The sequence below is a fragment of the Pelmatolapia mariae genome, linkage group LG6 (assembly GCF_036321145.2).
Source record: "Pelmatolapia mariae isolate MD_Pm_ZW linkage group LG6, Pm_UMD_F_2, whole genome shotgun sequence".
In the NCBI taxonomy this organism is placed as follows: Eukaryota; Metazoa; Chordata; class Actinopteri; order Cichliformes; family Cichlidae; genus Pelmatolapia; species Pelmatolapia mariae.
Window position 1 is genome coordinate 2,217,039 of NC_086232.1, and position 72,089 is coordinate 2,289,127.

At 42.3% G+C, this 72,089-nt stretch overlaps 2 protein-coding genes and 1 pseudogene across 2 annotated transcripts; 1 reads left to right on the forward strand and 2 right to left on the reverse strand.

Moving 5' to 3' along the window:
- The first annotated feature begins 5,862 nt into the window (after positions 1–5,862).
- Positions 5,863–7,143, forward strand: LOC134628804 (uncharacterized; annotated as a pseudogene).
- A 2,908-nt stretch (positions 7,144–10,051) lies between these two features.
- On the reverse strand, positions 10,052–23,134 carry LOC134628805 (zinc-binding protein A33-like). Its single transcript, XM_063475566.1, has 10 exons — positions 22,623–23,134; positions 19,357–19,510; positions 16,048–16,143; positions 13,324–13,413; positions 13,072–13,215; positions 11,681–11,828; positions 11,371–11,415; positions 11,254–11,280; positions 10,853–11,028; positions 10,052–10,523 (listed from the first exon to the last, which is right to left on the reverse strand). Exons 1-10 carry the CDS (start codon positions 23,132–23,134, stop codon positions 10,155–10,157), a joined length of 1,761 nt encoding a protein of 586 aa, XP_063331636.1. The 3' UTR covers positions 10,052–10,154.
- A 7,273-nt stretch (positions 23,135–30,407) lies between these two features.
- On the reverse strand, positions 30,408–56,609 carry LOC134628806 (zinc finger protein 638-like). The gene is made up of 26 exons (XM_063475567.1): positions 56,600–56,609; positions 56,451–56,556; positions 46,704–48,399; positions 44,760–44,821; positions 44,089–44,118; positions 43,280–43,470; positions 42,565–42,672; positions 41,930–42,108; positions 41,183–41,398; positions 40,906–41,004; positions 40,639–40,673; positions 40,149–40,195; positions 38,791–38,822; positions 38,557–38,676; positions 37,656–37,787; positions 37,473–37,514; positions 36,537–36,671; positions 35,975–36,139; positions 35,431–35,838; positions 34,851–35,351; positions 34,622–34,762; positions 32,828–33,029; positions 32,511–32,747; positions 32,200–32,325; positions 31,924–32,045; positions 30,408–30,886 (listed from the first exon to the last, which is right to left on the reverse strand). Exons 1-26 carry the CDS (start codon positions 56,607–56,609, stop codon positions 30,830–30,832), a joined length of 5,199 nt encoding a protein of 1,732 aa, XP_063331637.1. The 3' UTR covers positions 30,408–30,829.
- Positions 56,610–72,089: the final 15,480 nt, after the last annotated feature.

Below are 72,089 nucleotides of genomic sequence, written 5' to 3' on the forward strand. Positions count from 1 at the left end.
AAAACGCATGCAAAATCCAAAACACATGCAAAATACAAAACACGTGCAAAATCCAAAACACATGCAAACTCCAAAACAAATGCAAACTCCAAAACACATGCAAAATCCAAAACACTTGCAAACTCCAAAACACATGCAAAATCCAAAACACATGCAAAATACAAAACACGTGCAAAATCCAAAACACGTACAAAATCCAAAACACATGCAAAATACAAAACACGTACAAACCCCAAAACACATGCAAAATCCAAAACACATGCAAACTCCAAAACACAATGGAAGTGCTCCAGGACGCTAGGGGCAGTGTTGAGCTTTTGTTACCTAGTAACTACACAAGCCAGGAAGTACCAATGACCGGATTTGGGCTGTCTGCAGCCTTAAAGGCCGCATTTTAAGGCCGATTACGTCACAGCGACACGACGAAGGCTGTCCCAATTCAAAGGCTGCTCGAAATGCTGCCCTCAAATGCGTCCTTAAATTCCCTGAATTTTAAGGATGAGTTGGTGTAGCCTTCATGGCCCAACATATCCCAGATTTCATAGCGCAGCGGTGGTGTGGATAATTTTGCCGAAAAAAACGGCGGAAGCGGAGCCGCCGAAGAGTAAACTTTCAAAAGTAAGTACTGAATAATATGTCACTTATTTATGCGCAAATGTTTTTATAATGAAGAACATTAAAACATTACTGTTGGCCACATGTCGGGAAAGTTATGTGACATTAGCGATGTTTGTACTAACTTGGTTTTAAAGCCTTTACTTCAAAATATACGCCGTTCAATAGTCGACCTTAATCTTACAGAGAATGTGATGATTTTATGGATAATTAAAGTCAGTCATATGTCCACAAACACAACAAGCTGAAAGTCAGTGATGCTGCTCGGTTTGCAGTCCTGAATATGACGGCACAAGCAGGATTCACTGCACTGTTAATGTTAGCTATGTTACATTGCTGCCTCTGTTCGGTGGTGTCGAGCCAAACGGACTTTAACGTGTGTTTGAACGAGCTGACGGTTCACTCGTTAAGCTGAAAGAAAGATGCTTTAATCACAGGAGTCACACATGTGTCCACTGTACCATCTGGGAACTCTTCTTGTTTAGCACTCGTAATAACACAAACACTAAATCCTCCTTCTCTTGTGCTGTTTTGTAGCAGTGTATACACCTGAGACTGTCACCTGTCTGTCTGTCCTGCACTCTCTCTCTGTTTCTTTCTCTCTGATTGTGGAATAAAAGTATGAACATGTATTTATAAGTTACACTTGTGTTTGAATCCTGCAGCTTATCACACATTTGATTTCCATGTGTGACAACTGCAAGTGTCCAGAGTGAGGACAGACTGAGGGACCCACTGCTGCACATCATCTGTGAGGCTTTGCACCCCTGATGATCCACCAGGACAAACTCAGCAGTGTGTGAGGAAGAGGAGGAGGAAGAGCCAGCAGCAGCTGACAGATGGAGAGAATAGACAGACTGTTCCCTGTTTGTGAAGGACTGCTAGGAAAGTTTAGAATAACTAATTGTCTGTCCTGAATCAGTCTTATTAGGTAATGTTCAAATAATGTTATCATTCCAGTGTTTTCAGTGTGGGAGAAAGTACTCAGGGCCTTCAAGTTACACACTATGAAAGGCAGCAACAAGTTTAATATTCAGAAACCTAAAGTATGTATCAGCAGCAGAATGGACCTAAAAATAAATGTTTGTTTCAGTTCTATGAAGCTTTGAGTATTTTGGATTAGTAGTACTGCTGTGTTTGTTGCATCATATTGCTGTAATTGTTTATATGCTTTATATATTCTGAGGTAAGTTGATCTATAGTATTACATCATATTCTATAAGGATGTTATGTGTTTGTACACTTTCTGCCCAGTTTGACCCATTTAGCAGAAGTCAGCCTGTTTAAGGCTCTGATATCTATTCTGTATGACTTAAAGCAGTTATGACATGGTCTGATTTTCTCACCCAATAAAGGAATATTTCATATATCAGTCTACTCTTCATTCTATCAGAAACAGTTTTCACAGCTCGTACATTTTCTTTTTATAAATATATGTAAGCAATGAGCCAAATTTAGTAATGCCAACATACTGAAGGAACAACATTTGTCTCTTATATATGATACACCTATATATGCACTGTCAAAGATACTTGTCTTTGAGTGAAGATTTAAGGTGATAAGACATATAAATAACTGCAACTTGAATTTGTACTGAGGCTCAGTATTTGACACAGAGTTCATGTTCACTGCTGTAATAGCTAATAATGATTAATATAATAACTATAATATTGGCCATATTATATTTACATTACCAAAGTGATATGACTTTAGTCTCATGAACAACATTAGCTAATTGTTATTTACTAGCTAATCTTAAATGACTGTTCAGTACAGAAATGAAGCCCAAAAATCATGTTTTACAGTCCTGTGGTCTCAGCCTCAGATACTTATCAAATCACACAAAGCTCTTGTAGAAACAAACAAACAAATGAACAAAATATGTTCTCCTTCATTTCTGTATGACACGTTTCCAGCGGTTAGTATCATGGTTGCTAGGCAACCTGGGAAGCGCGACAGAGACTAGACAAACTAGACAAACTTGCCGTTTATTTTGCAAATCGAGCTCAACACTGCCCCTAGCGTCCTGGAGCACTTCCGTTGTGTTTTGGAGTTTGCATGTGTTTTGGAGTTTGCATGTGTTTTGGATTTTGCATGTGTTTTGGATTTTGTACGTGTTTTGTATTTTGCACGTGTTTTGGAGTTTGCATGTGTTTTGGAGTTTGCACGTGCTTTGTCTCTAGGGGCCACCGTACATTTGGACTGTTAAAAATGAGAGCGTTTCAACGCTGGACTCTCTCTCTCTTTTTTTTTTTTTTTTTTTTTTTTTTTTTTTAAACCTGTCCCGTTTGGTTCTTTTGCCATCAGAATTATTGTCTAAAGGCGAAGAAAGATGCCCAACGGATTTACTTTACCAAATGGACCATCCCAGCCTTGCCGTAATGGTCCATTTGATTTACCTTTTATTGTTTATTTTATTTATTTATTTTTTTTTACTTGCTAGATACGGGACAGGGGAAAAGATAAGGGAGAAAGAAAGAGGGGGGAAAAAACAAAACAAACAAAAAAAAAAACAGCGGAGAAGAGGGACGGGGATAAAGGGCAAAAAACAAAAACCAACAAAATAAGCAGACAAAAAATACATATATCGATCACCTGGATCACCTGTTGAGAAAGAAAAAAGAAAACAAGCAGAAGAAAACGAGAGTAATAGAATAAACAACATCACAATGATATATGGGAATATAACACTACATACTTAATATTAAACATTATTGTGCAGCACGTAAGATCGACAGCGCACAGTGTGCTTTGAGGTAGGAGCCAAAAAGGGTGTAGTTTGTGTGTGTGATCACCTGTGTGTACACCTGTGAGCATGAGCGCGCTTGTATTTAAAAGGTTCCTTAATGTAATGATCTGCTAGAGGGTGTGGGGGGCCACAGTCCCATCCTCCAGGGCATGAAGCAGGTATGGAGGAGATCAAAACTCCAGACATCCAGAGGCCCCCAGAACACAAGAGACCAAGGAAGACCAACAGAGGGGCAGCCGCGCCACTGTCCCAGAAAGAGCTGAGGAGAGTCCCAGATGAGGGATCACTCAGCAGCCGCGGAGCAGAAGCCAGGGGGGGTTGCAGTGACGTGCCCGTGAGCTCCGCCGGCAGCCAGCTGTGCCTGAGTGACCGAGCCCCAGGCCGAGAGGCCGAGGGCACCCCACCCCCGAAGTGGCCCGAGCGAGCCCCAGGTTCCAGGCCCCGATAAGCAGCCACCAAGGAGTGAGCCGGTGTGTACCCGGACGCCCACCCCCGGACACAAAGAACCACCAACGCATCGATGTCTGAGGGCGTCTGCCACCGGCAGGGGAAGTGGTGGGGGGAGATAGGCCTCCAAACCTTGGAGGGCCTGAGATGTCCCCAGAGAGGTGGCGTCTGATACCCAACCTGACATATAGACACAGACATACAGGCACACTCAAATACAAACATCCATTCCCACCCTCATGCTCTCATAGGCAATTACTCCACACTCAACCAACGTGGAGACAGACATAAAGAGACGCTGTACACACAATCACACTCCCCAAGCGTACTCTAAGAACCGGGTCTAGGTACCCTTGCCCCTGGAGGGGGAAACTGCACCCAGACCCAGGTGGTGTTACCCTTTTCCCTGCAGTGGGGAGAAGCAGACTGCCCCGACTCCGCAGCAGCAGGGAGGCCCCACACCCCACACCCCAGTCGGACGGCCAACTCCTCCTCCTAGCCCCCCCGCTCCAGCAGGCCGCAGAGACCGGGGGTGTGAGAAGACTCCAAACCTCCCTCTACCCGCTCATATGTAGTGTTGATGTATATGTGTTCTAAGGTGCAATTAAAACCCAGGAGGGCATGGAGCTACCTGCCAGAGAGCAGCAGGTAAGCGCATAGCCCCTCCTGATAGCCCTCAATGTCTACGTGTATTTAAAATTGAGAGGTGGGCAACGACGCCAGGGGTGAGGTGTACACCCTGATGGTCTTCTGGATGACGTGTAGCGTGCCCACCCCCAAGATCCTATATGTATGTGTTATGAGAGTGTGAGTAATGTGAATGTCTAAGTTGTGGGATAAAATTGAGGCAGAGGCAGCCAGAAGGGGACAGAGGGGGGGATGCCTCCCCTGCTCCCTGGTGACACACCTTTACCCCAAGGCCCTGCATGTGTGGGTGATTGTGGTGGAGCGGGAAGAGGGAGGCAGCTGGAGATGGGGAGGGAAGAAAGGGAGGGGCAAGTGACCCCTCCCTGGGGCCAGCTCCCCCGCTGACCCCAGTAGGCACCCCCATGCTCTGCAACCCGCCAGGGAAAGGGGGCCCAGGCCCATCCGGACCAGGGCCCAGTGCAGCAGCGCCGCCCGGCCCCACAGAGCCCGGGACAGCCCACCCGACTCCACTACAGAGAAAACTGCACCCACCCCATCATCCACTCATCTTCCAGACTACACAAGACAATAGACGCCCAGGCTGAGATCTTCCTCCACCTCTCCTATATCTCCCCCTCCTGCAGAGAGAATTCCTGAGGAGAGGAAAGCTCCTGCAAGATGTGACAACCTCCCCCACCAGTTGAAGAGTCCCCCAGGTGGCTCGATGCACTGGCGGCGCCCTGCGCCAGGACTGGGCCCCCATATCTCTCTCACCGTTTGTGTGCGTCGCGTCACCTCCGGAGGAGGCTGCCGGTAACCGCGTCTTGCATGCTAGCTCTCCGTCCTTGGAGGGAGCCCAGGCTGCTGCATCAGGGCTCTCGGATTGGGAGGGTGTTGTTTCGCAAGGTGATGTCCACAGATGCTTCCCTAAGAGGGTGGGGAGCTCTGTGCGAGGGTGCATCAGTGAGAGGGATCTGGTCCGCAGCCCAGCGCCAGCTGCACATCAACCACTTAGAGCTGTTAGCAGTGTTCTTAGCTCTAAAACATTTCCGTCCAGTCCTGGAGGGCCAGCATGTCTTAGTCAGGATGGACAATTCAACAGTGGTGTCTTACATAAACAGGCAGGGAGGAATACGCTCTCTTCCCCTGTCTCGCTCTCTGCTGTTGTGGTGCAGTGTTCATTTTCTGTCTCTAAGAGCCACCCATGTCCCGGGCCACCTGAACCTGGGGCCGGACCTTCTCTCCAGGGGGGGTCCTCTGGTGAAAGAATGGAGGTTACACCCTTTAATAGTGGCTCAGATTTGGGATCTATTTGGCAAGGCGCAAATAGATCTTTTTGCTTCCAGGGTAAATACTCACTGCCCCCTGTTCTTCTCCATAATCGACTACGATGCACCCTTGGGCTTGGACGCGCTAGCGCACCAATGGCTGGACGTGCTCCTGTATGCATTTCCCCCAGTGGAAATGATATCTCCAGTTCTAGAGAGAGTGCGTCGGCATTCCCTCTCTCTGATTCTAGTGGCCCCTTGGTGGCCCACAAGGTCGTGGTATGCAGAGATAATCAGCCTGCTAGCAGCGAGTCCTTGGCAGCTTCCTCTCCGCAGGGATCTCCTCTCTCAGGCGGGAGGAGAAGTGTTTCATCCGCGCCCAGATCTGTGGCGCCTTCATGCTTACCTGCTGAGAGGTTAAACTTGATTGCTAAGGGTTTGCCACCTAGTGTGATAGAGACAATTCAGAGAGCTAGGGCCTCATCTACTAGAGGCTTGTACGCTTACAAATGGCGAGCCTTCGAGCAATGGTGCCAGGACCGCCACACTCTCCCATTTCAGTGCTCTATTGTGGATGTTTTGACATTCCTGCAGGAGCTGCTGGATAAGGGCCTTTCATTTTCGACAATTAAGGTTTATTTAGCAGCTATATCTGCTTGTCATATTGGCTTTGACGGGGTGACACCAGGTGCACATCCCCTCGCCATACGTTTTCTGAAAGGGGTTCGCCGGCTGAGGCCCGTGTTTAAGTCCAGTGTCCCTGCTTGGGACTTGTCTTTGGTGCTGGAGGCCCTTTGTAGCCCCCCATTTGAACCCATTGAGTCTGGTACCATTACTTCTTGCTTTGGCTTCGGCAAAGTGAGTCGGTGACCTTCATGCGCTGTCTGTGCATCCCTCCTGCACACAGTCCTCTCCTGATGGCCACAAGGTCGTATTGCGTCCAAATGCTGCCTATTTTCCCAAGATCATGCCTGCATCTTATAGCTCAATGGAGTTTGAGTTGCTGAGCTTTTGCTCCCCTCCTTTTGCGTCTGAGGAGCAGAGGAGGATGCATTCTCTTTGTCCAGTGCGTGTGCTATGCACCTACATTGAGCGCACTCAGAATGTGCGTTTATGTGACCAGCTGTTTGTCTGCTTCGCTAATCCAAAAAGAGGTAGAGCTCTGTCCAAACAGAGGCTGTCCCACTGGATTATAGAAGCTACAGTATCTCACTGGCATACGGCACCAGAGGTCTTGCTTTGTCCCACAGGGTGAGGGCTCATTCCACCAGGGAGATGGCAACCTCATGGGCTCTTTTTAAAGGGGTGCCTGTAGCTGATATTTGTGCGGCAGCTAGTTAGGCATCACCGCACACTTTTGTGCGGTTTTATCGGTTGGACGTTACAGCCCCTTCGGTGGCTCATGCTGTCCTTTCTGCTGGGTCTACCACTCACTAAGGATGTGGTGGTCCAATTCCAGTTCGGTGGCTGCTCTGCGGGGCGTGTATATATGTCCCATACTTATGTGTTGTACCGAGTGAATCGACTGAAAGGGAACGAATAGTTATGTCTATAACTTCTGTTCCCTGAAGGAGAGGAACGAGGTACAACACAAGGTGGCCCCACTGAGCAGTTTGGCTCGGTGAAGAGCGGCTATCGAACTGAGGGATGACTGTGATGACAGCGGCTATATGTGCAGGCGGGGCCGTGCGCGTGTCATCACACGTCATCTGCCTTAAAGGCGTGAATAAAGGTTTCTTCAGCCAGGACACGCGAGGGCGTGATATCCCATACTTATGTGTTGTACCTCGTTCCTCTCCTTCAGGGAACAGAAGTTATAGACATAACTATTCGTTAGTCTGTGACATTTAGAGGCTTCAGCATTTAATGCCCGCAATTTTTTTTCTCTTGCCTTCTCAGCCCCACCCTTTTCTTTCCTTTTTTTACTTGCAGCCGCATTTTACATAGTTTCTTTCCACCATCTTTGCCTCCTACTCCACATCTTCTTCTCCTTGCCTAGCGGCCACAGCCAATGCAGCTGGCATCCAACTTAGAGGTGCAGTGCTGCACCCTAGAGTACTGGAGGGTGAAAGAGATTAGTGGGGGGGGAACAGGTGTTGAAAGCATGCGTGGAGAGTGGTGGGCCGGCCCGCCCGCCTTCCTGGAGTACCGGCTGTTCTGTGATTCTCCAGAATCCACAGATGCCCAGTCCGCCCCTGCTCACTGCTGGGTTTGATACTTTTGTTAATGACATTTGAATTAAAAGGTTTCATGATTCAGTCAGTTTAAGAGGTCAGGTTCCTGATTGGCTCTTATCGTATCTAAAGAGTCGACATTTTTACATTTTAGTTATCTGTTTTAGATCTGCACAAATGTAAAATCAGTCACGGGTTCCTGGTCAGGGGTCAGGGGTCTGTCCCTGGACCATAGTCACACTTGGTACTGTCATAAGGAAGCATATCTTTAATTGCATCTTAAAGTCTTTAATCAGAAACATCAGCATTTTGCACTGTGACCGTGTAAAAGTCATCCATGGAAATAATTCCAAATATTCGAACCATGCTTGTCACATGTCACAGAAAGGAACAAGGAAATAACAAAGACATGTTTGAAGTCGCTAAGATAGCTACGACAAGTAGATCCTTTTTATCTGCATAACAGAGAGAGTGCAGTCCCACAGTACGTCGACCTCTGACCAGCGTACCTGTACAGGAAGTCTGGACTGGATCTCTGTTTCCAGAGTCCTAATGTCTGATCCTACGAGTACTACCCAGCAGCCAGTGCAGAGTTCAGATGGAGCAGACGTGTGTGAGGGGACTCGCTCGGCTCTCACTGCCCCACTGTCCGAGTGCCATCCCTGCTTTTCTCTGATAAAAGAAAGCCGGGCCTCCATCAGCCACATTCATTATGGCAGCTTGGTAATTAACCAACCGGTAACTAACCCGGTTCATTTTAGGGTTCTGGACAGTAGGTCACATGGGCCTGCAACCAGTAAGAGCTATTCACACTAAAACTGGTTAATGCTCAAATTCTTAACTTCACAAAGGGTTACAAAGGGAATGTCCACAATTTAGTCTTTTAGTTGCTGGAGTTTTTTAAAGTATTTTAAAGAAGAAAAGCAAAAGCAGAATCAAATTATATTCATAATCACATAATAATGATCAAATCACATCAATTATACTTATTTAATTAGTCTAAGAATTTATAAAGACAAAATAATAATCAAGAACAGTTGGCAAACATCATTCTTACATTATAGTGCAGCCGTGCTCCGAATCACATATGTGTAAAACCCTCGTTCAAAAATTCCACTGACTCTACTCCCAAATGATTTGTAAATCAACAGAACACAGAATAGGACATTAACACAGAGAACATATTGTCACGCCCCGCTCTGGAGGTACAGGAGCGCAACATAAGGGTTTAAAAAAGGTGCCCTGGTCCCCAAAGTCAGAAACAGCCGAGTCACAGATAAAGGTGAGGTTTATTGCTACACCAGTCGTACCAAAACTGAAAGCAGAAGCTCCAGGGTGAACCAAAATCAGCCAAAGTAACAAAGGAAACAAGCTTTTTCAAAGAAGTGCTACCTAAACTAGACAAGGACAAGCGCTACCCCAAACTCCCAAATTTAATAAACAAGAGAAAGCGTACAAGAGTAAATGGGCTTCAGTGCTGTTTACAAATAGACAAAGCTATTTACAGTACTATACACCAATCCTAGTTGTTGTCAGAACACACACCAGGATTAAATACTATGACTTGGGCAGCTGAGGACAGGTCTGCTGGAGACAGCGGCAGCCAATCAGAAAAAGGAGAGACTGCAGAGACTCTTAAAGGCACAGAGCACACATAAAAAATGTAGTCCAGACATACCAACACACACACTGATTCATGACCAAAATATGGCCATTGTAAATATTTTAAGGAAAATATTTTCCCATTTTTAATGTGATGACAGCAACACATCCTATAAGAAATCCTTAAGTCCAACTTTAGGAACACAATGAAGTGTTTCTTTTTGAGGACGCAGCTTTCAGGAGGTCTGTGCAGCAGTCTCTAAATGTCTGACAACTGAGGAGAGCACTTTCTGATATAACAGTCCTGGCTCTTCTTTGGTGCCATTTTTGTTTCATGATGTAGTAAGTGTGCCTTTCCAGAAGTGTAAACTGCCAAATCCACAGGCACTAATGCGACTCCATGCCATCAGTAATGCAGGCCGTTGAGCTGAGGCTGACAGCAGGCCAGATGGCCTTGCTCGTCTTTAGTTTGAAGGATGCAGTGTCTGTATTTTCCAGAAAGAATTTCACATTTTGTGCCAATATTAATCACAATGGCAGCTTTAGCATATGCTAACCAAAGGCCATATTCTTCTTTATTGTGCTGCAAAGAATAAAATGATCGGTTATTAGTTGCAGATGTTTCTGTATCCAAGTCTTGAAGCAGTACTTTGAAGCACTTGATATAGTTTATCATTCTGTCATTGCAACAGGACAGATGATTAGTGGAGCCTCATTTCGTCCTGATTTATTTGTACAGGGGCTGAAGAATGGATGGATGGTGTCAGAAAAACTATCTGTGAATGTAAACATTAGCACTTTGGCATCTACGTTGTAGAAGGACAACAGTCCCTTGTCATAGTCAACATAGATTCCGACCCGGGATGGTCTGATGTGAACCGTCAAGTTGGTCGATGGTTCTGTTCTGAAGGCAAACTCGGACTGATCCCGAAGGCTGAGAAACCAGAATCCATGGGCGGGGCTCACGGTGATTTTACCCTTACGGTTGATGGACCGACTGGCCACGCCCAGGTCCCAATCAGTCTTCCCCCCTACCTCCACCTGTAAGAGGACATTGTGGTAATGATGCCGCAAGTGATTTAGACATTGGACACCGAATTTGCAGTGCGCTTTGATCTTTAATGTGGATGTCATAGTTTTTCCAGTTATGATGGGAGATCCCCCATATGTTAAAAAAGGAAATAAAAAACACTAATTAAACAGTAATTTAGCAAAAAGAAACACATATTCACATAAAACCTTCTCACTAAACTCAAGATGTCATAAAGCTCCCCTTGCTCATGTCTCCATGTCCCCATCAGATGGACTGCTTTGTTTGTACATAGAGACTGAGAGTTTAAACTAAAAGAGCTTGTTTCCATATTGCCTACCTCCCAGTAATGGCGCCCTGAGTTGAAGCCCTGGTTGGCCAGCACACACACTACCCGGTCAAAGCGTTTCGGGTTGTCTGGTACCACCTGATGGCGATCTCCACAGTGAACCCTCTTCCCATCTGCTGAGACGGTGAGACGTGGGTGGGCTGTGGTGTGATCCAAAGTGATGTCAACTGACAGATACAGTGATAGAGCAATGGTTAGTTCCTCCATCCTGTAACACTGCTGACTTGACTTGAGTTTGGGTTAAAGATGAATGATATCCGGTACTTTAGAACACACAAGTTGGACAGAAAACTGTAAATGCCAAAATGTCTTTGAAATGGAGTTTCTAAAAACCTGCCAGTTTAGCGCGGGGCTCAAACAAAAGTAAATGCTAAAAGGATTTAAGTCCATACCTGCATATTCTTGAACCCTCCTAACCTCTGCAAAGAAAATGACATTTTCTTCAAGTCATTTATTTGAAGAAGACTATTAACATATAAAGAATTGTGTGCTGTCATTAAAACACTTACTCGGGTTGGGTCTAGATAAAGACTGGTGTGATGACGATTGCTGACCTACCAGTAAGGAGAGACACATTTTTGTAATGTTCAGTTAATATTTGATGTTTGTAAATGAAAACATGATCATTCAGAGTTTGAACTTAGAATTACAGTAAGGCTAGGATGGTCTTTTTTTGGCTACCAAAATGCCAAATTGAAGATGTTGCTATTGTACAGACGTTCCATTGAGTTGTAAAGGTTTAGAGACACTATATGCTCTTTAGAATTTTCAACATGACTTTACTGCCCAGGTTAACTTGAGGTGGGAATAAAGACTTACAGATTTCTGGCAGTATTCGCAGCTCTTTGTGAAACTGCTCCATCATCTGATTGACAGACCTGAGAATCACACCTGACGTCAGCTGAGATGACACAGAGACTCCGGACCAGTTCTTAGCCTGCCGAGGTGCAGACAGGGCAGGGAACGTCTGCAGGGGGATGGGAATGTCATAAAGACATATAGTCTATGTTACATATCATGTTAATCATACTATATGGTCAAAGTAGCCAAGTTCCAGTTAGTTAGGGCCAAATAACTAATTCCAATAATCACCTATTTCATTTTCATCTGCGGTTTAGGAAAAGGTCCACCCTGGCTGCACTCTCTACTGAACCTCTCTCATTCACTGTCCTTCAAACTCATCCATGTACTCCTTACATGTTCACCTGTCTCCCTCTCATTGAACTCTGTCCAGGTTCTACTGACCTTCAGTCTCTCTTCTCTCCAGAGCATGTCTGCTTGTTTTCAGACTCTTGTCCATGCACTCCCTCCCCTCACTGCAGATTACATCTGCAAACATCAGTAGTTTCTGCTGGAAAGGTAGTTGGCAGTGGTTCCTGGAGTTTGCATCAAAAACCTCCCAGTAAATGCTTTGGTTACTAGCAGATTGCTACTGACTACCTACTGGCTGAGCAGGAGTATAAGGTGTGGCACAAACCAGAAATGCCTACAAAGTAGAAGTCGTGCCTCAGCCACAGCCGATGTGTTTCAAAAGACACAACATTTAGTTTAAGCCTAATCTTCTCTTTTTCTTGTTTGTGCAGCGTTTTCACTGTTTCACTTCAGCTCAGTGAATCTGTCAATTCCAGTAAACTACAGTGCTACAATATGCTGCTGACCAAATGAAACTTTTTTTGCCAGCTGGTTGGGGAATGCTCTGGTCGACTGCTCCAAGGCTTGAGGAAGAAATTTCCCACTGACTAACAGCAACCTCTAGCAACTGAATGGGCAACGCTCATCAGCTTTATTCACTCGTTGCTGTTGCCACCACGAGCACCTCTACAACCCTCTCCTCCCTGGTCACGTGTCTGCACCCTAACAAACACTGGCTTTTAGTACTAACCGTGTAACCGTGGCTCTCAAAGTTCAAAATTCTCTGACAATCATTTGGTAGTTTTATGCAAACAATAACATAAAAGCATTAGGAGTAAAAAAAAGTGAGTGGAGAAGACATTTTCATGTCTCCCAGCAGCTAGTGCCTCTAGCATTAGGAGTAATCCTGATCCAGGGTTTCACATTTCTGCATCTCAATTCTCACCTCGTCAGTATATTCCTTAACTGGACTTATAGCTACTTTCTGGATCTGTTATTGGGAGTAACTAGTGGAGCACTGCAAATGTATTACGTCTGTATTATTTTATCTGGTGCCTCATTTCATTATTTATTCATACCTTGAGAAAGAATATGTAGTCCTCAGACAGAGCCAGCTGACTTAGTGTTGTGCTCCTCCGTTTAAGCTCAGCTATTTCTTCTTCCAGCTCTCTCAGCACACTCTGAGCTCTGTGCTCTGCCGCTCGAAGAGTCATCTCTATCACCTGGGTGCCACAGAAAGCGTGTGTTCATGAATATACCTACAAATGTCTCGTCTACTTTGAGTTAATTTAAACAGTGTGTGCAGTATGATTGTCTCTGTAGTTGGTCACCTCCAAGACTTCAGCTTGGCAGTGCTCCACGCTGGAGATCAGCTTGGAAAAAGCACAAACGACTCCATCCGTCTCTCTCTCTGCAGCATCCTGATTAAAGCACGAACCGACACCAGCAGAAAAGTAGAAAAGAAGAATTCAGAGACAGCCATAAATGCAAAATGTGACAAACTAAAGTGTGCTCACTTTTAGTGTCTATTCTGTCATTTTCTTTTCTGAGATATTTCATAAGACATGAACAGCTCGGCCACATGAACGCAAACTGTTTTAAAGGACAAGTGTCAGCTAAAGATCTCTGCTCTCTGATTGGCTCCTGGAACAATGTAGCATGCTATCTTAACAAAACAAACAAACAAAGTGCACGTGTTAGAGAATAAACACATACGATCCATACGCGAAGCTTCTTCCTGCAGTCGTGTTGACACTGTGGTGGACCACTAGAGGGCTCCACTCACACCCAGTGTTGAGGAAGTGTGTTCCTGTGTTTTGTGGCGCGAGATGTGCAGTTGATGTTGGAGAGGAATAAAAGAAGGAGTGAGAACTGAGAGCTCTGTGTCGTTAATGCTTACCTCCACATTGGTGACCCCTGACTCGAGCATGCAACGGGCCGCAGATAACGCAGACTCCGCTATGGATGCATCAGCGGCCGCCGGTCCTCCGCCTCCTGTTGCAGCTGCGTTCGCTGTGGCGCTGAAACTGCCGGACTTTTGGCTCCATGACCCCCCGTCATGGTTCGTACACGTGGAGGCTCAGTTCGCCCTTCGCGGCATCTCGGCTGACGATACGAAGTATCACCATGTGGTGGCCTCGCTCGACCCGCTGGCCACCCGTCGCGCGATGACGCTCCTCCGGGACCCACCCGCCCAAGGGAAATACGCCGCCCTTAAAGAGCTGCTTCTTCGGCGCTATGCCCTCTCCGATGCTGAACGAGCCGAACAGCTCCTCAACCTGTCAGGCCTGGGTGGCGGTACCGTGCTCGAGCTCATGGAGAACATGCTATCGTTGCTCGGGCCGGATGACGGGGGATTCCTCTTCGTCCACCTCTTCCTCCGCCAACTACCGGCCGCCGTGAGAACTGTCCTCGCAAACTCCCCGCTTGTGCCTGCGAAGGATTATCGCTCCCTGGCTGAAGAAGCGGATCGCATTCTCCTGGCTAGCCGCACTTTCGACGTTCACGCCCTGGCTACAGACTCGCCGGCGGCACCTTCCACGCCTCCGCCTGCCTCCCCCGGAGCATCCGCCCCCTTGCTGACGGCAGGGATTGCTACACGCCGGCACCGCAGAGAGACCATCTGTTTCTACCATCAGCGTTTTGGCGACAGAGCGCGTCGCTGCCTGCCACCTTGCGCTTTCACGGCCCAGGGAAACGGACCCGCCAGCGCGCCGTAGCAGCCGCGACCGCTGGCAATACAGAAAGGCTGCTCTGGTTGAGCATTATATTCCCACGGTCGGGCCCCCGGTGTTCACGCGCGCGCGCCGCCTCGACTCCGTGAAGCTGTCCGTCGCTCGGGAAGAGTTTGCAGCCATGGAGCGCCTTGGCATTGTACAGCGTTCGAACAGTGCATGGGCCTCCCTGCTTCACATGGTGCCCAAATCGGACGGTCGGTGGTGGCCATGCGGAGATTTCCGCCGTTTAAATAATGCCACGGAGAATGACCGTTACCCCATCCCCCACATTCAGGATTTTTCTGCCAATCTCGCCGGAACGTCGATTTTTTCTAAAATTGACTTGGTGCGGGGGTATCACCAAGTTCCCGTGCGCGCAGAAGACGTTCCTAAAACCGCTGTCATTACCCCCTTCGGCTTGTTCGAGTTTTTGCGCATGCCGTTTGGCCTGAAAGGTGCCGCCCAGACCTTTCAGCGGCTGATGGACTCCGTTTTGCGCGGGCTGCCGTTCGTTTTTGTTTATCTGGACGATATATTGGTGGCCAGCTGCTCAGCGAGCCAGCACGAGTCCCATCTGCGCGAGGTTTTCCAGCATTTGGCAGCGCACGGCCTGATCATCAACCCTTCCAAGTGCCAGTTTGGGCACCGCATTTCCGCTGAAGGTGTGGTTCCGTTGCCCGACAGAGTCCAGGCTGTTTCGGCTTTTCCGCGTCCCACGTCGGTTAAAGCGTTGCAGGAGTTCTTGGGGATGATAAAGTTTTACAACCGTTTTCTCCCCAGAGCTGCACACCTGCTACAGCCACTCTATGCTGCCTTAAAAGGTAAAACAGCCAAAGATCCTGTTGACTGGCTGCCGGAACGCGTCCAGGCGTTTTCCGCAGCCAAGTCTGCGCTGGCTGTCTCTGTTGACAGACTTAAGCCTGCACATGTTATGCAAGAGGATCAGGTGGTCCCGGCCCAGGCCCCTCGCCGCGGCCGCCCACCTGCCACCGGGCTGATGGATTCTGTTTTTTCCCCCAGGAGCGACCCACAATCAACAGAGTCCGAGTCGTCTGCAGCTTTTTCTGGTTCAGCCGTTCCGGCCGTTTGCTTAAGCCCCGGGTCCTGGACTAGTTCTGCTGGGTGTTTGGGGGGTGGGGGGGGGGGCGGGGGGGGGGGGGGGGGGGGCATGTGTGGTGGACCACTAGAGGGCTCCACTCACACCCAGTGTTGAGGAAGTGTGTTCCTGTGTTTTGTGGCGCGAGATGTGCAGTTGATGTTGGAGAGGAATAAAAGAAGGAGTGAGAACTGAGAGCTCTGTGTCGTTAATGCTTACCTCCACAACACCACATCACTCACCTTTATCTCTCGCAGGGAGCTGTGTACCTCCTCCACTTTCCTCTCTCTCTCACTGATGAGCTCCTTTAGCTCCGCCTCAGTAATACCTAACTGAGCCTGTATGAGACAGAAAACACACACTGTGTCTAATAACCAACGCATTAAACATGCTCTGCTGCAGTTGCATGTTTATATACAATTAGATGCACAGTTTGTTTGTCAAAGACAGTTTTTGTAACTTTGATTTAAAATCAACTGTGGGAGTGTCAACTGACAAACACTGAATACATGATTGAAGTGTAGATCTTCAGCTTTAATTCAAGGGGTTTGACAAAACGGTGGAACCAGGTATCTGTGTCACTGCTGACAGAAGTAGTATGAATTCTGATGAGTGAGGGCTGCACTCACTGCTCAGATTTACCCAAATGCTGCAGACATGATTGGGGGGAAACTCCCACTGGGTTTAAATCTGGGACTCTCCACCATTTGATCCTCGAACTGAAGAAGCTTCTCGGATGAGAGGTGAAACGTCTTCAAGCAACTTAAAGAAGTCCAGACGCTTTTCTTTCCAAGCTCCTTAAAGAAATGGAGTCTGTCACCCTAACTCAACTCTATAGAGCAGCTTATTGAATACAAAACTGAAGGCACAGAGACACACGAACAAGCAGCAACTGGAGATGGTTACAGTTTAGGGTTCGAAACATCAGGGAGCCGTTTTTCATTAAAATATTAAATACAAGTCTTATATTTAAATGTAGGTGTATTAATACATAATTCACATTTTAAAAATTAAAATGTTGAAAATAATCTAGTTCACCTTGAGCCTCTGAAAAAGTGAGACTGTGTAGAAATGCTTCTCGAGGGCGTAGATTTGGCAGGGACGGAAGGGACATGTCCCCACCAATATCCAGCGATTATTGAATTGTCCCCACCAATAATTTGATCTCTTCGAGTAAAGAAAATCAAACCCGATAGAAAGAAAAAAACGATCTTTCTAGCTCTCATTCACCCAGCGGTGCACAAAGAGTTAAATTACGTTCTCTACTGGAGTCCTACGTCATGTGACAAATATGGCCAATGTGATTGGCTGTGCCTTTCAGGGAACTCTCTGTTTAGTTTTAGCAGCGGCAAGCCTGCGCTGCGAGGAGGAGAGGAGGATGGCAGCGAAAAGGAAGAACCTGGATATAAGAAAGTATTTTTAAAGAAACCTGTAAGTCACTTAAAGCCAAGTTCACTCATAAAATGTGTCCGTCATAATAACGTTACAGGCTATGCTCGGCTTTGGCCCACATCAGTCTAAAATTGTATGTAACCATGAATAACGTGTTTTGGAAACTAACTGCACAACAGGCAGCACTGTTAGTTCTCTCAGTCTCAGAGCAGCATTTCTAATTTTGATTGAAACTGTCAGAGAAAACTGCAGCCTCGAGCAAGCCAGGATATTAGTTTACAGACGCTGTTAAAATTATATGTCTAACGGTAAAATGTTGGTGACACAATAATTTCATCCTAATAGTACTGACATATTCATAGGGTTGATTTTTGAGACAAAATATCATGAGGTAGTCATGATTTTGCAAATATTCCAACCAACACAAAGCTCAGAGAGTAATGGTGATACAAGATCACAGGTGAAACTGGATGATGACTTGATGGTTCATGACTGTATTTGAAGCACATGTGTGACTGCATGTATGTGGAATGTCTCACTGTTATTTATCAGGTGACAGAGGCAGCTCTGCCATGTTGTAGCTCAGACAGAGGTGAAGAGGCGAGGTCACAGGTGACTGACTGATGTTTTGGTGCTATAGATTAACTAGTATTTATTATCATGACAATTGTTAGGCTGCTGATGTAAATTGATTCATTAGTGTATATTTGACAAAGAATCTGAATTGACATGTCTCACTTTTTATATGGCACGAATCAATGTGTTATTTTATCAGGTGGCAATATGTCCTAGTGCAGTCAGAGGGGAAGAGCCAGGGCCAAAGGTGAGGCACATCAAGCACAGAATAATCATTTTAATCTGAGGATAAAACGCATGTACTGAGGCTGAAAGAAGCTTCAGTGCTCTCAGAAGACTAAAAAGATGGGTAAGGTTAACAATGACTCAAATGAGATTAAACAATGCTGCTGTATGTCCACCAGGAGAGACTGGACAGTATAGATGTAAAACCAATATGCCAGCAGTTTATCTCTGTTAACGAGAGGAGCAGGCATGTGTTTGGCTCCTTCACATAGTGGACATTGAGTTGTTGTGTGGGACACCAGTAGTTCATGTCTGTTGCTGTAACAGTAGTTCATGTTTAGAATAAAAATCCCAGCTCGCTGACTTGATCGGGGCAATAGAGCCTAAAATGTTGCATCATTTTGCTGAGAGATCTTGAGTAGTTTTATGGACAAAACCCACCAGGTCATTCAGTGTTCCCTTAGTGCTAATGTATAAGAGATGTTGGTGTACTATAACTGAAGTCATGTTGTTAAGTCCTTAAAGTCATATTCTTTTATTGTCATGACTGTATTTGAAGCTATTTTTATGTTTGTATGATACCTGATTTATATGGAATATGGCTGAAGTAAACTAAAGTCTAAAATACTTAGTCAGTCATTTGTTTATTAGTAATTTAACATTATATAATTCACATATAAAACTATGAATTGTGATTTTTAAATGGTTTAAAAGCATGTAGAATAGCATATGTAGGCAAGTATATTTCTCCTTTTTTATCAAGAAGCAAAGACAAAAAGGGGGAAAAATAGAAACAGGGCAGGGCTCGGTGGTTGAATCATCCGTCCCCACCAACGCCAAAACCAAATCTACGCCCTTGATGCTTTTAATTCCTGAACAGTGAGTGCAGTAGTTTTGCTAAAGCTGCTGAATTAAAGCTGAAAGCCTGCAGTCACATCTGGATTCATTTCAACCCACTGTGGTTCTGCACAGACACAAAACCAGAGACATAGTTCTAACAGACTGTGGATGATAGCACAGCTGTGTGGTCCAGACCAGAGTTTATCAGTGAGGATGTTCACAGCTCCACGTGATACTCTGACCTTTGGACATACCAGTGCAAACTGGAATTCATCGTTCCAGTTATTCTGTTGTGAAAATTAGATTCATGTCATGACAGCATATCAGGGGCCTGTGAGGAAAAAATCCTTCAACATTTTGAAAATGAAAGAAATACATATCAACATCACAATAACTGTGAAAATTCCCAAACCTACAACAAAGTTGCAGCATGATGGTTTAATCCTCTCAAAAAGAACTTTTGCTAAACCAGTCAGTGAGGCCCAGTTAGCTGTGAGCTAACCACGACACGTACAAACCTTCTTCAAGTGCCACTCTCGTTTGGCGGGGGTGATGTTGTGTCCTAGGTGATCTGACGTCTCTGCACACGTGCTGCACACGCACACGTTATCAGTGCGACAGAAGAATTCCAGACCTCTCAGGTGGATGGGGCACGGTGGCAGATCCGAGTCACTGGACATGTCAACATTTGAATAAAGACATAACATGTAAGTGACTGATTAACCTGTCGTTTGGTTTCCAGGACATTCAGTTGTTTACAGTTTGACACGTGTGTGGTTACATTTAGCTGTTAACACTAGATAAAAGGTTTCCTTACTCTGCTTTTCTTATTTCCTGTCATATGTACACTGATACTACAGGCAAACACTCCTCTAAACAATCTGTTTCACACAGTTTTTTCCCGTCCTACATGTACATGATGTCATACTGACGAGATATCTTAAGATCACAGAACTCTTTGTGAACACAGCACAACCACTCACCTCCTGTTCAAACCTCCTGTTTGCAATGGGCAGCCAGTCAAGAGACACTTGTTTTAGACAGTGGGTGACCTGAGCAACACCCAGTATAAAACAAAAGATGCTTTTAAGCTGTGAGTAATGCAAAAATACTCCAGTGGTCTAAAAATGTGAATAGGAGGCCAGAAACGTGCACCATACAAATGTTTCTGTTGGCCAACTGTTGTAAACATCAGTACTAAAACCTCGTCTCACTTGAGGACTAATACGATTAGTAATGGTTAAGAAGTCTCAGTACTCCTTCCAAGAGGACAACCATTACTAGAGTCTGCGTCTGTTGTTTTAAAAGTGAAGAAGCCTCGTGGATGACAGGCCGGATGTCTTCACAAACCTAAAGAAGCCCACTCGCCTTCTCTTCAATCATTTGAAACTGCTGAGTTGGTTTAATAACGTGTATATTTCAATAAGTGATGAAACATTTGAACCTTTTTCTTTTTTTCAAAGAAAAAGAGTGGAGGGGCTCAGGTCACTCTAACGTAAACGACGACTCTCGTGCTATTCATCGTAACAAAGGGAATCTCTGTGGCTCTGGACTGTTTATCAAACAGGCATAAACATAAAATGTGCTTAATACTGGAAAGTAGTTTTGTTGTAAAGTTCAACAATCAGATGATCCTCTATGAGCAGGAAGTCGGCGTGGTGAGGAAGGACTCCCTTAGAGCAGGGAGGGAGCAGGAGACTATCAGAAGCATTTTAGCTCAAACTACCAAACAGCCACGAGGTGCTGATCTCTGCATACAGCAGAGCACAGAGAGAGCAGCCAAACGACATATAACACTGTTATTAGTTTACAAACCCACAAGGAATGAAAAGTATTAGCAGGTTGTTTAGGCCTATATGTTTTTAAGACGTGTCTGTAGTTTAACTAATTGATTTGTGTGAGATACGTAAAACCTATGCGTATGTATTTGATTGTTTTTTTCTTTTTTCGATTTCTCGCTCCCTCATCAGGTTTGCTTGTCCACTGCTGTTGTGGCATCAAGCTAATGCGTCCACTTAGTAAATCTGGTCCTCTCTGTGGTAGCCTTATAGCATTTACAGTGGTATGCAAAAGTTTGGGCACCCTTGATCATTTTCATGATTTTCCTTCATAAATCATTGGTTGTTTGGATCAGCAATTTCATTTCCCAGTCCCTGCACTGGCCACACATCCCCACAGCATGATGGAAGCGCCACCACATTTTACTGTGGGCAGCAGTGCTGTGTTCAGTTTCTGCCATGCATATCGCCTCTTTTTATGTCCAAATAACTCAGTTTTAGTTTCATCAGTCCACAGCACCTTATTCCAGAATGAAGCTGGCTTGTCCAAATGTGCTTAAGCATACCTAAAGCGGCTCTGTTTGTGCTGTGGGCGGAGAAAAGGCTTCTTCTGCATCACTCTCACATACAGCATCTCCTTGTGTTAAGTGCGCTGAATAGTTGAACGATGCACAGTGACTCCATCTGCTGCAAGATGATGTTGTAGGTCTTTGGAGCTGGTCTGTGGGTCGACTCTGACTGTTCTCACCATCCTTCGCCTCTGCTTATCTAAGATTTTCCTTGACCTGTCTCTTCCGGCCTTAACCAGAACTGTGCCTGTGGTCTTCCATTTCCTCGCTATGTTCCTCACAGTGGAAACTGACAGCTGAAATCTCTGAGACAGCTTTCTGTATCCTTCCCCTAAACCATGATGTTGAACAATCTTTGTTTTCAGGTCATTTGAGAGTTGTTTTGAGGCTCCCATGTTGCCACTCTCGAGAGAAGATGCAAAGAGGAGAAAAACTTGCAACTAGCCACCTTAAATACCCTTCTCATGACTGGATTCACCTGTGTATGCAGGTCAAGGGTCAATGAGCTTACCAAACAATTTTTATGTTTCAATAATTAGTGCTAAAGCTATTCAAATCAATAAAACAACAAGGGTGACCAAATTTATGCACCTGCCTAATTTAGTTTAAGTAACTATTGCACACTTTTTGTAAATCCTATAAACTTCATTTCACTTCTCAAATATCATTGTGTTTGTCTGCTGTATGATATATTTAAATGAAATTGCTGATCCAAACAACCAATGATTTATGCAGAAAAATATGAGAATTATCAGGGGTGCCCAAACATTTACATGACTCTGTGTAGAGGATATGAAAATGTCCATCTTTGATGGCAGAAGCAAACCCCCCACATACCTCACCACTATAGGCATAGACCTAAAAAGGTATAAAGTCAAACTTGGAAAAAAGAAAAAAAAAAAGAAATAATTTATGCTTTGTTCTGGCACTACTCTCACAAACATCCCGCTGACACACTAATGACAAACCTTTCTCTGGATGATTGCTTGTTACTATTTGGTAACTTCATGAATGTCTCTTTACAAATGTGAAGTCATTTATTGAGTCCAACTTTACAGACTTATTGTGGCCCTCAGGTGACTGCTGCTGTGATTTGGAGATATATAAATAAAACTGAACAGATATCTATCAGTAGAGCAGCTCATCTACTAGCTACAGTGTTGGTGGTTTAATCCCTGGCTGCACCAGTCTGCGTGCCAAATATCCTCAGTGAAGACAGTAACCCCAAGCTGCTGACACATCCATCAGAGTGTGAATGTGTGACATGGGAACATGGGATACTACATGGGAAGCACTGAAGTGTAGAAAAAGGTGGCTGCATGAACGGGTGAATGAGGCATCTATAAAGCACTTGGAAAACATAAGATCCAGTCCATTTACTATTAATGTGGTTCAGTCAAATATATTGTAATGCAATATTTCAGTATATTTCAGTACCTGGGGTAAGGCGGTGGGGGGTCATGATGCTCCGTCCTGACAAAGGGAGCACCATCTCGACTCTGGCTTTGGGGGAGTGCAGCGTGAGGCAGCCCGGGGTCTGGCAGGCGCTGAAAACGTGACATCATTTCTGCAAAGATGTTCTCGGGCATCTCCCCCTGCCTCTGGAATCCGGATGACAGTGGTTGATTATGATGGGAAGGGGACCTGGAAGGCTCCATTCCTCCAAGTCTTTCAGCCACAGGAGAGCCGGCCATCTGCTTGAATTGTTCAGTTATTTCCTTCAGGGTCAGGTTGACATGGAGCTGTGGTCTCTTGAGGAAGGACTCTTTGCAGAGAGGGCACTGGTACAATTTTGCACTCCGTTTGTTTCCGTCCCAGTAGGAGGAAATGCAGGTTTGGCAGAAACTGTGACCACATGGTGTTGTGACCGGTTTGTTAAATACGTCCAGACAGATAGAGCAGGTGAACTGGTCTTCAGACAGGAAGGCAGCAGGTAGTGACATAGCCATTTAGTTTTAAGCTGCATATAGTGACAGACAGAAGATTAGAAAAATATTAAACCGTGTGGGTCAGCAAACTATCGAATAAATACCCCAGACATGAATTTCAAAAGCTTTACTGTTCAGATCTCATCTAATTAAGTTTTCATCAGAAAACTTGGATCATCCTGAAACCTGGATGAGCTGGACTGATAGGTTGGTTTCACTCGTCCAGCCTGGATACCTGCAGTCTGATACAGCCTAACAGCCCCAGTCTTAGCTCATATATTACTATCATTAAAATGATCTCATTATTACTGGTCTAAAGCTCCACTTCAGCAATATCCATCAAGAATCAAAAGTGACGGACAAACAGGTGCCGAGAGGATTCATGCCCCTTTTTGCTGGGTAACATATAACCTAAGTGTACTCTAAAACATTCACTGTTCGCCTAATCCATCAAATGATTCAGAAGCTCTTTGGAGCTGCTGGCAGCATGATACGTGAGACTCTCAGTGTGAGTGTGCACTTCCTTAACTTAAACACACTAAAGCTAAAACACACACTGAAAATATACAAAGGAGTAGTTGCGCAAGATCAAGAAATTCAGGCTCGGCTGGAATATTCTTGGCCAGGACGTCATCATTACCGAGTTAAACGAGGCAATGAGGAAAAAATCTTGCAAGTCATCCATGTCTCTTTAGTGTATGCTGTACTGAGATCAGCTGACTCTGATTGGCAGGAGGATATGTATTCATGTCGTATAAGCACATCGCTCCAACATTCAACAATAAACTGTTATTTCATGAATAAGAAAAGTGAAAGGAAGCCTGCTTATGTCACAGTGACCTCATGAGAGTGATCTTTCTGTTAGTTTCTTTATACCAGGCAGAAATGTGCTGTCGTGTTAAATTAGCAGAACGGAAGCTTCACAAATCCAAAAATCAGCTGCTTTTTGTACAGCACTGGAAAAAAATGATGGAACATAATATATGAGTGATTTAGGAAGGTAAAGAAGCAAAATAAAATAAAGAACAGACAGATTTACTGGCTCATGAATACGTGCAAGCAGCCGCAGTACAGGAAGCACCACCACCGCATTGCTGAGCCATTGCTCAGACATTTGGTAAACAATCTGAAGACAGTGATCATTACTGAAATATGGAAGACGTCACAGAGTTGTCGTGTATCTTAAAGCTTCCTCAGAGAGAAGATGATAACATTTTATGAAAAGTAATGTGTAAAATCATAACTGTGTGTAACACTTTATACCAATGCTTTATATTAACACTGGTGAACCTATGATGGAGGTGAAGAGGAAGTTTTGTGTTATTCTTTCAGTCACAACCTCAGTGCTAAGAAAAAGTATAAGTCACAGTTAAATGTATGAGATTAATACTCACTTTTTTTATTAGACAAAGATTAACTGAATTCAAAACGTGGTTTTTAAATAGTGATTTAGCCACGCTCACCCAGCCCTATGTGAAAAAGTGGCCATCATGAGAGAAAATCACTGTTGACCAATAAGAACACAAAGACCACATGGTAAAATGACCATTTTGACGATCCCAGAGACTTTGGGGGAAATTCTGGTATAAAACAAAAAAGCTAATAGCAAGAGTCAAACAGGGTGGTGGAGCTGTTTTACTGTAACTAATGGAACAAATATTTACTGTATGTATTTGAAACTGATCAACAGCCAGTGTGACCGACAATCACGCAGCCCATCACTGGTTGTGCTTCTGTTAATGTTTTTGGTTTATAAATCCAGCTTTGGTAAGAATATCATGACGGCGCACACATGTCAACAGCACACTGTATAATTACTGACCACACTGGTGTCAAAGGCTTGTATAAAGTTTCATGTGACATAGCGACCCACACCCACGGCTGCCTTTCTCTGCTGATTTCTGTCACGTCATCATGAAACAGATTTGGAGTATCAGACAGTACACGCATACAGTACAGCTCGATAACACCTGCCTGCACAACCATTTCCTGAAGTTACATAGTGAGATCATTTAGCTTTGATATTAAAGCTGTAAAGCTGCAGTATAAACAGGTAGCGTGTGTTATCTGCCATGTATGACTTTTATATGCTCAGATAATTTTGTGGTCTGTTGAGCAAAGACGTGATTTATGAGTTCTCCACCAACAGCCATGTTTTTACACTTTCACACACTGCTCGTAATCACCTATCGAAAGGTCGAACACATGAGTGTAACCGTGCTCTCTGTGGACCGTCCTCGGGATGATAACATGAAATATCAGTACTTCTGTTACATATAGGCACATACAAAGCTTCCTTTGACATAGTACACAGACAGATGAACATGCTGCTGGGTGCACTAATCCTATTCAGACACTAACTAACAACAGGAACAGAGTCCACACTTCATATGTTAGTTAACATGTCTTACCTGCAGTTTCAGCAGAGAGGTTATATTTGAGTGTTTGTACGAGATGTTCCCTGTAGCTCGTTCCTCTCCTTCTCTTGCTCCTGTCAGTCTGGATTTCACTTTTCACGTTCGTGTCATTTTTCCTTACTTCATTGTTTTGTTGATCCCTCCTCTTAACCCCCCCCACCCCACCCACGGCATTTATCCAAACAGACCTGCTCGACAGGTGCAGCTGTAGAGGTATGCTGTTTTAAATAAACTCTGTCTCACAGCTCTTTAGCAAACACAGCTCTAATTAGATAATGCACATGCTTTTTTTTTTCAAGAAACATACAGGACACTTGATAAAATGCCCACATCAGAGTTTTGTACACTGTAATGATGCGTGTTTGTTCTGGGAGTTGAAACAATAAAGAGATAAAGTGTGTTTGAGATGCTTCATTACATGCACACGGGTGCATGTAATGGGGGGGGAAGGCGAACTCCGGGCCTCAAGGACCAGCATCCTGCAGGTTTTAGATGTGTCCTTGATCCAACACAGCTGATGTAAACGGCTTCAAGTTTTACACAGGCCTGGTAATGAAATAATCATGTGATTCAGGTGTGTTGACCCAGGGTGAGATCTAAAATCTGCAGGAAACCCAGCCCTCGAGGCCTGGAGTTCCCCACCCCGGTACACACAGATATATTCTATTAATTTAGCATTTTTACCTAACATGTGTCATCATGTTTTCTGCTGATATAGGCCCATTAAAGGTGTTAGGTGTTGTGCTTTTTAAGCCCTGACTCTTCATAATCTACCACCTTGGAAACAGCATGTGCAGGTATTTTGCATAGTCAGGCTTCGGCTCAGAGCATTTTAGAAAAATGTGTTGATAACATATATTATAATTTAACAGATTTAAATATCAAAATAAATTCTTTCTAATTAGGGGAAATAATGCAGTCAGCATCTTTTATTATCTAAACAAAGAGGTAAAGTATAGTCATATCTATTTAAATGCACAGAAAGAAATAGAAATTCCTATAAATCATACAAATGTTATTCCATGTTATGCAATCTATTGTATCCAATGTTAATAATCTGTGAGATAGATATACATACAACTACATGAAGATTAATCTTAGGTTATATAAATACAGCTTTATCCGGTCTATAAGTGATGACATATGAACCCTGCTTCCAGGTCCAAACTGCTCTGAGTTTATTAAGGCTGTTGTGTTTTTAACATGTTTTAATGTTTTCTATCTCGTTCTGTTTAATCTAAACAAGCCCCTAAAAACAGTCAGTGATCACTGTCAGCCTCTCTCAGTTTTTATTACCACTGTTCATTTTAAACCCTTCCGCTGTAACTCCAGCCCAGCCCATGCAGCAGTATATGAATGACTAACCTGTATTGTGGCTGGATTATCTCAGTTGTTCTGCTGACTGAAGTTTGGTCTGTTTACAGCATCCTGCCATGCGATTGCATTTGTCTCTAACCATCGGGAACCCTCACGTTAACTTTTATCGAGTGGAAAAAAGTTAGTGTTCATCCTCCAGCTTCACTGTGTTTATGCTAACATAGCTGTGTAGCTAGCGATCACGTAGCACATCATTATATACCAGCTAGCCCAACTTCAGTAACCCTACAAACGTCACTGCTGTTTAGTTTTCTGTCTTCATTTATGTTGGAAGTGATAGCAGAGCTGTACGTTTGAATTTTTCAGAAATCTCTCAGTCAGAACATGCTATATCATGTTTAGGTGGAAGCTAGCGAGCTAACTTCCTGTTAACTTCTAACTTCATTAAATTTTAATAAATTCTGTTTTCATGGATGCCCGGATGTTAAACTTAATTGTTACACCTGGTAAAGCAGCAACGATGATCATTTTATTAAAGGTGAAAGAATTTAGACAGTTTGTAACTCTCAGTGATGCCGCAGTGTTCGTTTGACTTTGGGACCTGAAGCGGAGTTTGGACCCTGAAACACTTAAAGACTGGATTACCTTCTATGGCAGCCATCTAGATCTTCTAGGGAAAAAAAATCCCTGCACTGAAATCCTAACAGTAGACTGTAAATGCTATATTTATTTAATGTACTTGAAAAACTGTTGAGTGTACATTGAATCAAAGCACATTAAAAAAAAAAAGCATAATCAGTATGTTACAATATTTTTTGGTTCCTCGTACAAATTTCTAAGTTACTATTTCTTGCCATCCAAACCCTTGGAAGGGTGCTGACCCTGCTAGCAAATCCCTACTTAGTATTTACTGTTAATATGATAGCCTCTTTAGGAAACGTTGACATTAAATTATGCTTGATAGGACCAGATGTTACAATCTCTAAAATAATTGGCACAGTTCTGCAGCAGGTTGAAGGTGGGGGAAGTATTCAATGTTTCGACCAGGGCCCTGTTGTGACAATGTAACTCTTCAGTAAGTTGAAGACTTGCCACCAGTGTTGTGTACCCCGGACTCATTGGGTGTTTCCGACATTTATCACAATACACCCTCATCCAAACCACCATGTTGGTCGCATGGTGCTTTCACGTGACCCATACTGCTTCTTTTTGTGATCACTTTCAATGATGTCTGTTCATGTCAATTTGATGTTTCCCTGGAGTTTGTTCAACAGGTGTTTGGCGCATGTGTTGGTTGTTGTTACTGTTGTCATGTCATCCATGCGCACTGTGATTGGAGAAAGCTGGAGACCATTCTTCAGCTGTTCCCCTCTAAGCATCATGGATAATCAACCCCATTGTCACAGTAAAAGCTAATGGTGAGATGGTGCAGCCCGCCATTTTGCCTACCTCCAGGTGTTTTGCTGGACAGCTGTGTCTGCCTGTGTTATCAAACACAGAACTGGAGGCCCTGGAAATAGGTTTTGACCAGTCTTGTGTTTCCTTTTGGGATTTGGAAAAACTCACAGGCAGTCCACAGCACCTCATGAGGCACTGAGCCAAAGGCATTGGCAACATCTAAGAATACCACATGAAGGTCTTTCTTTTCCTTCTTAGCTGCCATTTACCATTTCCAAAATCTGCTTTTCCCAACCTCCTGCACTGATGTGTCAACTAGCCTGTTTCTCTGCAAGAAAGTAGATATCCACAGGGCCACTACACTGAAGAAAATCTTTGCTTCTGCAGTCAGAAGACTGATTTGGCTGAACTGTGTGATGAATTAGGATCTCTACTGCCGTTCGACAAGTCCTGGTATGATTTCTTTCTCCAAGCCACCTTTTATTAGCTTGCAGTGACATAGAGACTATAAGGAATGCCCATTTAGGCCTGCACGGTTCACTATGTTCTCCACCTCACACTCAAGTGCTTCAAGTTTTCTCCTTTCGATTTCTGATGCCTTCTTTCACTGTTTCTTAAACCTCCTAACTTTCACCAACCTGTCAATGTCTTGCTGTCTTGGTGCGCCCTGATGTAGCGCTTCCCATTTTTTTAAATGATTAGGGACAGACTTTATGTCTCACTCACAGGAAGAGCACACCCAGTTATTGGTGCCAAAAAAGCCATTAGTAAATAATTTTCCAGGTGGCTGATGGCAAATGTTCTTCTACAACTCTTCTTGAGCACTCAAAGTACTTGATACAATTGCCTTACTCACCCATTCATACAAGCAAGAAGGGGATGAGCACACTGTGCTTTCTAATGAAGCTCATATCCTTTAATGTGTGCAGCAAGATGTTGGAGATCTTCTTCTGTGGTAGTGAGTACCATCTAGTTTGCTGCTGTCTGCTGGGGGGCAGCGTCAGTGCCACAGATGCCAGCAGGATGAACAAACTAATCTGCGAGGCCGGAAGCATCATTGGTCAGAATTTGGAGATGTTTGAGTCAGTGAGGGGCAGGAGGTCACTGAACCTACCCTCTCCATCACACCCACTCCACACCTCTGAGGCAGCAGAGTGATTCAACCTCACTGCCATAAAGAACACTTTAGAAAACCTTTCTCTATAAAGCTGTATAATAACTTCATTCTGTGGCAGGTTTACACGCCTGTCAGGCAAAAGATTTTTATTAAAGCAATTTGCACTTCTCTCCTACACAACGTCAGTCTTAATTTTAGTGTTTTTAATCAACTTCATCTGAACTTTTATCACTTTTTTATATATTTACATTTCTGTATTATCCCAGAGTATAAGGCACTTTTATTTAACTGTGTTGTTTATTGTAGACTGTACTGGTTTCACTCTTGCTTCTGTAAATCAATTTCTCTTGTGGGATCAATAAAGTCTCAGGAAGCCCACACTGCTGACTTTTCCCTGTCTTTCATTCTGCAGACAGAGCGCTTGAGGCTATTTTGTTTCAGCTGGAAGCTGTTCAAACAGGAACGCTGGTGCAGTCTGGTTGAGGAAAAAAAAAAAGTCTTTGGCAACCTGGTGGGCAATCGCCTCCCATTAGGTAATAATTGCTGGGAGGCCCGTTCACCCTCTGTTGCCCTGCTGCAATGGCTCCACCGATGCCAACAAGCTGGAGACTCGTTGGATGGAAACATGTCAAGAGCCAAGTGCACGATAATAGTAATCGTTTTCTTACTGCAAACAAAACATCACTACCCTGCAAACACAGACTGTGTGTGTGATGCTAGGCTGTGTTATGGAATTCTCTGATCAATAATATGAGCTGCTGTGTGGTACAGCCTGACCAACAAGTTGGTTTTGGTAACTGAGCTTCTAGTATTCCATGAGTCTGTTACTCAGCACTGATTAGCAGGTGTGTGTACTGTGTGTATTTTAACCGATACTGTTCCCTTATTCTATAATGCAAGTTCTCCTTCTGCTGCTCTCTCTTCAGATGTACGTAGATGCTCCAAACTCTTGTCAGTGTGCAGAACATTTTTACACTTTTTACCCTGACTGCGAAACCTAAACGCTGCATGCTTATTGGATAACAGCTTGTGATGGACACATCTGGCCAATCAAATATTACAGATGTGGGTGCTCAGAATATTGATATCTTTATTTCACAACTGAAATGAGACTCAGGAGGAAAACAATAGTTCACTAAAAACATTTTGACTGTGCATGATTCCTGCTGGAGTTCATCTTCAGCCGCACAGTTTCCATCATTAATGTTATCTATGAGATGCAATCAAAATTCAGCATCCCCCACCCATCAAGAAGCAAAATAAACATCAGATGTGGATGTGGCGACCGCCATGAAGCAAACAGTAACTGTCTTTAGAATTAGCTGGAGTTGTTAGAATTTTCAATTAAACCTCAAACATTACAAAAAAACAAACAAAAAACTTAACAGTTCAAGTTTAAAATGTGACAGTTTACAAACTAAATCTACATCAACATGAGAATCTGGACCCAAAGTATCAGGAGCACATTCAGCTGGAGTCGGGCTTGGCAGTCTCGCTTGTTGTTTTGGACGTCTTCAAGTATTTCTAGGAGAACGTGGACAAAATCCATTAGAAACCGATTAGAGCAGAACAAGTTCTTTGTGACCAAACAAATGTGTGGACATGTAAAATGGTCTTTTACAATCAGAGCCAAAAATATAAGATGAATCTAATCTCACAGACAATTCTAGATTAGCCAGGTGTGTTTTACCTGTAAGGCTTTTATTTTGGTCACGTTAGCAAACCTTCTTGCCTACTTAAGTCCTACTTATTTAAAGGTGCACTTAGGGCTGTTCGATATAATGATATATATCGGATGACGATATAAAAATGTCTATCGTTTCATTTTACACTATCGTTTGTTTCGTGGTGTCGCAAAATAAACTGTTTACGGCAATATTTGTTCATAATTTTGATGGTCAGTGTAGTGGCTATATTAATTTCTTAAAGTTCTCTCTTTCTCTCATATTTAATATAACCACACTACAGACGGACAACCACTTGTTTTTATGCGTTGTCGTTAGCAACAACGACGGTAAAACCACGGCGTGTCCGCTTGTTTATTTTCCACGTAAACCTTTCACAATAAAGCTCAAGATCCTGTTGAGACTTTTCAAAATAAACTGAATCACATGAAAGAGTATGCAGAGTAATTACGGATGAGAAACAAAAAAGAGCCGCCAGGTGCTAAAATATAAACCTTAGACTCAAACGTTAGAACAGGCTTTTCCCCGCAGCACGCCGTGTAATAAATACTCACAAAGAAAACGGCGGCCGTTACAACTTATGTCTAAAAATGTATCACTTCATGCATCGGTTAAAACACTCGACTCCAGGTACACGACGCCCAGCTGGAAACACTTCACGCAAGTCGAGCTGCCCGAGATTCACAGAATTTACAGAAAATGTTACATTTTTGTGATTTAAATCGTTATCAGACGATAGATGTCTTATATCGGGATATGAGATTTTGGTCATATCGCACAGCCCTAGGTGCACTCAGACTGGTAATAAGTAGGAAACAAAAAACAGACTGAACTCCATCTTCATACATCCAGACTAATAACTGTGCGTACTGCTACCTGCAGGTTCTCGTAGTGTTTGCGGGTTTTGCAGTGGCTGATTTCAGCCTCCTTGGAGCCACTGAAGAACCGAGCGCACACCTTACAGAAAAAACCCGTCTTTGGGACCAGGAACTCCATACCTGTGGATGGACACACAAACACACAGAATGACACTTGGTCTAACTGTGGTGTGCATTTTAAATCCTGCTGACTCTGGGAGTTTAAATTCAGATGTCAGGACATCCAAACAGCTGTGAATGAGCCATGCTAAACAAATACAGACCAGTTTCTTACCAACTGGGTTGCTGGGGTCAAAAGGAGGGAGGGAATGTTCTGTTTTTCTGGGAATTTCCATTTCTAATTTGGGCTTCTCGCTCTCCTCTTCAGCATTGGGGGGTTTTTCAGTTTGCTCCTGTTTCCCTGCAACAGACCGGACAAAAACAGGGCTTAGCTCAATCCCTCGATCTTATCCAAGGTGACCAGTGCTGTTTGTTCAAACAGAGTCCAGTGATTTCTTCGGGGGCAAATCTGTGTATGACACCATCAGCCAACCACTTCTTCTTCTTAAGGTGCTAAATGTAAGAGGCTAAATGAATCCACCTCACCAGTTTCTGCAGCTGTCTCTCTCCTGTCTGTGTTCTCCTGATCCTGCACCTTCAAGTGTTCCTCCTGTTTGACCAATCCCATCTTCTCTTCTTCAACAGACTCACGACCTTTCAGAGGATTCTCCTCATCGCCATCTTGGCTTCTTTCTGCTGCTAAGGAGGAAGCTGCTGCAGCTGCAGGGACAGGGACGGGAACACTTTGGTCCTCTGGGGCGAACTCAGCAATTAATAAGGTATCTGAAGGGCAATGACAGACTTCAGGTTCACGTACGCCACATACAAAAGGGCTGAAAAAAACCATGGTTTATTCAGAGTACCTGGCTGAGGTGTGATGTCAGGCTCAGATGGTTTATGCACTGGGCTGTGTGCAGGCTCGGCTTGTGAAGCCGGCGGTGGGGACACAGCAGGACTGGGAACCAGATTAGCTGTTACATCTGGCAGTGCACAGCTGTCTGTTACATCACCCTCAGGTGTGAGCTCAGACTTCGCTGGAGCTGCTGTGACATCAACGGCTGCGTCCTAGAAGTGGAATACAAGAGGCAACACATGCTGCTGTAAAGTTTCTCACACACACTCAGGTCCACCTCATGTACAAATGAAACAAAGATCAATAATGCATACACCAAACCCATATTAAAATCACTTTCTCAGTATCTCTACAGTTAGAAATATCCTGTCTCAGAGTGACGCTGAAAAACTAGTTCCTGCATTTATTACTTCCAGGCTGGACGACTGTAATTCATTATTATCAGGAAGTCCTAAAAACTCTTTTCAGCTGATCCAAAATACGGCAGCAAGAACTATTTCTCCCACAGTGGCTTCCAGTAAATGCAGAATTGAATTTAAAATCCTTCCCCTCACATACAAGTGAATTTTCAGGCTCCATTTCATCTTCTAGACGGTACTGTATCAGCCCGACAGAGCTCTCACACTGCTGTTTACTTGATGTTAGTAGACTGGGAGGCAGAGCTCCTCCTTGAGCTGGTTTCAGAGGCTTTTCCTGTTATAAAGGAGTTTTTGCTTCCCACTGTGGGGTTTCTCTGTGTTATTGTCCCAACCTTATAATACAGAAATGCAGTGAGGCGACTGTCGCTGTAATTTAGTACTGTAAAAATAAAACTCCACTCCTTCAGTGTTTACAAGAACCTCCGAGTCAGTTTGGATTAGACGTGCTGGCTCTCTATGACTCTCTCTGCAAGTCCAGAGACTAGCAGCTGTTGTTCTAAGACTTAGTTTCCCCAACACATCTTTTTGATTTCTTCTTATCAAATATGTATGAATAATTAAAAAGTAATTAAGTTTACAATTACTGACCGAAAGAATGGCCTGCTTAATTATTCCCAGAATTGTCGCAGCCCTTACTCCAGCTTCATATCAGGCTTTTAAAGTCTTCTTTGAGCTCTGGTGTAGATTTAGTTTCAGTTTGACTAAAGAACTGAAACACAGGATCTTTGTTTTTACCACAAGCCTGCAGCATCCATTCTTGGATGTCTGTGGGTGCAGATGAAGCAGTGGAGTCATGAAGATTAGGACACTTGAAGTGTAAACATGCATAGAATGATGGAGAAGGAAACCAGCCTGTGGACAGCTAAAACCAGGAAGGTCTGTGGTGACAAGAAACCAAACAGACCCATAAATAAATAAATAAATAATGGCGGTGTTACCTGTCACCCTCCTGGTAGAAACACCTGTGGTATCTATTTGAAGCTCCTAAATCTCCTCGTTCTCGGGTTACTGCATTCACACAGTTAGGTGCCCGTGCCACCCGCCCGGCAGGGTGATGGAAGCACCCCATCAGCCTTTACAGCTGAGGGGCAAAAAACATATTCTGGGTATTTCTTCTTTATAACCCCCGAGAGCCTCCATATCATTTGAAAGTTAAATGAACTGCCACCCTTAGTGACAGGTTGGACTTCAGAATTCACCGAGTATAAAAACACCAGTGGCTAATAGGAGAACAGAGCGTCGGCTGAAACGTCCTTAATCATAAATGATCATCGTAGGAGAATAAAAGTCACTACCTGCCGATTTCAAGTTCTATGAAGTAAAAAGTGTGTGAACCTTTAACAGGGGAACAAACAGGTGTGTGCACACAGCCACGGTGAAGCTACCTGTGGAGTGTCCTGTGGGACACATGTGGGCGGGGTCTCCCCTTCTTCTGAGGTTTTGAGTGGAAGCTCGGCCACATCTCCGACTTCGTCCACTGTGACAAAGTCACTCATGTCGAACGGGAACTCATCCAGCTCCTCCTCCTACGTCCAGGGAAGGACAAAGAAACAGAATTGCAAATAAAACGATGCCCTCCGCACGCTTTAAACTTCAGCCTTTGCGTCTCCTCACCGCTTTGGTTTCAGCCTCCATACTGTGGCGCTCATCCCTCCCGTAGCTTTGCCTGGATCCCTCCGACCTGGAGGACAACCTCGACCCCGATAAACCGTTGCCGTGGGCCCTCTTCCTCTCCCTTCTTTCCCTTTCCCTCCTCTCCCACTCCCTTCTTTCCTCCTCCCTCCTCTCCCTCCTGGATTTTTCAGTCCACTCCCTCTTAGCTCTCTCCTCCTTCTCCCAGCCCCTTCTGTCCCTCTCCCGTTGCCTCTTCTCTCTCTCCCTCACCTCCTTCTCCTTTCTTGCCTCTTTTTTCTCCTTCTCCTGCCGTTTCACCTCACCTTCCACGCCTGTCTGTTTTTTGGTCATCTCTTTAGTCTCTGTTGCTTTTTGGCCTGGCTTAGTCTCTGTCTGGTTTTCCCCCTTTTCTCCACTGGGGGGTGCTGCTCTGCTGCTGGAGTGGCCGGTGGGCACTGTTCTGCACTCCACAAGCAGCGCATTAACTATGGCTTGAGTTACCTGGTGACAGCAGAAACACTGTTTTAATTGTCAAAGACCATTTTGTATGCATGTAATCACATGTTTTGTGTGTACACACCTTGGGCAGCTCTGGCGCGGCTGCTTCCTCAGAATCTGCTTTGCCATCCAGGCGAGGTGGCTGTGACTCGTCTTCTGCAGGAGTTTGTTCACGTTCTGCTTCAGATGCACTGACTTTACTCTCCTCTGTCGTCTCCATGTCAACGCCTGGTGTTCCCGTTGTGTCTGCTTCTAATTTGTTCTCCGGTGCAGAGTCACAAACCGTGAGCTCGTCTTTTTCGACGTTACCGTCTTTGCACGCTTCTAAAACCTCTTCAGCTGTTTCCTCCCTGCCAGTCATCTTATTAGCATCTCCATCACAGTGTTTCACAGTCACAATCCTCTCGTCAGGAGATTCTGAACTGTCTTGGTGTGCTGCTTCCTCTCTGTCTGCAGACGTTTGCTTTACTTTGCCATTCGCAGGTGTATCCTGCAGATGCACGCACGCACGCACACACACACACACACACACACGCAAGCAAGCATTTAAGAAAAGCTGAATCTCCAGAAATTAGTAAATGTACATGATGCCCTCTTAACTATAACCAAATATCAGTGGTAGTGACCTCAGATGAATCGTGAGGGGCAGTGATGGCTTTAGTCTGCGTGCTGGCTTTGGGGTCAGGCTTGCGGGAGAAGAACAGCGGGTTGTTCTGGATTATACACGGAAACGCCTGAAAGCGCTTGTACACGGACAGGGCCATGGCTGCAGTGGCCATCTCACAAATCACCTGAGCAGGAAAAGAAAACGTGGCGTTAAGCACATGAGATTTCTTTGTTTTGCAAAATATTTGTAGGGACTGTGAGGGTTCATGTGGGTGTCACCCACTGCATTTTAAATGCTTACTCTCATCCACAAGGACAAACAAGCTTGTAAGCAAACTGCATCCATAAACTGTATGTCTGCAACACATGGGCAAAAACCTGTTTAATGCTATAAAGTTGAGTCCTATATCAGTCTTTACAACATCCCTCGAGGTGAATGTGTGCTGCTATATAAATGACCTTTTACTGAAATCACTCGAGTCTATCAGAATGGACTCGATTGTAGGTTTTTAAAGCCGAGCAGCTGAGTGTGAGTCCTGGAGAACAAAGTGGTGCACAGCTGCACAGACGCATAGCTCTCACCATGCTGCTGAGCACGAGGGTCTTGATGACTGTTCCAAAGCGTCGCACCAATTTCTCGACTTCAGAAGACCCGCTTGGCGTGTCGGGAACATTCCCAATAACCAACAGGCTGTTCCAGCCGACTGGAGCTCGACTCTGTAACACGCAGCAACATTTAATGACTTGCAAACTAGCACCGGCTATTGTTGTTGCTTCATTTCCTTCAACTGTATTTTTGTCATTAGATTTTATTTAGGTCAAGTAAATAATAAATAAATAATATATGGAACATGGAAAAAAAATGTGCTCAAATGTGTTCAAAATTTCAAAATCCACCTTCACCTTTTTCTCAATTTCCTGCATTCACAAAATGTTCAGAAAGCATGACGTCTCAGTCAGCGGTGGATCTTCAGGGCTGCCACCCTAAAATAATCTCTTGCCACCCCTACAGCTACTCCAGGTTTGTATACGACAGTTTATTAAAGTAAGCTGACAGTAAGACTTTTAGCATGGCTACAATAAACATTAAATACATCACATAGGCGGCCAAAGATATGGGCTAAAGAAAATACAGTTATAGACTATATGTATATGAACGTGTGTACTTACTGTATTTGATCCACATTTAATGCACATTACAGATCTAACACCTGCATATGGGTGTAAAATAAATGGCTCTGACCTTGAAGTCAAGGTCACTGAGATTCAAAATGGTCATTTTTCTATAGTACATACAGCTCTGGTGTAATAGGTGACTTTCAGGAAGCCTGACCTTTGCTCTTGAGGTCACTGTGATTTTTGTAGACACACGTCTGGTATTAATTTAAACTCACTTCGCTCTCGAGCTATCTGATTTACAAACCACCACGTGACGAAACCCCATCAGCCTTTCATGACTCGGGGAAAAACTCAAAAGACCTCATAATGTTGGGATGAAGGACGTGAAGATGTACTCACTAATGGATCCACTGGTCCCATCAGAAGATTGTAGAGCGCCACCTGCGTGAAGAGTGTTGTGTTTAAATCAATCACTGTTTAAGGAAGCCAGAACAACGCACCGCTTTGTACAGATCACATCTTTCAAACTTAGGATGCATGACACAGAAAACTAGAAGTAACGAATCCACAGCCGAGTCGTACCGGTGTGTTGAAGCTGATGTGTTGTTTCAGGGGGGTCAGTTTAACCTCACAGTCTTTCACCTTGGCCGGCACTAATGTGTGGACTTTTACCATGTCCTGAACAACATCCATGTCTGGCACTGACACAAGTGCCTAACACACCAAAGGAAAGTCATTTATTATACAAACAGCATCATCATTTTCCACTTTAAACATTTCTGAACAAGGACATTCAACAATTTAAATAAGAATCTATACAGGAAACAGTCTGCAGACATATTACTTATGGACACTATTAAAAGTGAAAACACACTTAAGAAATGTGTTTACTAATGCAAAAAGACGAAGGGGGAAATGCCACTGATCCAGTTCCAGGTACTGGCTTTAACCATCCTAGTACGAGCTGATGCCCAGCCAGGCAGAAATATCATTTTGTATTTATGACATTTATCGAGAAACTAACCATAGAGACAGTTAAGGCTAGTCTAAGAGTTAACCTACAAAAGCCAAACCCATGTATGTGTAACATTAGCCTGGAAGAGTTGGTTTAGTCAACAAAGGTAAAAAAAAGAACCTGGAAACTGTCAGCTCTGCTTTCAGTTGGTTGGTTGAAATCTGTGCATGCACGGTCACTAATAAGAGCAGGTCACATGACTCACTGCTGTTAGCTGCACAAAACAAACTTGTGAGTTGCTGCTTGGTGATGTGAAACGTGACATCTTCAACGTCATCAGTCATATGCACAAATGTAATATCTAAAGCAAACTGATGGGAGAGACGACACTTCAGTTCATCTTAATCTGAGACTTTTCAGTGACCCACAGCAAAACTACAGCAGGTGAGGATTTCTGTCTCACGTCGCTGTGCAGCTGTGTCAAAGCATTTTCTCATCTATTAGAAACAACAAAGTTTAATTACTAACCTTTCCCATTTGTGTTGCCAGGATGATGTCAGAGGGAGTCCCAAACGGCTGGATCAAGTTAATGATGTCACATTCTGACCAGCCGCTCTCAGGAAGTCCTGTGATCAACAGCCTGCCTTTCTGTATGAGACAGGGTCGTTTGTATTAACCAATGTCTTTCTCGTTAGTACTTTTCCCAGACAGACATAGTGGAATATGTTAAACTAATTAAGCTTCAGTATACAGATTATCTACCTCATTAGACGTCTTCTGGTCAGCGTTGCCTTCTGCAGCCGAGAGTCATGGTGAGAGGGCGACAACACGAGTTCATAAACAGCTTTCAGATACAAAGGCAGCAGCCATAAAATACACATCTGCACATCAGCTGGATGTTTCATTCATCTAAGACAGACAGTTCAGTGGAAGCCATGATGTTTGGATTTTGTTGAAGTGAGCTAAATGGATCATAAAGTGATGACTGAGTCTTATCTTCTGTTACTATGACCACATTAAAACTTTGCTAAAACTTTGCCAAAACAATGTGGGACTTCTCTGGTCCCCTCCCCAATCAGACCAGGAGTGACATGTTTAGCCGCATGTTCTCCTTAAATTGCTGGCTGTCTGAGTGGTGTCCCAGAAACGATGTGGGCTTCACAGATAATTGGCAAACCTTCTGGAGGAAACCTGGTCTTGTTAGGAGAGACGGCATCCATCCCACTTTGGATGGAGCAGCTCTCATTTCTAGAAATATGGACAAATTTATTAAACCCCCCCAAAATATGACTATCCAGAGTTGGGACCAGGAAGCAGAGTTGCAGTCTTACACGCCTCTCTGCAACTTCTCTCCTCCTGCTACCCCCCCAAAAACCCATCTCCACAGAGACTGTGTCAGCTCCCAAACAGACAAAAAACAAACTAAAAACCAGCAACAAACAACTTAAACATAAAAAATCACAAAGAAAGAACAATACAGTATCCACATCTGAACCAAAGAGTAAAACAGTGAAATGTGGATTATTGAATATTAGGTCTCTCTCCTCCAGTTTGGATTCAGGAGACAGACACTATCTCTACTTTTAAGATTAGGCTTCAAACTTTCCTTTTTGATAAAGCATATAGTTAGGGCTGGACCAGGTGACCCTGAATCCTCCCTTAGTTATGCTGCAATAGACGTAGGCTGCTGGGGGATTCCCATGATGCACTGGCTGTTTCTTCTTCACTCACTATGTGTTAATGGACCTCTCTGCATTGAATCATACTTGTTATTAATCTCTGTCTCTCTTCCACAGCATGTCTTTATCCTGTCTTCCTTCTCTCACCCCAACCAATCACAGCAGATGGCCCCGCCCCTCCCTGAGCCTGGTTCTGCTGGAGGTTTCTTCCTGTTAAAAGGGAGTTTTTCCTTCCCACTGTCACCAAAGTGCTTGCTCATAGGGGGTCATATGATTTGTAGGGTCTACCTTACAATATAAAGCGCCTGTTGTTGTGATTTGGCGCTGTATAAATAAACTGAATTGAATTTTTAAGAACCACAAACTACACATTTATGGCAGAAGCTGGTAGTTAAATAAACAATGACTCATGTCTTTGGTGGTACTGCAGATGTTTCCTACCTGTGTCCGTTCCAGCTGCATCTTTGTTCTGTTCTACGGACGGTTTGCTGTGAATGAAAGAAGCAACAAATGATATGAAGCTTAAATGAAAAACAGGATTTAAAAAGAACCATCAGGAGGGGTCACTCTGACCCTGCCCTGCAACAACAGGTACGTTTTTCATTTTTTAATCATATTCTTCTTTACATTTTAATTAAGACAAAACAAGTATTTAGGTAATTTTTTTTTTTTTACAGCTCATAAAGTTAAAATACAGATTAGAAGAAACTAATAAAGGGTTCAATAAATAAGAGATTTAAATAATGTCATTATTACAGAGGAAGAACACTGAAGGTTTGGATAACGCGCGGCATTAGTTATAAAGATGAGACAGACTGAACAGCTGACATTCTAACACTGGCCTCACAGCTGACTACAAACAGAAACACACTACATGAATTATTGTAGGGTGTTTGGTAGTTCTAGTGTTGAGCCAATAACTGTGACAAACCTGTTAGCATCAGTAGACTGTTCTCCTTCAGGGTTCTGTAAGAAAGAAGGAGGAACAGTGAAACACAGGTGTGCATTTTAACACTGCTTCATCTTTGCATCAGCAGGCTACAGGAGGGTGTGGCAACAGTTGTTTTCAGCTTGAAGCCTCACTGAGGAAAGTTCTAGGTTATCATCTTGCTCTGGAACCTTCTCAAAGGCCAGAAAACCGGCATTGTCTGGATTATTACACGGATATGATTCAAAATAGGAAAAACATTTCTCACACCTTAGCTACTGAAGCTGTGATGTGCTGCTCTCTGATGGAGAGGTTTGTGGAGGTGGCCAGAGCCTGGGCGTCTTCAGCCTTCACCATACATACAGAGGCCTGAAACACCAGGAAAGAGATTAGACAGAAAGAAGGAACACATCCAGCAAACTAACAGATTACCACATTTACAGAAAGGATAAATGACACAAAAACCAACCGCACTTTTTATTTTTAGTTATCATCTGTTTAAAAAAACACCCTGTCCACTGACCCACATCTGACACTTCAACCGCACCTTCTGTCCTTGGCCCTTCTCGCTCTCCTCTGAACACGGCATGAGGATGACATTATTGATCTTTCCAAAGGCCCCGACCAAATCGGTGACCTCCTGTTCAGAGGCGTCCTCTGGGATGCCTGTCAGATACACCAGACGATCGGCAACAGACTGAGAGTCCTGTGAGGCTGGAGTCACAGTTTTCTTCTTCTTCTTGGCCGGCGGAGGCTTGGCAGACTTACCAAAGAGAAAGCAACAGCACATGTTCAACCTTAGTTTGTGATAAACACGAGCACAACAGTCAATATGGGTTAAAGAACACGGGTTTAAGTTGGAAATATAGTTACCAGTAAATGATTTAGACAAGATCTGGATGAAATTACAAAGGTGAGGAGGGAAAAACAGTAACCTGTAGCACACTTTTACTGACTTAGTTACCGTTTTTTGCCAAGGTAACTTTTTTATTGTGTTGTCTCAAATTAAATAATCTAGTCCTTGCTCTTCCAGCAGCTGCCACTGTAGGCAGCGCCGCATGTCTGACACTGCATTACGCTACAGAGCTGCAGTGTAAGCGTAAGGATTATATGAACGTTTTCTAGAATATTACTCCTGACACTAGCTTCTTAGCAGTTAAACATTTACCCAACACGTTCTTCCACAGTGTTACCAAGTTAAAACTGAAAATGTGGCCCGAGGTGTGTCTGAACTGTGGCTTTTGTCTAAACTAAAATAAACTATATTAAAGGTGATGTTAGTTTTGTCACTTACCATCTTAGCCGTCTTGGGTCCATGCTTGGTCAGAGCCTTAAAGCTTTTGGTGGAGGGCTGTGATGATCCATGCTTGGAGCCGTGACCCCCCAAGTGTGAGGCTCGATCTCGGCTAGTGTCAGTGGAGTGCTTGGTTGAGTCACCGCGTGGACGCTTCACAGCAATGCGAGAGAAACTCGCTGAAACGGATATGCCAGGAAAACAAAATGACAGCATGTTGCACTGTGTATTTGTTTCATCACTACAAGCTAGTGCGTGTATAATAATATCAAACTGTTCTGTCAGGATCTGTAAATGTAGAAAACAGACACCAGAACCGAACCAGGATGTTTCTCATGTGCAAACACACACAGTTACACCAGTGTATATATTAGAGATGGCACGATACCACTTTTATGTCCGATACCGATATCATAAATTTGGATATCTGCCGATACCGATATGAATCCGATATAGTGTATTTTTTAATCAACTGTTTTTTTAATATCTTGCTGGATTTTGTATAAATTCATAGTCAAGTTTTAAAAACAAAACACTGCTATTCTGTTATACCTGTATGCAAAAAATACATATACCCATATGTTGGGTGTTTTCTGACCAAAACAAACAAAAACCCACCACACAGGGGTACTAACCTGATGAAACCCTGTCCCTCCTGGCGCTCCAGTACTCTCTGGATGTTCGGTTCATATTAGAAGGACTGCGTGAGCCAGAGTGGCGGTGCTTCAACCGATCCCTGTGTTCTAAATGCAAAAAACGAAGATGAGCGAGTTCAGAAGTCAGTGGTTTTCCAGCACAGCACCTCATACATAACAAAAGCGTAGTGCACACCTTATTTAAAAGCCAAAGGTTGCATCATACCTGATCTATGTAAATGGATTTCATTAGGCTATTGGTCCTGTTAACTGTTACCAGAAAGTTAAAAAGTGATTAAAGATTTGACTTGTTTAACTATGCGGCTAACAAGTCCAAATATATCCACTAATTAAGACAGACTACACCTCTCCTCAGTCAGCCGTGCTTCAGTGGTCTCCTGATAAATAAAAAGCTGCCTGTTAGTGGGAAATAAACACCCCACTCCACACCCCAAGCCTCCATACAATATAATTAGAGCCTACGCATTTAAACTAGGGCTCAATGCAACAAAAGTCATCTTTAAAACAAAACTTACAAACTGATTAGTGAACAGCTGAACTCAGTTTGGGAGCTATTAAAGGTGACTGCGGTTGTGATTTGGGGCTATATAAAAAAACTGAGTTGAAATGGCACAAAATTATAATTCAGAGAAGTGTAGCGTGGTTACACATTGTGAACTGTGTACATCATGTTCCCTTCTGGCATGAGATGTACCTGTGTCATGCGTCTGCTGTGGGTAACGCTGAGGGGAATTACGCCTCCTCTGTGGCCTGAATGGGTGGCTGTCCGCCCGACGTTTTTTTGAAGGAGGACTTGGAGAACGAGACAGGGACTGAGACATGGAATGGGATGGAGAGCCATCCTTGGGATCCCACAGAGCACGGCTGCCATATCGTCCACTCCGACTAGAAACAGAAAGGAAAAAAAAGACATTAAATTGTAATGACCCTTCGTTTTAGCCAGGTGTCACAGTATGGAGACACCCAATCAAAGGTCAGGCTCCTGTTTCTAACTGCAGGGGGCTTTGGCTCTATGATGGGACACATATCTGGATCAGGAGAGTTGATGTAGGAGGAGTTTCATGAAATTCTGTTTTTGCTGTTTCTTTCTAATTGTCATCAATTTCTTAACAGCAGCTAATACTGCACAGACATGTGATTGAACATTTTTATAGCTGGTTACACTGTTGTGTATAGTTAACCCTACAGAGTGTTCAAGTGCTCATACTGAACAATAACAATTTGATAAAGCTGTTAACAACAATAAAGCACATTCTATGCAAGGAAGCAAACTGTAGTGAAGATTACTTTTACTCATCCATCACATATGGACTCAGTTATGGAACAAGAGAATTCAGAACCACCTTCAAATGTATAAGCAACAAGATTTCTAAGTAATTGCTCCTTTTTTAAACACTATCAAGTTATGTGAAAACTTTTCAAGCCATCTGATTAAAGTGACTTCCACCGGTTGTGGAGCTAAAAACAGTTTATGGGAACCATTAGAGGACAGGTCTGACTGACCTTGGCAGATTTGGTTTCCAGCCAGGGTACCTTCAGAGAAAAACAAGCAGATGGGATTATCAAGAGAGTCAGGAACCTACCAAGTACAAGACACTAGGACTTTTTCCTCAGGATATGATCATCTCATCATATCCCGAGGAAATACCTTCAGTAGCCTGGAAGGTATTCATTTAAAAGGTCATTGTCCTTTTTTGACAGCTGAATCATTGCTGGCCTCATCCCTTCCCCTCTAACTGTATTCTCCCCTGAAAGGTCACTACTGGTGCTCCAGTAACAGTAACCCCTTTGCCCGCCCCTCACCACAACTGATCGCTGCACATGGCCACCCCTCCCGGAGCCTGGCTCCGTCAGAAGTTACTTCCTGTTAAAAGGGAGTTTTTCCTTCCCACTGTTGCCACATGCTCTGTCATAGCGGAGCGTCTGATTGTTGGGCTTTCCTTTCTAATAGTATAGCCTCTTTTTGAGCTGGAGTCCACTTACATGACAGAGCATTTATCTTATTGCCCCGGTATTCATCTGTCACAAAGTAATTCACAAACAATATATGTGTAACTTTGCATGCATTTCTTACTTTCTGACACCTAAAAAAGCACAACAGAGAGCCAGTCATTACTGTTTGTCCTGCTACACTGCAGGTAGAAGGTTTCAGGAACACATTAAAGATTCCTCACTTGTTGCGCAGATCTCTGCAGGCAGCTGTGTGGTTGACAGTGTTAACATGTTTAACCCAGTCCTGGAAAAAAAAAAAACATCATCATCAAATTTTCATCAAAGACAAAAAGTCAAAGAAATTTATTGTAAATTCTGCGTAATGGATCTTTGTGTCAGCTGGCAGCATGGTGTGCAAAAGGCCCGTGTCTGTGATTTGGTATTTCTGCTCACATCATGTTACAAATGCTGGCAGAAGTGACATCATTTGTTTATCTGGTTGTGTTCTTCTATTTCCACCATCTGAAGTGTAGTTACTCATCTTCAAACTAACAAAAGTTTCCTTGCTGCCAGAGAAAAAGGCAAATGCTGTTCAGACCAATCCAACGTCTTTTTCAGACACTGGATTGGTCTGAACAGCATTATTTATGTACCTATGCTGTGGAATCCGTTAGATCCTGGGATGTATGGCACTTAAGGTGAAAATGAATATATTCAACCATTTAAAATGGTCATTATGCCAAGTGATTAGATTGTCTCCACCTTATTTATTTAGTCTTTTTGTTTGTTTTAAAGAAAAGCTAAACCAACTGTCAAATATGGGAAATGTTTTTGTGTCTCTCAACTATACAGGTTCTTAAAGTTAAATTAATTATAAGCCTAAACGTAGGTGATTACAGACAATTCAACTTTATTTATATAGCGCCAAATCATATCAACAGTTGCCTCAAGGCGCTTCAAAGACAGAGTACAAACAATTTTCAAACGTTGATGTCTCAATGAAAACACAATCTGCAGGGATACCCACCACGAAACCAAAAACCAGAGCACTGAGTGAAGGAGTTTATTCAACAGTAGTAATTTTAAGAATTATTTCATCGTCCTTGATTTTCCTGAGTTTTAACAACTTTTTAAAAGGATTTATTCAGTACACATGCTTATTACTACAGCTATTAAAAAACCAAGAAGTAGTATCCTGTTTAAGCAATAACTCGATGGAGTTTTATATAAGACCGCTAATCGGGAGAGTACTTTTTGAAAAAGCATTTCCAGGTTTAACCTTTTGATAAGTTTGCGGAGTAACATGTTTCACAGTTAAGAAACAGCCGATCTCTCCTGCCATAGTGGCAACGCTTTCAAATCATTTAACTTCACCAGACAGTTGCCTCTTCTCTTGAAGAAAACCTGGTAGTGACAAGACCCTGAGGTTTCTGAAGAGGAAAAACCAAAACCAAACGTCTGACTCTTCTGTTTGTGGAAGCACCTCCTAATTTGGGCGAGGATACGCAGATGCTGTCGGATGACTACACATCAACCCCCACCTCTAATGGTTGTTCTAAAGTATCAATGAAATCATTATGAGACAAACAAACCACCAATGTTTTTTACCTGTCCCCAAATAGTTGACTAAATGTTGGTCAGTGAGAGGCATCTTAGTCAAAGTTCACAGGATGTGGCAACATTTAGAATATCCCTAAGGAAGGAAATTATGTTTTCAAATAACCATTTACTGCACTCCATAGATATTTAAGAGTAATTACATATAACAGGGAGTAATTTGAAAGTGTGGGATTGCTTTCTTTAAAGTGGGGAAGCACATGAAGTCTTTGATGAATTTTATTTAAAGCTTGTTAAGTCCTACCTACTGATGTTAGTACCTCCACAGTTCTCTTTTCATCCCTGTGGTAGGGTATGTTAGCAACATTTAAGGGAACTTCAGCTGTGACAACAGCTTATATCCAAGATGGTGACGGCCATGTGTAGCTGTCAGAAGTACAAATATCTGGCTTAATTATTGATGACTTGTGCCTTTTTTGTGTATAGGAAACATCATCCATGTAAAAATATATAAAAGACAAAATCTCGACAACTGTCTGGTGAAGATTGCGGACTACAATTTATTACTCAGAGGTACTTTTAGGAAAACTGTTGGACATTGTTAAATGGGCATTCACGAGGGCACTCACCTTTTCCTGGTCACACACTATGTGGCATAGGGAGCAGGTATGGGGATACACCTTTGGAGACACAGCTGAGAAATCACTTATCATGGTGGGTGTAGGTAACTTCTTGCCGCTGCTGTGTGGTTTTGACCCACACGAAGAGGACAGGGACCTTCTCGAAGAAACGTCACTCCTCGTTTCAGATGGCAGTCTTTGTTTGGTTCCATCACGCCTGTAGTCTCTGTCTAGATCACGGGATCTAGGAGATGGAGAAAGTTCTTTCCCTGGCGAATGACTGCTCTCGCGCTGGAGGCTGCTCGTCCTGCGATAGTCACTGTCTCCATGCTTGCTTGGTTCAGTGTGTTCCAAATGAACCTGCTGTCTTTCACTTTTATCCACTTTTGTAGCTGATGAAGAGGACAAGGCTGGGAACATTTTAACTGTCCGTTCACTAGACAGTGGTTCTCTTTTGAAGTTCCCCATGTTACTGCTTTCATCCTTGGTGCGACTGGCATGCCCATAGTCAATGACTTTACCGGCTGTCTGCGTAACAGTAAGGAGGCTGGGCACTTCTGGAGAGTGAGAACATGCCAATGCAGACGAGTGGGAAGGAGGCAATGGCATGTCATGGGTGCTGTGTGAAAATGAGGATGTGGGAGCCAAAGTCTTCTGTTTCCCTGACTTGTTGATTTGGATATCACGGAGTATGAACGGCAAGGTATCTGGGGTTAACTGATCATCAGGGTAGTGACTCAGGACTTCCAAATCCTCATTTGAAAGTCCAAAGCTAGCCAAGATACTTCCTGCGCTCTCTGGTGTGTATAAACTCGGACCCTCCCCACTGGTACCATGGACATGCCGAACTTGGTTCGAAAGAGATTCACATACAGACGGAGTCCAAATTGAGAGTCTTGATCCTGCTTGGGTGTTCTGAGGCTGTTGGGCCCCTTGTTGTGACTGATGACTTGAAGAAGGTGGAGGAGCAGCAAACAGTTTAGCTGGAGGTTGGTAGCTTGACCAATCTACTCTCTGGTGGTGTTCAGACTGACTGTCAGTGGGGAGGGATACTGGGTTAGAGCCAAAGTTTCCATGCTGACTGGTCCCAGAACCTTGGTTCTGGTGTGGATTTGGTTGGTTCATGTGATCAATCTGGCGGTGGTCCATGTCCCTGGCACCCCGGATTGCCAGTGCAGACTCAAGCTCATCAGGTAGTTGGGTCGGACGAGGAAACTGGAAACCCATCACCTGCATATTAGAGCGAGTCTGATGTTGATTCGGAGGTGGCTGACGAGGTGGCTGACGAGGTGGCGGTCTGCCCCCATTAGAAAATGGCTGTGAGCCCTGTGGGTGTTGGTGATACATGGCAGCAGACAGACAAGGCTGTGTGGTTCTGTAGGTTTTATAGCTTGTGTACCCCACAGCCTGAGGTCTATTGAAAAGAGTCAGGAGGGCCAGGTGAGGAGGTAGCGCTGCTGTAAACCAGTTGCTGTGACACTGGCTGCCGAAAGTGATGGTCGCTAAAGCAGCAAGCTGCCGGAGAGCAATCTGTGCCTCGGTCTCAACCTGCGCCAATCGGAGAGCTATCACTCCAGCAAGACCAGCCGTAGGCCCAAATATGAAATGGGTCCCTCTGGTAGTGTCGGCGATGGTGAATGTTGCACTGGGGTCCAAATTAAGGACAGGAGTAAGATGTGAATTACTGTCTGTGCGGACAGCGAGGCTGAGGTGAAAAGCAGAAATATACTATTACAAATAAACGAGAGTTCATTTTTCATTTCAACAGCAGCTTTTAAATAAAGTCTCTGTTTCATCTTCCAGGCACTTGAAAAAGTTTACTAGTCCTCGCTGTGTTTGCGCTGCCTTCTTGAAAACTTTAAGAAATTTGGTCAGCTTTAAGTCTAGTAGTGGAGCGTGTCGCCCATCCTGCTTTTCCTTTGTCATGGAAAAGCAAAGCAACATTATGCACAAACAACTAACAGTGAGAATGATGACCCCAAACAGCAAATACTAACGAAACAACCAAATCAAACACTACACATGTTAACCTAACCTGACAGGTAAAAACCTGAACATTTCATCCAAAGCACCAATCATTACCCTCCTATGTATATTAAACACAGTGCAATGTGGCTATAATGACAGTCGTCTCCGGGGTAAAATGTACAGAACAAAATCACCCTACAAGTGCATAATGCAGTTTTTAGGATTAGGATTAAGAAATTAGGATTAACACTTACCATTTGCTGAAAGAGTCAACATGATCAAGCAGAAACAACAGCGTACTTGTATAGCATTTTGATTGGTCTGTATGATTAGAAAAAGCACTATAGAAATCCAAACATGATATGTTAAAGCTAATGAACCTTGCTATGCTTCCTTTAACAAGATGGACTAGTCGGGTTGAACGGATTTTTAAACAGCATGAATAAGCATTGCATTCTTTAATGATCCTTATAGTAAATAGCATGACCAAATTTTCTGCATCTGAGCTCAATGTTTTTGAATGAATCTTAAGAACCTTTAACCAAACTGTGTGTGTGAGAGAGACAGAGAGAGCGTTTGTTATGACGATTCATTAAAAGCAATGCAGTTTTTAAACTAAAAGTGAATCTAGGCTAGGGCTGTGCGATATGACCAAAATCTCATATCCCGATATAAGACATCTATCGTTCCGATAACGATATAAATCACAAAAATGTAACATTTTCTGTAAATTCTGTGAATCTCGGGCAGCTCGACTTGCGTGAAGTGTTTCCAGCTGGGCGTCGTGTACCTGGAGTCGAGTGTTTTAACCGATGTATGAAACGATACATTTTTAGACATAAGTTGTAACGGCCGCCGTTTTCTTTGTGAGTATTTATTACACAGCGTGCTGCGGGGAAAAGCCTGTTCTAACGTTTGAGTCTAAGGTTTATTTTTTAGCACCTGACGGCTCTTTTTGGCTTTTCATCCATAAATACTCTGCATACTCTTTCACGTGATTCAGTTTATTTTGAAAAGTCTCAACAGGATCTTGAGCTTTATTGTGAAAGGTTTATGTGGAAAATAAACAAGCGGACACGCGATGGTTTTACCATCATTGTTGCTAATGACAACGCATAAAAACAGGTGCTTGTCCGTCCGTAGTGTGGTTATATTAAATATAAGAGAAAGAGAGAACTTTAAGAAATTAATATAGCCACTACAGTGACCATCAAAACCATGAAAAAATATTGCCGTAAACAGTTATTTTGCGACACCACGAAACAAACGATAGCGTAAAATGAAACGATGGACGTTTTTATATCGTCATCCGATATATATCATTATATCGAACAGCCCTAATCTAGGCTGTTTAAACGTAACATTTTTCCATCTCTAACAGAGACTTGAGTTGTCAAAAGAAACAAACAAAACAAAATGGATACACCGATATCAAGTGACACTAAAGGTTACTGCTGGATTGGACACATTTGCAGCAGTACTGACACCCTGACACAAAACATCACACAGCACGGATGCAGACAGGCCCAGCTCCTCCGTCACTAACAGCTGACGTAGTTGATGTTCACAGCACCAAAGGACACTTCATGAGGAATTTCAATAGATTAGTAAAACTCTCTTTTCCACAGCTATCCAACAGTTATAAATGTTAACATGGCTGTTAATATCAACCAACTATTACTGACTACCTAGACGTCAGTCTTTCAAAATCCTTCTTTGGACACTGGCTGCTTTTTCATTTATTTTCAGTCCAATTCTTGTACCTGACTATTTTCAGAGAAATGTTATCTTCTTTGTTAAACCACTTGATGCTGACATATGAATCACACAAATATAAAAAAGGCTCTTAACTAGTGGAACAAACCAGTGTTGTGCCTACACATAAACAGCAAAGAACCAAATTTTAATTTACTGCACTTTTTTACTAGAACCCTGCCACAAAATACATAACTTGATTCCATTTTCTCAAACTGAATCTATAAAAATGCTAAATGTAACAGTTTAATAGGCATAAAATAAGTTTTACACAACAAGGTGAGTTAACCTGGCATATCTCGGCTGATGTGCAGCATATTTTGAAATAGTCAAGAAAAGTGAATAACAAAAGAAAAATTGGGAGGCCTAAAACCCTTTAGCCAGTGGTATTGGGGATCTCATCAAAACTGATGGAATTATGAAAGAAGAAAAGTGCCATCAGATCTATCTGGAACAAGACTCCATTTTTCAGCACGACAGTGGACCAAATACAGATCCTTTCCAAAAAAATAAATAAACTTTTCCATGATACTCTATTTCTGTAATTCCATTCAAAATGTTAAACTTTCATAGATTATAGATTCAGGGCCCACAACTTAAACGATTTCAAGTACTTAGTTGTTTATTTGTACATGATTTGGGCTTCCAGCTTATAAAACCCACAAAAACAGGAATTCAAAAAATTAGAAACTATGAAGACATCAACCCAAATTTTACAGGGCATGAATGTTTTAATTCAAACAGAGAAGATTCATGAATCTGGCAGAGATCCAGAAAGAGGGGAACGAGGCAGGAGTCACAGCTTCGAAAACCACCACATTCAGACGCATGCAGGAGATGGGCTACAACTGTTGGGTTCCTCGGGTAAAGTAAAGTGTGCTTTTCATTCGGGAATCAAGGTCCAAGGGTTTGGAGGAAGACGGGTGAGGATTAGAACTCAAGCTGCTTGAGGTCCAGTGTGAAACATCCACAGCCAGTCTTGATTTGGGGTGCAATGTCCGGTGCAGGTGTTGGTAAACTCTGCTTTCTTAAATCCAAGGTCACCACAACAGTCTACCAGAGTGTTTTAGATGACTTCATGATTCCTGCTGAGGATCTGTATGGAGATGCAGATTTTATTCCAGCTGGACCTGGCCCCTGCCCATAACGCCAGAAGCACCAAAACCTGGTTTGATGGCCATGCCATGCAAACTCAACAGAATTTTTTGAAATCCTGTTTTCGTGGGTTTTATGAGCTGGAAACCCAAATTATGTACCAATAAACATAATAATAAAGTACTTGAAATCGTTTAAGTTGTGGGCCCTGAATCTATAATCTATGAAAGTTAATTACAGAAATAAATAAATGTTTCCATGATATTCTAATTTTTGTAAGGGGTCTGTATTTACTCATATTTGCATGGAAACATTCTTACCCTGCACAAAAAAATTAGTTTGTACACAAAGTTACCGTTAGATTTATGAAACATGCCCTATTTTGTTCTCATCACAGCGCTAGTAAATGTGAATTGTTTGGAACCAAAGGCAATCTCCAGATTTCTGCGTACTGTCCCGCCCCAGTTTCTCTAAATAAGGAAACATGTTTACCTCCAGATGAAGAAGACATTAGTAATAGAGTAACAGAGTAACAGTGTCTTAGGTCCAAGAAGAAAGCTAGAAGAGGTGCAGTAATCCAAAGCGTTTCCGTGCAATTGACGACCGCTTAAAATAAAATGTAAAAAGCAACAGACTAACCCTGAGATCAAAGTTGATATGTATCATATGTATCAAGCTTGCACCAGTGCCAGAAAAATCACGTGACGGATACAGCTGCTGTGTCATATAGCGCTGAGGTGGCAAATTCTGTTCATTAGAAAGCACAACTGTGGGTTCATTTGCACTCGTGCTGAGGAAACCGTCTTTGGTGCCGTTTGTGCGTTTATGTTTTCAGCTCGTCAGCGGCTGAAATGACCTTCCTCCCAAAGGAGGATGGGCTCTCTCGTAGCGACGCAGTGAGAAGTGCAGTTATTACGGAGGGGTTCAGAGTAGAGTACTCCTACACATGTAAAGGAGACGACGTTTATCACTCGTTTGGTGTCCACACATCAGAATGAATTAGACTGGTTTAGTTTCTCTCCACACTCTTTATCCAGGTTATATTGTTTGAAATCCACCAGATGTCACTGTTCAGCACCACACCAACACAGTGTCTGTCTAACAGCGCCGACACAATAAAGGCAAAGTGCTACACACTCCATGAAGCATCATCTACCCATCACTACTATTAGCTGTTGTTATCCAGCGTTAGTCAAACATCCTTTGAAGTGAAAGCGACATCATGGACTTGGGCACTTAGCAAATAAACTCAACGTGAGAATGTAATCAAACTGTTTATCAGAGCAAAATGTGAGTCTTAGGACACTCAAGCCTAACATTAGCTGACATAATATCGGCTGTTGTTGTTTAGCTAGCTTGTTGTCCACTGTCTGGAGACGGGAGGGTCTGTATTATCTGCTGACATTAACTACAACAATACTGTAAATAAATCAGCCTTTTCAGCCCATTTTGTGTGTTAGAGCCCTGACTTAAGTTCAGGATCTGAGGAGGAAAAGGATGACATCCAGATACAGGTGGTGCTGTCTCTTTCCTTCGTGTTTTCATGCCTTTGGTGAAGGGGACCCCTTCTCACATGAAAAACACAGATATGATGCGCTGTACCTTACTGAAGCCAATGAATGAAACAAACTGTGCATCACATTCTCCAGGAAATATCTGTGTATTAACTTGTATAGCAATTGATAAAGTATTGTTCTACTTGACTCCAGTCTGCCGATGAGTGTTTTTCACACAGGATGAAATACACCTGTTCAATCCATCAAATTTTTTCACTTTGATCTGTGACAAACTGAAGCACTTTCCACATCTCCTTTATCAGGCTGTGGGACTGTAAACTTTAATGGTTACATGGATCCAATTTAAAATTTCATAGCTCTGGTATGCAGCTGTTATATGGGCTCAAAATGTGGTCATAAATATTTTGTACTTGTAAATCAGGATTTGTATGTGTAAAAAGAATTTGTGTGTGTGTAAAAAAGATTTGTATGTGTAAAAAGGATTTGTATGTGTAAAAAGATTTGTGTGTGTGTAAAAAAGATTTGTATGTGTAAAAAGATTTGTGTGTGCGTAAAAAAGATTTGTATGTGTAAAAAAGATTTGTATGTGTAAAAAGATTTGTGTGTGGACTTAGCCAAAAACCCCCTGCAAGTTACACGTACGAATTTTGACCCTACTTTTCTTCCTTTCATCTGATTGGTCAATGTCATGTCAATCACAAATGTAACAATCCAATCAGAGAACAGATGGGTTTGGCTGTCGGAGGGGCGCTTTTTTGAACTGCAGGTCCTTGAAGGGTAATACAGTTTGAAGCTGGAGGATCTCTATATAAATATCCGATAGCAGCTAGGTCCGCTAACTTTCAGCAGCTGTTGAAAGGATAAAGTTGTGGTATGTCAATGGTTAGAAATACCATCATTACTTTAGGATTAGTTTAACACAAAGTCAGGGCTGACCCGGGACCATTGCTGTGAGTCACAGTGCGCAGCATAAAAGTCCTTTCACATCGGACGCAGCATGCACTGCTAATGCTAACTGCTAACTAAAAGCCAAGGATCCAGAATTTGTTGCGCTGGCTGCTGAGCTCTGTGTGCAGCAGCTCTACCTGTACTAGATGCACCTGCTCCTTGTCGTTTCTATCTCTGACTTTGTTCTCTACAAGAGTTTCATTTTTTTTTGCTAGTTCTTCAAATGTTCAATAAAAACATGTATGCTAATTCATAACGAAGAAAGCTTTGCAATGAAGACTGTCATTTCCAAAACACTGCCCGCCCCCCCCCCCGCGGTCCGCAGCGCTGTTGAAAAGGCTGTGGAAGTCCCTGTATTAAGCACGTAGACCTGTGACACAAAAATCACCAAACTCGGACGACCACAGACTGTTTTCCTTCGTGGTGATGAAGGAAAACGCTGGGTTGGCATGTAAAAGGGCATTTATTCCCTTCAAAGACCTGCAGTTCAAAAAAAGCGCCCCTCCGACAGCCAAACCCATCTGTTCTCTGATTGGATTATTACATTTGTGATTGACATGACATTGACCAATCAGATGAAAGGAAGAAAAATAGGGTCAAAATTTGTACTTGTAACTTGCAGGGTTTTTTTTTTGGCTAAGTCCACACACAAATCTTTTTTACGCACACACAAATCTTTTTTACACATACAAATCTTTTTTACGCACACACAAATTCTTTTTACACATACAAATCCTGATTTACAAGTACAAAATATTTATGACAACATTTTGAGCCCATACTGTTACCTTAGCAATAAACAGCAGCACCAAGAACGCGCTCAGTGATAAATTAACTAACTGGAATTAAAATGTTTATTTTATTTGAAAATACCTTTTAGAATGTAAATGAACTTCTATATAGTTATAGTTAGGGATGGATCAGGTCACCTCCCGTAGCTAGGCTGCTGGGAGCAAACCGGCTGCAGCAGTCTGCCTGAGCCTGGTTCGGCCAGAGGCTGGTTCCTGTAGAAAGAGAGTTTTTCCTTCCCACTATTGCCAACGCACTTGCTCATAGGGGGGTATCTGACTGTTGGGGTTGTCTCTGTTTTCTCTCAGTTACTGTATGGTCTTACTTTATACATATAACTCCAAGTTGTGATTTGGCACAATATGAATAAAACTCAACTGAAGTCTTTACAGACTTTTCATCGCCCTTTGATAATGTCTCTGAAGTAGACGTGACCAATTTTCTGTGGAAGAAGAGTCATGTGATCTATGAAACACCCAGATTGTTTAGATGTGCCTGGAGCACTTCATTCATGTGATCAACATTGTCAGTGTAAATTAATCCAGATAATGAAAAGGTACCTGCTTCTTCTGGAGGCTTCTTCCTGTTAAAATCAGTTTTTCCTTCCCACTATTGCTAAAGCGCTTGCTCACAGGGGGTCATATGATTATTATATTCTATTGTTTTTACTATGTTTATTATTTTATCGTATTTATTATTCTTATTGCATCTCTTATATTTCTATTGTTCAGCACTTTGGTCTTGTGTGTTTTTAAAGTGCTATATAAATAAACTATGATGATGATGATTGTTGAGATTTCAATACTTTCTTTGCATTATTGTAGGGTGTTTATCCTTTAGCCATAACCAAGTGGTCGTCATAGTATACAGAAACACCTGTGCCGAGTACGGACTGGAAGACCCGAGGTCAAAATGGGAGACGCCCCCTAGGGTGGTGGCGAATGACTGAGCTAAGATCCTGTGGGACCCACAGCAGATATGTTATAAGGATTTTTACAGCTGCTGCTGATTCCACAAATGTAGATTTTGGGAGGAATCGACATCTCAGCTTGATATTACGGACAGGAGCCACGCCTCGTCATTTCACGCAGCACTGTTTTCTGACCATCTAAAAGTGAAACTATCCGCAATTTCAGGTGCGGATGAAAGCGCACTATCCTCCGGACACGTCCAGTCAGTGCTTGAAGTGCGACAATGTGGCCTTTGCACTGCGCGCGTGCAGAATGCACAGGGCGAGCATATTTTCTTATGTCTGTCTTGTAGTCTAATGTTTCTGATTTTCACAACCCCACAGAGACTTCGTGAATTTTCTGCACGGTGCGCAGGAATCCGCTCGTGATGCAGGGCCTACACAGTTGAGGTGCTGGTATTCTGAACCGGGAACAGCTACCTTATTTACCCTTAAGGTACCTTATTTACCCGTCTTACACACGGTGCAGACGTACAATCAACCGAGTCCCTAAATGGAATACAACAGCCTGCGCTGGAGTAAACGGAATACTATGTTTGTTCTTGAACCTGCTAACGTAAACCGGGAAAACACTGGGTCTGGCTACATACCAGCCATTTTGGCTCTAACTGGTTTTTAGCTAACGTCTGCTACTGGAAAGCGTGCTAGCAGTTCCGTTTCACGAACAGCCAGCGATACAATTTCCAGAACACGTCCCTGCATCTGAATAAATACCTTTCACTGTGAGTTGACGCTGATCTTTGTTTTTGTCGAAAACCGCGAATCCTCTTCAGCCAGTTAGCGTTTGCCCGTGTTCCGCCATCGGCTGCAACGGGAAACGCTTCCGCCGTAGTTTTTCAAAATAAAAGCAATCTGACCCTTACCTCTAGCCATATTTCAAAAAAATATTCATAATAGTGATTTGGGTGCATTGTGTTAAATCTGTATCTTACCAAAAGCAACAAAACCAAGTGTGTTTCTCAAAAATATTGTTGTTGATAAACTGCAATGCCGCATTCAGACCAGTAGGGGCACAAAAGTCTTAAATCATGCGTCTTCACTACTACCCCCCCCCCCCCCCCCCCCCCCCCACACACACACACACACACACATCTGTTAAAGCACTCTTTGCTTTCAGCTGGTATGATGAAAGAGGTGAGAGAAACATTTGTCAGTCATAAACTGGACTCCATTTACTTTTCTTCTTCATAAACACACAAACCGGACAGCCTCTTTCATACTACAGTTTTAATTACGTTTTTTTAAATTAATTGAGTTAAAGACGCAGCACCTGTCACAGGTACTTGCCTGTTGGCCTTACACAAGAAAACAGAAACCTACAGAATGGCTGGATGGAAATAACAACTAGCACAGTCTAGGTATGTGAAAATGTGGTCATGGCTTGATTCGGGTTACACTGAGACGACAGCTCCTGGGTTGTTGCCACTGGAGAACGTGAATCTGAATACGTTATCATGCAAAATACACTGAGGCTGTGGAAATGCACTAAGCTCAGATAGGACAGACATTCTGTTATCATTTTCTTCTACGTGTCCTGAACAAACAGCTATATTTTCATCATTTATAGAGGAAAACAATCCCAGGTTACTTTCAGTCCTGTAAACACTGTACAGTGTAGTGTCGAGCCTCGTATTCATTTAATTCTCAGTACTAATGACTTCATGAACCTCTGTACAAATCAGCTTTGCAATTTATGTTTGGACTGTTATAAACCCAATGATCTCTTTAATGTGGAACAGTTAAGTAACTGCAGAAGATAACCTGCTCAGCAGTGTCTTCATTTACACTTCTTTTTAAAATCTGATTAGTTTGCCTTAATAGCCTTTTTGTATGGGAATAGTTTAATAGTTTTAACTCATGACAGAAAGGGTTACTGTGAGGAATATGGCCATACACTTTCTACGCAGTATATGTCTGTTAACTTTAAATGTTCTTGTCACATGATGCTCATGAAATATGAAAGACCTCATAGTATAATATCCCAGTGAAGCACTTCACTCTCACAGTGCACATTTGGTTCCTATAGTTTCCAAGAGTAGGGCGGCAGACCCTCCGTGTTTGGGTTCAGACTCCTTGTCTGGTTTCGAGATGACCTTTCTGTAGCTACACCCTTCTTATTATTTGTTGTTGTTCCTCAGGACTCACTAATGTGTGTTGTTACTGTTGTAACTATAACCATTAGTATTATATTGTCAAACCGATATTAGTATATGCACTCAGTACCATTCTTTATCTGTTATCTTAAGCACAACAGTCAAAAACAGTAAATGAAAGAAACAGTCCTGGTAACTGTTGGAGCGAGACAGTCAGCACAGTTTTAAATATCTGAATCATAGATGTTGACAGCAACACAACTTAGAGGTGTATACAAGTCATGCTCGTCCCTTAATGTGACAGATGCCACGAGTCATGACAGTGGCAGTGATATAGCTCGGGATTTCTCACTTTACACAGCGGAGTTTATGTTGAAAATATTTTTTTTCAAACTTTCTAATGTAGAAAATGTATACTTCTCATGATCAGGAAAAACACAATTAATGTCCAATAATTTACTGTGTTTGAATTTACACTGTTACCACTGTTTGAGCATTGAAGGAAAAAAGGCTTTCAGTCGTCACATCAAAGTTCAACATCAATTTGATGAATGCAGCAATTGCATCTTCGTTTTCCTTCTTAAAGACGACCGACAGAGTGGCCCTATCCCCCTGGATACTCTGTGACATTTCAATTTAGCACGAATAGAAAATATTAATTGAAGTTTCATTTGCATAGGCAGCTCCCTTGGGACTCCAGAACAGTTGTATTTTTAAAAATTACTAGAAAATGTTCAGACATCATTATAAACACACTGAAAGACGCCGATCCAATTTGGGTCTGCATTGAAAAATCTTAAGTGGTGTACTAGCAAAACAGCTGACTGAACTTAGTAACTCTGGTTCACCGAGTTAATCCTTATAGATAATAATCTCTACCTCACAACTGATCCTAATACATTTATGCTGCTGCCACAATTTTGTGGGAGGTTATCAACTTGACATGGTAGAAAAATATTAAACTACAGTTATTTACATTGTTATCTGACTACTCATTACAATATGTTGGTAGCTACTTTAATGACTAGATGCAATTTGCAGCTATTGAGAGGCAAAGTGTGCACTTTAGTGGAACTTTAACCTCCTAAGACCTGAACTCTTCCACGGCATGCATTTTTAATTTCTCTTTGACATTTGGGTTGATTGGGACCTGATGAATGCAAAAACAAAGAATTACCAGATTTTTTTTTCACCTAATTTCTGTTTCTAAGAAAAATGAGATCTACATATGAGGATATTCGTTTAAAATTTCGATAGAACAGTAGCAGTATAATGTTCTCGTAAGTGGATATCAGGCCCTTGTAGAGGAAAATTGAGTATTTTGGTCTAAATAACCCAAAATGTGATGTCCACATATGTGGACGCCAGGTCCTAGGAGGTTAATGAATAAAGCTTCATCAAAAAAGTCTAAGGAGCTTGGAAATAAAGCGATTTAAATTCTTTAAGTTTCTTAAAGATGTTTCAGGCAAAAAAAAAAAAAGATGTTTCAGCTCTAATCCGAGAGGCTTCTTTAGTTCTAAAACCAAGTGGTAGAGATTTCCAGGTATTTAAACCCTAGTGGGAGTTGTCCCTTAAGAGGGTTGTTGACCCACTGTTGATCATGTGTGATGAGCCAAGGTACGAAAAAAGGTGTGGGTCATTATGAGCAGAGGTTTCGGTGAAACAGGTGAGAGATGCATCACCCTATCGTGTGTCCCATTGAGATCACCTGATGCAAGATGTGAGTGGGGACTGAGGTGCCTCGGAAGGGATCTCAAATCAAAAGCATCTAAAGGATAAAGGTCACTCTTTCGAGAATGCCATTTGTCAGGTTTATATTGTTGGATTGTCATTTATGCTTAGAGGTATATAATCGATTGCATATTGATAGGATGTCTGATCCTTAGTAGTCTGCAAAGACTGTGTGTGTGCATGCCAGAGTGCTCTGGCATGCACACACATCCTAAGGTCATGAGAGAGGTCGTACCTTCTCTTCCTGATTTATAGTATAGGAGGACACCCACTCTGTATCTGTTTAAGTATAAGAGCCCTTTGTTTAGGTGGACCGCTGGACTCCTAGCACCAGCTTTGGGGAGTCGTTCGCAGGGCCATATTTTGACCCACACACACACACACACACATACCTACATGTACACACAGACGGTACTCTTTGTTCACATATATGCCTGTTTGAGATGTCACATGTTAATGGAGCTATGCATATTCATGTAACCACAATAAAGAGCAGTGCTACGGGGGAGCTGACTGAGAGTGAGTGGGGTTCGAGTGGCAGGAACAGCGCTCGTCTCAGTCATCCCCTCGTGCACGAGATCACACAAAGAGCTCTGGTGACTTGCATCTTGCTTTTGCCATTGTAGTAGAATTGTCTCGGCTGTTCCAGCAGTACCCATATGGAACAGATATATATAAATCTTGTAAAATTTGTATCTGTCTTATGTGAAACTTGTATGAAAAGCATACAAGAGTGAAAACAGATATAAGATCCCTTGAAAAATTATATAAATGAAACTTGTATGTTACTAAAACAATATATGAAAGTAATGAGAAAGTGGCCACTTTCATGAGTAAATCATATAAGCCTTCTATGATTCACTATATGAAGTAGGCCACATCTTATGCAAGTTTATAAGTTTTTACTATTTCTTTTCCATATGGGTAGGTTTGTGCCAATATAAACCTAACACCATCGTTCACATTTTGGACAGACAATACGGTTTGAGAGAGGTCGTTTATGTACGCCGTAAACGACCATCTTTGAATATAGGGTGTGGCTTACGACAACTGTCTGCAACTTATGATGCAGTTTTGAGATGACTTCCCAGGTGCCACAGCCTCCCACGCACATCTTGGGTCAGGTGACCTCAGTAGGTCACATGACTGGGTTATTGCAAGCTCTCACAGGAGGTGTCACACGAAACCTCTGCTGATTTTCACACCTTGGCTGTGGTGAGGCAGATGATCAATAGTGGGTCAATGAACCTCTTAGTCGATCCGAGTAGATACTAATGGAACTCCCACTAGGGTTTAAATACCTGGGAATCTCCAGCATTTGGTTTTAGACCTGAAGAAGCCTCTCGGATTAGAGGTGAAACGTCTTCAAGCAACTGAAAAAAGTCCAGTCGCTTTCTTTCCGAGCTCCTTAGACTACCATGACCTGGATGACTGAGGACCTACACACACACTTCAGAAAAGAAAACATTATCCCATTTTCTGTGGTGGAACTCGCTACTCAGTTGAGGAGGACCACCGTGTAGATAATGGTTAATTGAGCTTTTGAGAGGGGTCGAACAGCGAGGGAGAAAACAAGCAACAGGTCGGAGAGCACCTGAAACAGGAGGCATGATAACAGAAACAAGAGTTAATGAAAATCTAGATTACAAAGAATTAAAAAGTCCAAACTCAAAGACCCAGGGTTAAGAAGCTCTATTTCTTTCTTACTTCAAATTCTGAGGCGCAGTATGAAGTTGTAAACTAGAGTGTCCAGCACACCTCTGGATAATATTTGACTCAAATGTCAGAGTAGCAAACTCCCCTCTAGCTACATTTCATAGATGACTTGTTGGTTAGTATGCCACTATGATTAATAGGCCTTCTTATTGATTAGTTAGAATCTTACCACTATAGACTATATAGACTGCAGTCTTTGTCGAGCAGTCAGACATTAAAAATAAACCAAAACAACTCTCTCAAGTTCAATTATGCAACGTATGTGTTATGTGAGCGACTCAAATCTAATGGCTGCAATGTGGTCATCTGTTTCTGCAATGAGTTTGCACTGCTGGCTCATTTTAAACTGAATGTCAGGGGTTGAACTTTATTAGCAACTGTTCACTGAGTGTGTGTGCGCGCGTGTGTGTTTTAGCCTTGTGATGATGCGTTATGGCTTCTTGTCAGCTGTGACTGAAGTTTCTGTCTGTCATGTCTCTCACACTTTGTTTTGAGGTTGAATCGTGTAAAGCTCGTCAGGGTTCTGTCTATTTTAGTATAGCTTTCAACATAACTCCCATTAGTTTGATGAATTTGAGTTCCTGACTTAAATCACACTACCACTGAGAATACTTAGACACATGGAGTCTTGTTCAGGATGAGCCACATGCTGTGGAGTTAGACCTCATGTTCCCACTCAACTCGATACCTGTATCTACACCCAGATAAGATTCCTGCCTTGAGTCATCCAGATGACTTAATTAGCGCATCCATATCGAGTGTTTGCGTAGAGAGTAGATTAATATACTGTCAGGAATAAAAACCACTGTTTAGGTCATCTGAATGGAGCAGAACAGGCTGGAAGTGTGGTGCAGTTTCTCTGAGTTGGTGGTACCACAGAGTCTTTTCCCCACAGTCACAACATGCATGTAAGCTTGTTTATCTAAACTGATTGTAGCAGTGAATGTGAGCAGGAATGGTTGTCACTCTGTCTCTGCAATATTTTGGCCAACTATTCAGGATATTCCCCAGCTTTTCCTCTAGTCACAGTATTTACACGCATCCACTATCACACACCAGTAGCTGCTTAACTTTGGGAAAGCAACATGGCTCCGTTGTGGTCTGACATAGTGACTGATTCTAGCTGCAGTCAGTTGGTAAAAGGTTTTTGAACCGAGTTCTGATAAGGAGTTGGATACTCTGCAGCTTCCATGTCCACAGAACATTCAGTCCATTTTAAATGGGCTTTGCTCCAGAGAAGCAGACGGCAATCTTCACATATGGCTTCTTCTTTTCACAATGCAGCTTTAACCTGCAGGAAGGCACAGTACTGTATTCACAGGCAATGATTTATGGAACTGTTCCTGAGCCCATGCAGTGGTTTCCACGACAGAATCATGCTTGTTTCTAAATGCAGTGCCTGAAGATCACGGAGACCCACTGTTGATTTTCAGCCTTGACATTCCTCCAGATTCTTGGAATATTTTGAAAGTGATCTTCAAAGTCTCTGTAATTTTATATTATAGTTTTTTTTTTTTACATTATAGTGAAGGGTTAGGGTTTCCTTTTTTTGATTGCAGTTAACGGTGGGTTCATCTGAATTTAACTGAATCATTGGTGTTGTGTTTGCTCTCATTTGTTCATATAAAGTATTTATAAAAAGTGTGTCTGTTTAAAAGAGCCTAATTAGCAAGTCTACACACCACAACAAACAGTGGTCACTAAATTATTTAAATGAGGGAGTCTTTAATAAGACAAGCTGGCAGTGATTAAACCTTTACTTAAAAAGCATCTCTAGACCCAGCTGTCTTAGCTAATTATAGGCCAATCTCTAACCTTCCTTTCATATCAAACATCCTTGAAAGAGTAGTTGTCAAACAGCTAACAGATCATCTGCAGAGGAATGGCTTATTTGAAGAGTTTCAGTCAGGTTTCAGAGCTCATCACAGCACAGAAACAGCTTTAGTGAAGGTTACAAATGATCTTCCTCCCTTAGTTATGCTGCAATAGGTGTAGGCTGCTGGGGGATTCCCATGATGCACTGAGTGTTATTTTTCTGTCACCTTTTTCTATGTGTTTATACACCCCTCTGCATTTAATTTATAGTTATTATTAACCTCTAGCTCTCTTCCACAGCATGTCTTTCTGTCTTCCTCCCGTCATCCCCAACCAGTTGGCCCCGCCCCTCCCTGAGCCTGGTTCTGCTGGCGGTTTTTTCCCATTAAAAGTGAGTTTATTCTTCCCACTGTCACCAAAGTGCTTGCTCATAGGGGGTCATATGATTGTTGGGGCTTCTCTGTATGACTGTATGTTCTACCTTACAATATAAAGTGCCTTGAGTTGTTTTTTTGTTGTGATTTGGCGCTGTATAGATAAAATTGAATTGAATTGAACTGAATTAATGAATTTACTGCAAGTTTACCCTCCAGACTTTGGCTGGTATGTTCCACTCTGTATTGACTTTACAGTGACAGCTGGCATGCTGTGAGTCTAGTACAACTATTTTAAGAGTCTATCTAAACAAGAACAAAGTTGTAGACCACATGAGCAGGTTTATGATGCTTTTGTGCTGGCTTCACATTTCAGAACTGGAAGCTGTGCATGTCCTGCACAGATACAGTTGATGATCATGGACAAATCATTTTTGATATGGATGGTGTGAGTTTGTCCGTCTGTCTCGGGTAAAAATTAGATTAAGCAGTTAGTCAGAGATGACGAAGCTTCAAACGCCGTCACTAAAATAACTGTAGTTCAAAAAAGGCTGAGGCTGAGGCTGGATGTGATTGTCTCCATGTACGTGACCGTCCAAGAAACCATGAAAGGATGTGCTCAAGTGCTCTCTCCCTCCCTGTCTGTGTGTCCAGGGAAATGGCTCCCATATTGTCTGTCTTGTGACCGGCATCCGAGAGCTGTCTGAACAGGACAGTCCAAAGCGGCTGCTCATCGTAAAGCTGTCTGTGATTGCAGCAGCAGGGGGATCACAAGGTGCCCTCTCCTCTCTTGTGGACTATAAATGCCACACTCCTTCTGCTGTAGCCTTTGACTTTTATATAAGACACAACAAGCAGCAGGAAACTTTACCGATGCCTGATTACTTGATAGTGCCAAGAACATTTGTTTTTAAAGTTAAATAAAAGTGCTACACACACGTTTCTGATCTCACATGATGCATGTCTCAGGTGGTGTTGACAGCAGCATTACTGTCTTAAGACATGTGAGAAGTAACAACATTGGCTTCATCAGACAGTGAAAGTGATGGCACTTTGAACAAGTTAATAATCCTTCAACGTTCACTGAATGATCCACAGTGTTTGTGTAATATACAGGACGAGTCAGATTTATTATTATTATGGGCCATATTTTTAGTTACCAGCACACATCCATATACACTATAGCACTTTGCTCCCCTTCTTATTATGAGTCTCTGACTTTTTGGACATCTACACCCATGAATGCAACCGTACGCGTTTACGGTCATTTTTGTGACATGTGATAAATGCTGAAACTAATGTCATTTATTCAAAAGTCTAACTGATGTTTGTGTTTTCATTATTTTGAATTTGGTGAACAGAATATTTGATCTCCAGTCATGATCTTCTCCTAAGTTGTTGCAGTGCCTGAAAAGTATTTTTTTTTTATAAAAGTAAACAGTGAGTAAAATCAAAAGTGAAAAGTAAAAACAACATAAAAGAAAATGTAAATAACAGCTCTGAGGTAGGATTCAAACTGTATAAACTTGTGTGACTGACAGCCAAAAGTATCACCTCTGGTCTTCTGACACGGGCACTGCAACTGGATTTAATTACATTTTGGGAACTATTTTGAGACTGTAGAGTCCACAAACACAGGAACCACATGATTGATTTATGTCTACTAAGCTGAAGCCAGAACTGAGAAATACTGAGACCATACCATTAAATCTAATTGGACCACCCCATAATACAAACTACTGTAAAAAAACCCCCCAAAAACCCCCAAGATTGTCATTTTGTTAACAATTTGTTATTTTTAACTCAGGCTATCAAAGTGGTGACACCGTTATGGTAAAGTCAACAAAACTCCTAATTCCCTGGATCAAACATTGTGCTTCAGGAATGGTTACCAGTTTTCTGAACTGAGGTGGGGTCGCACATATAACTCTAGGAATATGGTTAAAATATAAAATTATGTCATTATTTAATTTTATTCAGACTATTGAGAAGTATTTTTTCACATATGAAGCTACAGCTAGTGACTGCTTAGCTTAGCTTAGCAAACAAAAGTAAAGATGGTAATAGCCATTAGTAGCCTGCAGTACTGAAATTTTTTTTACATACTATGCTTTTATAGGCATTTAACAAAACTCCAGGAAATCACTGCATGTCAACAAAAATAATTCTAACACATAAACAGTGTTGGGCAAGTTACTCTGAAAAAGTAATTCATTATAGTTACTAGTTACTTCTTCAAAAATGTAACTGATTTAGTAAATGAGTTACAAGATTCTAAAAGTAATTAATTACTTGAAAAGTAACTATTGTGTTATTTAAAAAAAAAAGTTTAACCCTCTGGGGTCCAGGGTATAACTGGCCATTTGTAACTACTTTTGATGTTTCCTCTACATTTCACCTTTAAAATCTATTTACTTTGCCTTGTTTGGTATCATTCTTTTCAGCACAACCTCACGTGTCTGAATCTACAGTTATGTTTTCATTTTGACTGTATTAACACAATTGATCTAAAATCAGACAAAAAACATAAAATCTGAGTAGAAAAAGTTATATTTTTTACTGTAACAACCACAAACATGTTTAATGAATCATATTTCATAACTTTAAATGCAAATATAAATTGTCAATTTTAAAATCATATGCACAAGTTTTGCAAACAACAAAGTTATTTGCATCCATTTACCTTTTACCCTTTTTTAAAATAACCATTTCAAACTATTTACAGAACAATCAGCTGTTCTTCAATAAGATGCCACAAATTATTTGTGCCGCTCCAAAAAAATAATTTCTGTCCACTATAAAGGAGAACATCACAGCCTGATACCTGCAGGTCTGACAGCAGCAGGTGTATCACTCCTGTTTCTACCTGGAGACAGCAGTCGCCTCATTGTTCTGACACACAACACAAAACTATCCACAACACTACACACTAACTACACAAGACAACACATTAACTACACACTCCAAACACGCTAAACGTCACAAATCTCTCACATCTCAAAACTCTCTCTCTCTCTCTCTCTCTCTCTCTCTCTCTCTCTCTCTCTCTCTGTCACTCCTAAATCTTCCCCCTCTTCCTAAACAACCAAATGTCATGTTGCCATATCATTTTTTGATTGGTCGACATGGTGCATTTTTCCACCAACACGAACGGGCTGATTTTGGTTTGATTTTTGATTTTTTGGGTCATAAGCAGAGAGTGCTTGCTGTGCTGTCCTTAGACAGTAAACATGAAACTATTGAGGAAAAACACGTGTATATATTGTTTATCATGACTCTGGTTTTATGTGGCCTATCAGCACAATTTAAAAACTGTCACCTTGTTGCTTTGTCTTTAAGTGGTCATGTGATTGGCTTACCACGACTACTTTATTCTTCCTCAGTCAAACAGCAGCACTCATGCCATTGTTTTGCTCCTTAGCTCCAGGTGTTGTGCTAGACAGTGATCGTGATTGCCGTCCGCGGGAGCGCGCAGCTGCTTAAAGCTGTAGCGTCCAGATTACTTACAGCTTCTTCCTGCGGCTGATATAAGATGCTGTAAGCTGAACACAGCTTCAACCGTCTGTTTGTTGAAAAATAGTAACGCGACCGCATTTCCTTGTTAGTAACTGTAACACCGTTGTAACGATAGGAATAGTAATTAGTTAGATTACTTGTTACTGAAAAAAGTAATGCCGTTACTTGTAACACCGTTATTCCCATCACTGGTCATAAATTGCCAGATTCAGTGTGTTTTGCAAGTAGAACATATCAACATATATATCAGAATATGTGTGCTATTATAAATATATTATTTGATGTATTATTATTTATTTATCGTCCTTAGTCTTAACAATTTCACAAGGCAGCTAAAAACTTGTCATTAAGGCTCTTCAGGGTATCTAAACTGGACTGGGCTGCACTGAGGCTTGACCTGAGCAGAGGCAAAGCTGTCGTAGCTACCATATGGGCATTACTCCGATAATAAAAGTGTTCAGCAGCGTTGCAAAAGACAGGGAAGTTACATGTTACATGTTACATGCACAAGCTATCACATAAAGTGTCTCTGGAAAAAAGGACTGTAGAAAGGCTGCATTCACCATATCCTAGCCAGTGTATCCCAGTACAAATGCACATGCCCGATCCAAAAATAGAAATGATGGCAGTGATGAAGTAAAAGATATGTAACACTAGACCGTGTCATCACTGCGAGCCAGTGAAGGGGTTGGATCGCACATCGTGTTTCACACATGTCTGAAATATAATTATGGAAGTTGTGGGATTAAAGCTAACAGAAAAACATTAGAGACATGTACCTTTTATCTCTTGGATTATCGTGCATTAGTAGTTGTGAAATATACATACCGATCAGTCGTAGTTTTTTTTAGGCATGCTATTCAAAAGTGGACACCAACACAAAGCCTACGTCTTTACGAAACAGGAGTAATGCAGCTTATTTAAGATTACAGAACCACGAAACAATCTAGTATAAGATTTGATTAGTAAGTATGTATAATAAACTTTTCTCCATATTTCATAATAATGTGAAGCAAATTCAAAAGGTGGATTCTGTTCATCTGGACGTTTTCAGTGGGAGAACTGAAAAGACCATGAGTGGCATTCACAGACAGTTGGGGAATGGCTGCAGTCACTGCAATACCAATGATCAGTGGTTGTTGATCAATGGTCATGACAATTTGCATGTTAATGAAGCTTCAGTCATTGTGCAAATGTACTGTTTATAAGTCAGCTGAGACTAAGGACGTCACCTGGATGAGTGACGAAACATTCCTCCCACTGAAAACGTCCAGATGAACTTTTGGGATTTCCTTACCTGGATGACTGAGCATGCATCATGACATGAAGCAACGTCTTGTGCTGAAATCTGGTGTTCCTTCAAGAGGATCAAGTCAAAATACAAACCCAACATATCCACAAGTTCGCCAGCAGTTAGTTACATCCTCATACCTGAAACATATTCCTTTAGTTATCAAATCTTGGCCATGTTACTAATCGAACCAAACATAAAGTGAGCCATTCTTGTCTGAATACAGCATTTTTATCACAGATTAAGAAATCTCACCAACAATGGCAGAAAGTACAGAGACTATGTTTTCTAACAACATTTCAAAGTTTCAACAGTTTTCTTGTTGGCTCATGTTATTCGTCCATTTACATTTTAAACAGCATCACTAGGAGAACGTGCTGTCAACCTTAATGTGAGCATACCAGTTTATTTATTTCCAGCTAACAATGAGCTTTATCTAAGACTGAGCTGAAGTTAAAATTGATACATATGTGTAACTGATGCTGGTAGTCAGTATCAAAACACATCCAGAGATTGGGTTAAATTCTTATTGTAACAGCAAAAATAAATAAACTCATACCAATATCTTTGTCTTCTTTTCTTTATAAGATGTTGTTAGTGGACAGAACACCTTGCTTATGATCCAACACAAAGGTAAATAATTACACTTGGTTCTTCCTATGCTCAAAGCAAAACAGAAAAATGCTAATGCGTTAGTAGTGCCTCTTACTTAATGTTTAAATCAACAGTTTTCTTGTGGTAAGGTAATATTGCTGTACAACAAAAACAAAGTAGCACAAGTCAACTACTGCAGTTATCCATATGACAAAACGTCCCCAGCTAAGCAAAGAGAAATCACACTTTCTCATGTATACAGGATGACCAAGAGTTGGTCAGAGCCTCAAAATCTAAACAACTACTGACAGAAAGTAAGAAAAACAAGGAACAGACATAAGGACAGTGAAACTCTGGACTTTGGTCTGATGCCAAATGTAACTTTTATGTTTTAAGCCCCCAAAAAAGGCCACAAATGTTTTTTGTTCACACCATGACACATGTAGACAAGTATTCATTCAGAAGGCAAATTTTAACCAGTATTTTAACCACAATATTGTACTCTGACGCAGCATCCTGTTTGATTTGAACATATGTCCAGGCCCTATAAACTCTGTCTGACCCGACTGAGATGTTTTAGTCACACGACAGAAAGGAGCCAAAACGTGCCGAGTAAATGCTATGCTGTGATTGTTGTTGCTATTATTATTGTTTCTAATAAATTAGTTTTTGTTTACTAAATAAACTAAAATCCACATTCTTACACTGCAATGAGGGAAATACCAAAACAAAAGAAAAGCACTTGAATCGGTGGATGTGTCCAAATGTCCACTTGGTTCAAATTATGAAAAAGCACACGTCTTGTTTTATTAGAACACCTGACTGTATTATGGTTATATCACACTGATAACTAAATAAAAAATAAAGAAGCAGTGTCAGCCACAGTCGGAACATATAATCCAATTATAATATATATATGATCAGTCAGAATCACTAGTACACTACCATCTTGGAAGGTATGAGTTTCCTATTATCATATTATCACTTACAAAAATATAACAATATAATAATAATGTAAGTATAATAGGCATACATACATAGATGCGCGTAGTATTGGGTAAAAAAGGGAAATAACCTTCTACACAGTCTACACAATGCTAGGTATTTTACCAGATGGAAACATTTTGTAAATAAAGAATAAATCACCCAACGCTGTCAAACTGGATTTCCCCCTTAAGTTCAAGTTACACCCTATTCAATTTTCTTTTTCCTTCTGCTATAATTGTTATATTTTACTAATAAGAATATCCCTTAATGGGTGTCTGTTTGAACATGCAAGAGGAACTGAAGCAAACCTTTTCCAGACATGATACTCTTGTCTGTTACTCACTGAGGAGCTGATTTTGTGAGGTTACTGCTGGTCCTTGGAACTCGCTTCTTCCCGCCGGTCTTCTGCATCTCCTGAGCACTCTGTCTGAAAATCAGTCTGGTAAAGAGTCTTAGAGGTGTTTAAAGTAAGGGAAGACAGACCAAAGCTAAAGTGTAGAAGAGCTAATAAGTCCAAAACATTTAACCTTGAAACATTTCACAGCAAGGGAGTTAAACTGTGAATAGCGAACACTCTTTGCAGGCAGCACAGTTTAAAGTGTTATGACCCTGCTCTGTCTCCTTTTTACTCCCTCCCACCTAAGCATCACACACACACACACACACACACACACACACACACACACACACACACACACACACACACACACACACACACACACACACACACACACACACACAACATTACTCTTAACTTTTATTACCTCACTCAGACATCCATACCCAGAGGACCAAATATTTTTTCCTCCCTCATTTCTCCCACTAAAGTAAAAAGGGTTAAAAACATCATGACACAGAACTAACAGGATAAAACTGAGACATATGCCTCAGCTTTCCAATGACACAAATAAAACATCTGGCATACCCAGTTTTCATGTCTGCATAATTTAACTGGTATTTAACGATTTGGAAAATTTCTTTGTAGACAGTCAGTCTGGCAGCTTCCAGGGATATCCCTCTCTTGCAGGATGGCAGGAATTACTGGGTCACAAGTCAAAGCTTGAGTCTCCAGTTACACCGAACCGCTGATTCAGAGGAGGAAAGTGCAGGGGAACGGTGAGAAGACAGACGACCTGGAACGATGAAGACAGAGCAACACGTGAGAAGAAAGCAAAAGTAGTGTGTAGACTGGGGAGTGAGAAGGAGGGAACACCCTGAGAATATGAGCATTAGCAATAAATAGTCAGTCAGCTGACTGCCAGGGTGGAGAACGGATCCAGGAAGAAACCTCCTGCAGAGCCAGGCTCAGGGAGGGGCAGCCAGCTGCTGTGGTCGAGAGCAGAGGGAGACAGGACACACTCTGATAGACAGGGTCAAAGTTTAATCATTACCAAATTATTAGTAATTAATGAATTATTATTTATCTAATTATTTAATAATTAATTACATAATTAAACACCAGTGTCAAAATAGTGGTGTTCAGGTCCCCAGCAGCTGGTTCCATGGGAGAGCAGCAGGAAATTATTCATCATAGCAGGAAATTATTCAGCTCTTTATCTCTTTAATACATATATTTATTTTAATTAGTTTGTGTCATCTGACTTCTTGAATAAAAAAAGCTGGGTTTAAAGCTAGGCTTTGTCTTTAAATTGTATGTAATTCTTTCCAACACTATTCAAAATAAAACAGACGTAATAGATACCTTGGCCATCACTAACATATGAGGAATCTTGACGTCACTTTGGACCAAGACACGTATTGCTGGGTGCACGTTAAAAAAATATGTAGGAGCACTTTCGTGCATTTGCATAAGAAAAGGCATTGGAACATTTATTACTCCTAAGCTGGACCACTGTAATTTATTATTTTTAGATTGTTATAACTGCTTCTTGAAAAGGTTAAGGTAAACTTTATTTATATAGCACATTTAAAACAAAAGTTAAATGTGAGTACTGACAGGGACTAGAAAGAGAAAGCATATTTCTCACCGTGCTATGAATTAAATATTAATGGAAGACTAGTCTCTGTGCTATGATTTAAAATATTAATGGAAGACTAGTCTCTGTGCTATGTTTTAAAATATTAATGGAAGACTAGTCTCTGTGCTATGATTTAAAATATTAATGGAAGACTAGTCTCTGTGCTATGATTTAAAATATTAATGGAAGACTAGTCTCTGTGCTATGATTTAAAATATTAATGGAAGACTAGTCTCTGTGCTATGATTTAAAATATT

Coding starts and splice junctions, on each gene's coding strand:
- LOC134628805 (XM_063475566.1), bottom strand. CDS start 23,134: ATGGCTATGTCACTACCTGCTGCCTTCCTGTCTGAAGACCAGTTCACC. Junction 13,414..16,047: donor GCTCCCTGCGAGAGATAAAG/GTGAGTGATGTG, acceptor TGCTTTAATCAG/GATGCTGCAGAGAGAGAGAC. Junction 11,829..13,071: donor ACTACATATTCTTTCTCAAG/GTATGAATAAAT, acceptor ATCCCCCTGCAG/ACGTTCCCTGCCCTGTCTGC.
- LOC134628806 (XM_063475567.1), bottom strand. Junction 32,046..32,199: donor TGACCCCAGCAACCCAGTTG/GTAAGAAACTGG, acceptor GTCCATCCACAG/GTATGGAGTTCCTGGTCCCA. Junction 30,887..31,923: donor AACACTACGAGAACCTGCAG/GTAGCAGTACGC, acceptor ACGTTCTCCTAG/AAATACTTGAAGACGTCCAA.